Below are 70,817 nucleotides of genomic sequence, written 5' to 3'. Positions count from 1 at the left end.
CACCACAGATCCCCCGTACGGAGTGTAGGAGCCGCCTCTACTGCCAGCGTGGGTCCCCCATACTGAGTATAAGAGCCGCCTGTACTGCCACCACAGATCCCTGTACTGAGTGTAGGAGCCGCCTGTACTGCCACCACAGATCTCTGTACTGAGTGTAAGAGCCGCCTGTACTGCCAACACAGATCACCTGAACTGAGTGTAAGCCGCCTGTACTGCCACCACAGATCCCCATACCGAGGGTAAGAGCCGCCTGTACTGCCAGCACAGATCACCTGAACTGAGTGTAAGCCGCCTGTACTGCCACCACAGATCTCTGTACTGAGCGTAAGAGCCACCTGTACTGCCACCACAGATCTCTGTACTGAGCGTAAGAGCTGTCTGTTCTGCCACCACAGATCCCAGTACTGAGTGTAGGAGCCGCCTGTACTGCCACCACAGATCCCAGTACTGAGTGTAAGAGCCGCCTGTACTGCCACCACAGATCCCAGTACTGAGTGTACGAGCCACCTGTACTGCCACCACAGATCCCCCGTACGGAGTGTAGGAGCCGCCTGTACTGCCAGCGTGGGTCCCCCATACTGAGTGTAAGAGCCGCCTGTACTGCCACCACAGATCCCCCGTACGGAGTGTAGGAGCCGCCTCTACTGCCAGCGTGGGTCCCCCATACTGAGTATAAGAGCCGCCTGTACTGCCACCACAGATCCCTGTACTGAGTGTAGGAGCCGCCTGTACTGCCACCACAGATCTCTGTACTGAGTGTAAGAGCCGCCTGTACTGCCAACACAGATCACCTGAACTGAGTGTAAGCCGCCTGTACTGCCACCACAGATCCCCATACCGAGGGTAAGAGCCGCCTGTACTGCCAGCACAGATCACCTGAACTGAGTGTAAGCCGCCTGTACTGCCAGCACAGATCACCTGAACTGAGTGTAAGCCGCCTGTACTGCCACCACAGATCTCTGTACTGAGCGTAAGAGCCACCTGTACTGCCACCACAGATCTCTGTACTGAGCGTAAGAGCTGTCTGTTCTGCCACCACAGATCCCAGTACTGAGTGTAGGAGCCGCCTGTACTGCCACCACAGATCCCAGTACTGAGTGTAAGAGCCGCCTGTACTGCCACCACAGATCCCAGTACTGAGTGTACGAGCCACCTCTACTGCCACCACAGATCCCCCGTACGGAGTGTAGGAGCCGCCTGTACTGCCAGCGTGGGTCCCCCATACTGAGTGTAAGAGCCGCCTGTACTGCCACCACAGATCCCCCGTACGGAGTGTAGGAGCCGCCTCTACTGCCAGCGTGGGTCCCCCATACTGAGTATAAGAGCCGCCTGTACTGCCACCACAGATCCCTGTACTGAGTGTAGGAGCCGCCTGTACTGCCACCACAGATCTCTGTACTGAGTGTAAGAGCCGCCTGTACTGCCACCACAGATCTCTGTACTGAGTGTAAGAGCCGCCTGTACTGCCAACACAGATCACCTGAACTGAGTGTAAGCCGCCTGTACTGCCACCACAGATCACCTGAACTGAGTGTAAGCCGCCTGTACTGCCAGCACAGATCACCTGAACTGAGTGTAAGCCGCCTGTACTGCCACCACAGATCTCTGTACTGAGCGTAAGAGCCACCTGTACTGCCACCACAGATCTCTGTACTGAGCGTAAGAGCTGTCTGTTCTGCCACCACAGATCCCAGTACTGAGTGTAGGAGCCGCCTGTACTGCCACCACAGATCCCAGTACTGAGTGTAAGAGCCGCCTGTACTGCCACCACAGATCCCAGTACTGAGTGTACGAGCCACCTCTACTGCCACCACAGATCCCCCGTACGGAGTGTAGGAGCCGCCTGTACTGCCAGCGTGGGTCCCCCATACTGAGTGTAAGAGCCGCCTGTACTGCCACCACAGATCCCCCGTACGGAGTGTAGGAGCCGCCTCTACTGCCAGCGTGGGTCCCCCATACTGAGTATAAGAGCCGCCTGTACTGCCACCACAGATCCCTGTACTGAGTGTAGGAGCCGCCTGTACTGCCACCACAGATCTCTGTACTGAGTGTAAGAGCCGCCTGTACTGCCACCACAGATCTCTGTACTGAGTGTAAGAGCCGCCTGTACTGCCAACACAGATCACCTGAACTGAGTGTAAGCCGCCTGTACTGCCACCACAGATCCCCATACCGAGGGTAAGAGCCGCCTGTACTGCCAGCACAGATCACCTGAACTGAGTGTAAGCCGCCTGTACTGCCACCACAGATCCCAGTACTGAGTGTAGGAGCCGCCTGTACTGCCACCACAGATCCCAGTACTGAGTGTAAGAGCCGCCTGTACTGCCACCACAGATCCCAGTACTGAGTGTAGGAGCCGCCTGTACTGCCACCACAGATCCCCTGTACTGAGTGTAGGAGCCGCCTGTACTGCCACCACAGATCCCAGTACTGAGTGTAAGAGCCGCCTGTACTGCCACCACAGATCCCAGTACTGAGTGTAGGAGCCGCCTGTTCTGCCACCACAGATCCCTGTACTGAGTGTAGGAGCCGCCTGTACTGCCACCACAGATCCCTGTACTGAGTGTAAGAGCCGCCTGTACTGCCACCACAGATCCCTGTACTGAGTGTAAGAGCCGCCTGTACTGCCACCACAGATCCCTGTACTGAGTGTAAGAGCCGCCTGTACTGCCACCACAGATCCCTGTACTGAGTGTAAGAGCCGCCTGTACTGCCACCACAGATCCCCCGTACTGAGTGTAAGAGCCGCCTGTACTGCCACCACAGATCCCCCGTACTGAGTGTAAGAGCCGCCTGTACTGCCACCACAGATCCCAGTACTGAGTGTAAGAGCCGCCTGTACTGCCACCACAGATCCCTGTACTGAGTGTAAGAGCCGCCTGTACTGCCACCACAGATCCCTGTACTGAGTGTAAGAGCCGCCTGTACTGCCACCACAGATCCCAGTACTGAGTGTAAGAGCCGCCTGTACTGCCACCACAGATCCCTGTACTGAGTGTAAGAGCCGCCTGTACTGCCACCACAGATCCCTGTACTGAGTGTAAGAGCCGCCTGTACTGCCACCACAGATCCCTGTACTGAGTGTAAGAGCCGCCTGTACTGCCACCACAGATCCCCCGTACTGAGTGTAAGAGCCGCCTGTACTGCCACCACAGATCCCCCGTACTGAGTGTAAGAGCCGCCTGTACTGCCACCACAGATCCCAGTACTGAGTGTAAGAGCCGCCTGTACTGCCACCACAGATCCCCCGTACGGAGTGTAGGAGCCGCCTGTACTGCCAGCGTGGGTCCCCCATACTGAGTATAAGAGCCGCCTGTACTGCCACCACAGATCCCTGTACTGAGTGTAGGAGCCGCCTGTACTGCCAACACAGATCACCTGAACTGAGTGTAAGCCGCCTGTACTGCCACCACAGATCCCCATACCGAGGGTAAGAGCCGCCTGTACTGCCAGCACAGATCACCTGAACTGAGTGTAAGCCGCCTGTACTGCCACCACAGATCTCTGTACTGAGCGTAAGAGCCACCTGTACTGCCACCACAGATCTCTGTACTGAGCGTAAGAGCTGTCTGTTCTGCCACCACAGATCCCAGTACTGAGTGTAGGAGCCGCCTGTACTGCCACCACAGATCCCAGTACTGAGTGTAAGAGCCGCCTGTACTGCCACCACAGATCCCAGTACTGAGTGTACAAGCCACCTGTACTGCCACCACAGATCCCCCGTACGGAGTGTAGGAGCCGCCTGTTCTGCCAGCGTGGGTCCCCCATACTGAGTGTAAGAGCCGCCTGTACTGCCACCACAGATCCCCCGTACGGAGTGTAGGAGCCGCCTCTACTGCCAGCGTGGGTCCCCCATACTGAGTATAAGAGCCGCCTGTACTGCCACCACAGATCCCTGTACTGAGTGTAGGAGCCGCCTGTACTGCCACCACAGATCTCTGTACTGAGTGTAAGAGCCGCCTGTACTGCCAACACAGATCACCTGAACTGAGTGTAAGCCGCCTGTACTGCCACCACAGATCCCCATACCGAGGGTAAGAGCCGCCTGTACTGCCAGCACAGATCACCTGAACTGAGTGTAAGCCGCCTGTACTGCCACCACAGATCTCTGTACTGAGCGTAAGAGCCACCTGTACTGCCACCACAGATCTCTGTACTGAGCGTAAGAGCTGTCTGTTCTGCCACCACAGATCCCAGTACTGAGTGTAGGAGCCGCCTGTACTGCCACCACAGATCCCAGTACTGAGTGTAAGAGCCGCCTGTACTGCCACCACAGATCCCAGTACTGAGTGTACGAGCCACCTGTACTGCCACCACAGATCCCCCGTACGGAGTGTAGGAGCCGCCTGTACTGCCAGCGTGGGTCCCCCATACTGAGTGTAAGAGCCGCCTGTACTGCCACCACAGATCCCCCGTACGGAGTGTAGGAGCCGCCTCTACTGCCAGCGTGGGTCCCCCATACTGAGTATAAGAGCCGCCTGTACTGCCACCACAGATCCCTGTACTGAGTGTAGGAGCCGCCTGTACTGCCACCACAGATCTCTGTACTGAGTGTAAGAGCCGCCTGTACTGCCAACACAGATCACCTGAACTGAGTGTAAGCCGCCTGTACTGCCACCACAGATCCCCATACCGAGGGTAAGAGCCGCCTGTACTGCCAGCACAGATCACCTGAACTGAGTGTAAGCCGCCTGTACTGCCACCACAGATCTCTGTACTGAGCGTAAGAGCCACCTGTACTGCCACCACAGATCTCTGTACTGAGCGTAAGAGCTGTCTGTTCTGCCACCACAGATCCCAGTACTGAGTGTAGGAGCCGCCTGTACTGCCACCACAGATCCCAGTACTGAGTGTAAGAGCCGCCTGTACTGCCACCACAGATCCCAGTACTGAGTGTACGAGCCACCTCTACTGCCACCACAGATCCCCCGTACGGAGTGTAGGAGCCGCCTGTACTGCCAGCGTGGGTCCCCCATACTGAGTATAAGAGCCGCCTGTACTGCCACCACAGATCCCTGTACTGAGTGTAAGAGCCGCCTGTACTGCCACCACAGATCCCTGTACTGAGTGTAAGAGCCGCCTGTACTGCCACCACAGATCCCCGTACTGAGTGTAAGAGACGCCTGTACTGCCACCACAGATCCCCATACTGAGGGTAAGAGCCGCCTGTACTGCCACCACAGATCTCTGTACTGAGCGTAAGAGCCACCTGTACTGCCACCACAGATCTCTGTACTGAGCGTAAGAGCCACCTGTACTGCCACCACAGATCCCAGTACTGAGTGTAAGAGCCGCCTGTACTGCCACCACAGATCACCTGAACTGAGTGTAAGAGCCGCCTGTTCTGCCACCACAGATCCCCCGTACGGAGTGTAGGAGCCGCCTGTACTGCCACCACAGATCCCTGTACTGAGTGTAAGAGCCGCCTGTACTGCCACCACAGATCCCTGTACTGAGTATAAGAGCCGCCTGTACTGCCACCACAGATCCCTGTACTGAGTGTAAGAGCCGCCTGTACTGCCACCACAGATCCCCATACTGAGGGTAAGAGCCACCTGTACTGCCACCACAGATCTCTGTACTGAGTGTAAGAGACGCCTGTACTGCCACCACAGATCCCTGTACTGAGTGTAAGAGCCGCCTGTACTGCCACCACAGATCTCTGTACTGAGCGTAAGAGCCACCTGTACTGCCACCACAGATCCCCGTACTGAGTGTAAGAGACGCCTGTACTGCCACCACAGATCCCCATACTGAGGGTAAGAGCCACCTGTACTGCCACCACAGATCTCTGTACTGAGCGTAAGAGCCACCTGTACTGCCACCACAGATCCCTGTACTGAGCGTAAGAGCTGTCTGTTCTGCCACCATAGATGTTTGCCGGTCAAACTTTAGGGTTATACTTTATCAACCACGGTAAACCAAGAACCATCAGAGGGGGCAAGCCCTTCATAACAAATCAAGAAACGGACTCAACATGCGAATCACAAACCCTTAACAGAACGTCATGAACGATATGAGTAAGACTCTTTTATGAGAGAGAGGAGGAACCAATAGCGAACACTGGTATCTCTTTATCTAAAGTGCTAGTTCTAAAACCAAAATTTTGGAGGAAAATCAATAAGCTTTATCCCCGCACCACTGTCAACAAATACCTCAAAATCACAATTTCCTGAGTCTAGCGCCACCATGGCAGGCAGGAGGAAATGGGTATTGCAGGGAGAATGCCTATTTGCTTGCTCAGACTCCCCATTCACACTACCAAGAGTCAGGGAAGTATTTTTTTTCTTTATGTGAATACCGCCGTAGTTTTTCATTACCGCTTTGAGGTTTAACAAAAGGACACGCACAAACAAAATGACCTTCTTTACCACAGTAGTAACAGGGATTTTAGGAAGCTAAATAAGCTATTACCTGAGGGAAGGGAAACCTGTCCCAACTGCATAGGCTCCTCTCCTGCCCCAGATTCAAGAGTCATATTACCCCGGGGACTAGGTGGGATGGATCCACTTACAGACGGGACCCCCCGCTTGAGAGGAATCTTATACCTCTCTCTAAGACGTCCATCAAGCCGCACTGCCAAAGACATGGCTGTCTCCAATGAATCGGGATACTCGTGAAAAGCAAGGGCATCTTTCATCCTCTCAGATAGCCCCTGACAAAACTGACTCCGAAGTGCACGATCCTTCCACCCCAAGTCAGTTGCCCATCTTCTAAATTCTGCACAATACGACTCCGCACTACGTTCTCCCTGTGACAAACTGCACAGCTTAGATTTAGCCATAGAGACCTGGTCTGGGTCATCATAAATCAAGCCCAAGGCTGTAAAAATGTCATTCACCAACCGGAGGGATGGTGAACCGGTCAGCAGAGAAAAAGCCCAGGACTGCGCATCCCCTTTGAGCAGAGATATAATGATCCCCACTCTTTGATTCTCGTCACCAGATGACATAAGCCACAGACGAAAAAACAACCTGCAGGACTCCCTGAACCAAATAAAGTCCTCACCACCCCCTGAGAACCTATCAGGGAGAGCGACTTTAGGCTCCTAGCAGACCTGATTTCCTCAAACGGCTCCAGACGCCAGAGCTTTCTGACACAGTGCAACAGAACTGCGGAGATCAGCAACCTCCAGCGATAATCATCCCTGCATGCGATCAACTAAGGCATCCATAGCCTCCATTTCACAAACAGCAGGGATGTGACAGGTTTTTTTGGCGGGTTGTAATTACACGATAGGTAGGTAAGCATTGATTGGATGCAGATCTGTCGTTCATGGTTGGTCTCTATGGTGAACTGGTCTGGGCTTCCATTCAAGGGATGCAGAGCTGTCGTTCATGGTTCATGGTTGGTCTCTGTGGTGATCTGGTCTGGGCTTCCATTGATTGGATGCAGATCTGTCATTCATGGTTGGTCTCTGCTGTGGTTTGGTCTGGGCTTCCATTGATTGGATGCAGATCTGTCATTCATGGTTGGTCTCTGCTGTGGTTTGATCTGGGCTTCCATTGATTGGATGCAGATCTGTCGTTCATGGTTGGTCTCTATGGTGAACTGGTCTGGGCTTCCATTCAAGGGATGCAGAGCTGGCGTTCATGGTCGGTCTCCCTGGTGGATCTGGCCACGTCTTATCCTTTGGTCATGATCAGGAGACAGCTGTTGGCTAGGAGTTATCTTGTGTAGGGCTTGCCTTAGGCTTTCTGGATTGATGAGTGATGTTCTGGTTACTCTATGGAGGAGGCGGCTGCGATTCTGAAGCATAGCTGACCCACTGCAGTGTCTGAACCGTCAGAGCCCCCACAGTAGGGAGTGGTTGGTGGCAGTTTTTGGAAGGGACTTCCCAAAATCCCAAAAACTTATGTAGAGACTCGGTGACCAATCTGATCACCCAGCTGCCACTCCGGTACCTCTGCTCCGGCATTTCCCAGTCACCCATGTGATTTGTGCAGCCAATGGCCTCTGCGGTCATATGGGGTAGGCAGGGATGCTCGATCGGCATGATTCGGCCACTAACTGGACACCCCCTGAAGAAACACAGCACCTGATAACCACAGCTGGTGTGAACCACACATGTCCGATTCAAATTCACTGATGCATATTACCCCGCAGGCTACGTGGCCCTACACTGCACAGTGTGGACCTGATAACCACACTGTAACCAGCCCTGCAGTGCTCCATCACAACAAAATGCATTTCTATCCACCGCACCAAAAGGCTGCTACTGAATTACAGCAAGCAGAGGTCCTAAAATGTGGGAATTTATAGAAGATGTATAGTAGAAAATGTTCAAACTTCACAAATAATAAAAATCCACCTCTAATATGTATACATAGACACAGCTGCGATAATAAGGACAGGTTCACTTTAAGAACCCCCCCCCCCCTTCCCCTGGATGCCGACATGGCTGGATCCGCAGGCTGATTCCCCCTCCAGTTTCCATGGTCCTAATGCCCCCTCCTCAGTCCTGATGCTGACACCAGTCTCCTCCTGTCATACCCTCACTGTAGATGCAGATCCGAGAAGCCACCATAGATTCCCCCCCACCCGCTAGACTCTGATACCAGCCCCCATCCGCTATACTCTGATACCAGCCCCCACCCACTAGACTCCGATACCCCTCCCCTGTAGATGCTGATGCAAGTCTCCTTCCCTGGTCCTGTTATTCCTGGATGCAGAGAAGCCACCACCTTCCTCCAGGATATCAGGTACCGTATATATGGGTGGGGGTGGACATTATAGATGGAGATATTTGGGGGGAAGGGGCTGCATTTTATGGATGAGGTCTCTGATATATAAGGGGCATGGGTGATGTATCTGGGTGTCCTGGTATCGTCATGCTGATCACATTTGTCACTGCAATACAGACCTCATATTCCAGGGACTGTTGTCAAGAAGCATCATATCAGGAGAAGGACAGGTTATGATGGGGGATGCTGGAGGTATAGAGTCACAAGGACCTCTCTGTCCATACAAACATAGAGGCCCAAAGAGCCAGAGTCACAACGGATGAGGGCAGTCTGACATCTCACCTAGCCCTGCTCTGCACCGACACTGAGCACGAACCCCAAAATGGCGTTCTCCAGATGGGCCCTTGATTTGCTGATCTCACAGTCACGGCTCTTTAATGGTTGGACTTTCCACCAGACACGTTCTTCTCCACAGTCTATGTAATTGAAGTGCTGGTCATGGCTCCTCTCTGGACTGCTCCGTGTGGCGGTCTCTTCTGGTGCTGACCCTCCTGCATGTTAGCCATCATTTGTCTGTACGTTCTGTGGCAGCCATGCTGTCCGCTGTAGAAGGTGCAGCTTGTCTGGAGGAGGCAGGAACCAGATGTCCGCTTGTCGTGTTGTCTGTGTACACGTTAGTGGTGACCGGTAACTACTGCTTGTGTCTCATCCTTCCAGAAAGTGACCACAGGTGAGCCCCAAGTCCTGATCTTACTGTACCACGTCATGCTTCCTCTTCCATGTATGGTGGTGCTGAGTGGGAGCACAGGTGCTATTTTGAGTGTTTTTGTGCATCAGAACTGTCGTAATGCAACCCGTCACCTTGAAGATGTCTTTGCAGTTTGCCAACAGCATGCTATAGAGCAAGAGGGTTTATGGGAACAGATTAAGGAGTAGGCTTCTTTCACATTTGCGTTGAAGGCTCCATCACGGATTCCGTTAAATAGTGCAGCATGCTGAGCTACGGTGTCCGGTAAGATGGCGGATCTTCTCATGGAAAGCAGATTTCATAGTCCAGGGGATCTGTTGGCCACCATTCACAGGACCACTACTTGGTTATTGACGGTATACCGTCCCACACATCGACAGTGTCGTGCGGTAAGCCTCTCTTTTGGACTGGCAGGCTGTGGCTTTGCTGGCCATTAAATTGTGTTTTTACAGTTTGGTTTCTGGTTCACGCGTCATGCACACATAGCAGAAATGCAGCCATTCCACGGAGGTACATTCCTGTATATTGTGGAACAGATTGGCTGTGTAACAGGTGAGCACTTCCATTGCCTGGTCTCATCCCAGTGCCTCCTGCTATTATGGCTTGTCCCTTGTGACTGATGCAGCCATTTTTTATTTACTCAGTCCAACTATACAGGCTGCGGCCTGCTTGGCTTCCCCTCCTGTGCCTGTGGGGTGCACAGACACACTCCCTTTGACCCTTGTAGGGCCAGTGCATGTGTACCCTCATTTTCACCAGCCAATGACTGGAAGCCCTGTGGGAAGGTGCCTGAGCAATAGGTTTATTAGCATTGTAAGTTCCCTGCTAAGGTGTTCCATTCTGTTGTCTGCTTGTGTGGCAACCTCTGCCAATTTACCATATTCTGACCTTCCACTGCCGTACCTGTTACCCATATTGCTCATACTCTGCCAGCCCTGGCCTCTACCCTGACTAGGATTCTGCCTGACCCTTCGGGGTCCTGCACCGGAGCCTCTGACCTTCGTGGATCAGCTGTCATTTACACAGAGACTTACTCCAGGAGGTAGTGGCCTGGTAGTTCTCCTGCAGTCAAGTCCAGAGCAGGGAGCTGCCAAGATAAAGGTCTTAGGTCTAACCCAAAGTCAAAGCGGTTCACCACCCCCTGCACTAACAATGCATCTGACAATGTGGAAACCCTAACTCTTGGAGGCCACATTTTCTTTATCCCCTGTCCCTGATAAAACATCAGCATTCTTGAGATCATCCTTGTGCAGGCTCCACTGTATAGTTATACTTTTGCAGTTTCTAATGTTGAATATGTGGTGCTACTCACTACCGCTCCTTCCGTCAGATGGTGAGCTGCCTCACCGTCTTCATACAGAAAGTTGTGAAAAACCGCTCGCCCACAAGCATGCCTGCATTCTCTTCTATTTGTGCTGTGTGTGAATGGCATCATGTATTGGCCACCAGCTCCATTCTCTGTTATTGTAGATCTATTCCATTGGTGGAGGCATGAAGCCTTGGTGTGCTGCACAGAATCAATACTCATCCTCCTGCTTCTCTTGTGGTCCTTGTTGGGACTGTTCTTCCTTCAGTAATGTGACCTCTGCAGGTCCTTTGTGTTCTGAGGACCACTCATCCTTTACTTGCTAGAACCTCAGTTGTATCCAGCTTGGTTTCACTATCCATATGACACTTGTTTTCTTCTTTAGACTCTGACTTGGTGTCGGACATTTTATTTAGTGATCTCTGAGACTTGTTTCAATCTTTGACTGTATTCGGCTTCTGTGTCATCTCTTCACATCTTTACTCCTTCAAGCCCTTCTAAAAGGAAGACGTCTAAACTGGTCCCTTCCACAAGGCACACAACTTTCTGCTGCTCTTAGGGGAATTTCATCCATCTGATGAAGATTTTCAAATTTGCCATTTCATGTATTTCATTTTGGCCCCGAATAAGAACGTATTTTCTATATAATTATATTTCATGTTTTCCGTCTTCTATGAAAATAGCTTTTAAAGTCCTTTTTTGGGGGGGGGGAATACCCTATCCTTACCTGTTCTCTGCCCCTCCACTGCTCTCTGTTCCTCCATCTTCTGGTCTCTGGCTTGTTTTCTTTGTGTTGGAGCATGGACACGTGTGCTATAGCAGCCAATGACTGGCTTCAGCAGTGACATGACACCCCTCAGAGCCACTATGTGACAGTCACCAGATATACACAACCTTTCAGAAGGTCCTAACTCCCCTAACTCTATACCTAGGACTGCTATTCACAACCATTCATAAGTTTAGAGGCACCTTCCTGTCCTGAGCAGCCCCCACACATGGTGAAACCACTGGTGCCGAGCTCTGATAACTGAGCTGCTGACCTGGCCAACAACTTCTCTCCTGCATCATTCAGCACCTTGTGGAATGATCCCTTAAGATCCACCTCCTCCACCATGCCGGATAGATGGCGTCACAGAATGGCCTATCCTAGAATTCCTTGCACCCGGTGGATACCTCCTCGACCGTGCCGGATAGATGGTGTCACAACATGGCCTTTCCTAGGATTCCTCGTATCTGGTGCACACCTTCTCCACCATGCTGGATAGATGGCGTCACAGGATGGCCTTTCCTAGGATTCCGTGCACCCGGTGGACAACTCCTCCCCCATGCCGGACAGATGGCGTCACAGGATGGACTTTCCTAGGATTCCTCGTACCCGGTATACACCTCCTCCACCATGCTGTACAGATGGAGTCACAGGATGGCCTTTTCTAGGATTCCTCGCACCCGGTGTACACCTCCTCCACCATGCCGGAAAGATGGCATCACAGGATGGCCTTTCCTAGGATTCCTCATACCCGATGCACACAATCTCCACCATGCCGGATAGATGTTGTCACAGGATGGCCTTTCCTAGGATTCCTCGTACCCGGTACACACCTCCTCCACCATGCTGTATAGATGGCGTCACAGGATGGCCTTTCCTAGGATTCCTCACACCCGGTGCACACCTCCTCCACCATGCCGGAAAGATGGCATCACTGGATGGCCTTTCATAGGATTCCTTATACCTGATGCACACCATCTCCACCATGCCGGATAGATGGCGTCACAGGATGGCCTTTCCTAGGATTCCTTGTACCCGGTATACACCTCCTCCACCATGCTGTACAGATGGCGTCACAGCATGGCCTTTTCTAGGATTCCTCGCACCCGGTGTACACCTCCTCCACCATGCCGGAAAGATGGCATCACAGGATGGCCTTTCCTAGGATTCCTCATACCCGATGCACACCATCTCCACCATGCCGGATAGATGTTGTCACAGGATGGCCTTTCCTAGGATTCCTCGTACCCGGTACACACCTCCTCCACCATGCTGTATAGATGGCGTCACAGGATGGCCTTTCCTAGGATTCCTCACACCCGGTGCACACCTCCTCCACCATGCCGGAAAGATGGCATCACTGGATGGCCTTTCATAGGATTCCTTATACCTGATGCACACCATCTCCACCATGCCGGATAGATGGCGTCACAGGTTGGCCTTTCCTAGGATTCCTTGTACCCGGTATACACCTCCTCCACCATGCTGTACAGATGGCGTCACAGCATGGCCTTTTCTAGGATTCCTCGCACCCGGTGTACACCTCCTCCACCATGCCGGAAAGATGGCGTCACAGGATGGCCTTTCCAAGGATTTCTCATACCTGATGTACACCTCCTCCACCATGCTGTATAGATGTCGTCACCGGATGGCCTTTCCTAGGATTCCTCGCACCCATTGCACACCTCCTTCACCATGCCAAATAGATGGCGTCACAGGATAGCCTTTTCTAGGATTTCTCGCACCTGGTGGACACCTTCTTCACCATGCCATATAGATGGGGTCACAGGATGGCCTTTCCTAGGATTCCTCGCACCCGATGCACACCTCCTCAACCATGCTGGTCAGATGGCGTCACAGGATGGCCTATCCTAGGATTCCTTATACCCGGTGGACACCTCCACCATGCCAGATAGATGGCGTCACAGGATGGCCTTTCCTAGTATTCCACGCACCTGGTGGACAACTCCTCCCCCATGCCGGACAGATGGCATCACAGGATGGCGTTTCCTAGGATTCCTCATACCAGGTGCACACCATCTCCACCATGCCACATAGATGGCGTCACAGGATGGCCTTTTGTAGGATTCCTCGTACCCGGTGTACACCTCCTCCACCATGCCGGATAGATGGCGTCACAGAATGGCCTTTCCTAGGATTCCTCGCACCCGTTGCACACCTCCTCCACCATGCCGGAAAGATGGCATCACAGGATGGCCTTTCCTAGGATTCCGTGCACCTGGTGGACAACTCCTCCACCATGCCGGAAAGATGGCATCACAGGATGGCCTTTCCTAGGATTTCTCATACCCAAGCACACCATCTCCACCATGCCACATAGATGACGTCACAGGATGGCCTTTTGTAGGATTCCTCATACCCAATGCACACCATCTCCACCATGCCGGATAGATGGCGTCACAGGATGGCTTTTCCTAGGATTCCTCGTACCCGGTACACACCTCCTTCACCATGCTGTATAGATGGCGTCACAGGATGGCCTTTTATAGGATTCCTCGCACCAGGTGTACACCTCCTCCACCATGCCAGAAAGATGGCATCACAGGATGGCCTTTCCTAGGATTCCTCATACCCAATGCACACCATCTCCACCATGCCGGATAGATGTTGTCACAGGATGGCTTTTCCTAGGATTCCTCGTACCCGGTACACACCTCCTCCACCATGCTGTATAGATGGCGTCACAGGATGGCCTTTTCTAGGATTCCTCGCACCCGATGCACACCTCCTCAGCCATGCTGGTCAGATGGCGTCACAGGATGGCCTATCCTAGGATTCCTTATACCCGGTGGACACCTCCACCATGCCAGATAGATGGCGTCACAGGATGGCCTTTCCTAGTATTCCGCGCACCTGGTGGACAACTCCTCCCCCATGCCGGACAGATGGCATCACAGGATGGCGTTTCCTAGGATTCCTCATACCAGGTGCACAGCATCTCCACCATGTAACTTAGATGGCGTCACAGGATGGCCTTTTCTAGGATTCCTCGCAGCCGGTGTACACCTCCTCCTCCACGATGCAGGATAGATGGCACCAAAGGATGGCCTTTTCTACGATTCCTCGTACCCGGTGTACACGTCCTCCACCATGCCGGATAGATGGCGTCACAGGATGGACTTTTCTAGGATTCCTCGCACCCGATGCACACCTCCTCCACCATGATTTATAGAGGAGTCCATGCTTGTCTAAGCCATTGTGCACCATTTTGTGGTGAGCCGTGGTCACCTATGTCACATGTCCAGGGTAGTCAGTTTGTAATGTTGACAGCAGCACTAGAGCAGATCAATTATGGTGGCTGGGATAGACAATGTACGGTCTATGTATGGACCCTGGATGTCATAAACACAATACAGATTTTAAAACATATGGATTAAATTGAACCTGACACCACGAAATGCAGTGCCATCTGCTCAGCTCCTCCTGCTCTATAACACACTGTCTGCACACAATTTGTGGTGGCAGGTCTTCTTTAAATTGAACTTTCACCTCTGTCCTCCTACAATTCCCTGCTGCACTCCACTATTTGGGTAAGACCCAGGGCTTTTATCATCCCAGACCTTTTTTTATTAATGAATAGAATGACAATCCCAGTAAAGACTGACACAGATCTGCAGCATGACATAAGAAGATGTTAATGGCGTTCAGGTAGAGCTGAGCACTGTCATGTCTGCTAATCTTCCGTCAGCAGACTGTGGCCCTAATGCCAGGAGGCCCCAGAAGTGCTGCCGTAGATAACTGGGCTCTGCACTGTATAATAACCTGTCCTCATATCCCCCATCCAGGTTTGTGCCCTGTTCTTCCTTAGTTTCCTTCGTAGCTTTGCTGATGTTGTGGATTGTAGTCCCGCATGAGCGTGTTGCACTGGGCTCGTCTTGTTCATGTGACCAATTTGTGTACACCGTTTGTTGGACCTGTCGAAGCATCTCATCATGGACCTGCCTGCTTCTTATCTCCTACAGGAAACCATTAAGGCCACACGTGCTTGGCGACTAGGGGAACCGGCTGAGGACTACGACTACATCTTACAGACAGGACGGCCAATGACAACTACTAGAGGAACCAGCTGAGGACTACGACTAGAGGAACTGTTCTACAGCTAGGACGGCTGACAACTACAACCAGACGAACCGCTGTACAACTAGGACGGCTGACAACTACAAGACGAACCGCTGTATAGCTAGGACAGCTGGCAACTACGACTAGAACTGCAGCTAGATCTTACAGACAGCCGGCGCCTACGACTAGAGGAACCAGCTGATGACTACATCTAGAGCTGCAGCCAGATCCTTCCTGGTCACCAGCGTGAAGATCTAATTCATGTTCAGATCTCAACATCAGATTCCACAATGCTGACTTCTAGAAAAGCCCTTATGAGCAATCTCAACTTTGTCCATCTACAGCATGTGTCCCTCGGGGTTCACCTATCAATGCACCCCGAGGTGACCGATGCTCCTAATAACCAAGACACAATCATGAAATATGGATGTCAGCACAAGTGGCGAGACACGACAGAGGTGGACCAAAACTCCAATGACCTATCAGTGCCATGTCGGTGTTGTGACCTTCACACTGAAATGGAAGCCTCTTTACACTACAGCTCCTTGGAAGATCTGGACACGATCATACGTAATGAGTGCCTGTCACCAGATGATCTGCCACTGAGTCCACTGTCTCTGTCTTCTCCTTCCACTGACAGCAGCAGTTCATCAGACTTCACTCTGGACGATTCTCCGGCCTCCATGTACTACAAGGAGTACTCTCAGGATGGTCTGGACACCCCAGACCAGCAGCCGGATATCATCCCTCTTGATGTGGCCCTAGAAGGTCCACTATCCCCCAGATCCAACACAATACTGAGCGAGAACCCATCAGAAACCAACAACAATATGGAGGTAGAGGACACACCATTTATAGACTGGAGCTCCATGCTGGACAGTAACAGTAACACCCTCATAGAAAGATCGGGGTCTTCCTCCCTGGATAGCGATACCACCACAGAGCATGAAGTCCAGACAAACAAAGCCAGAGAAAAAAACTGTACAGATCATTGGTCTGAAGAGCAGGACCTTCTATCAGGACTCCTAGGAAATGCATCTAGCCTCACCCCAAAGAAGACGATCACTTCATTCCATGAGCTGGCCCTGAGGAGGAGGAGGAGTGGGGGGCTGCCGCCCTCACAGGTGAAAAGAGACCGCAGTGACTGGCTTATCGTCTTCTCCCCAGACAATGAGCAGCCGCCGATGAATGAGCTGACCGCCTCTGCTTTTTATCATGGAATACCGGAACTGCAAACTCAACAGTTATCGGCAGCAAAGGAGGTCACCACTTTTCGTGAAATGAGGTATCGCAATTACCTGAACAAGCTGAGTGTCCATGAGGAGAGACCAAACATGACCTCAGCAAGGTCCACCGCTGAACCTTCATCTATAGAAGTGGTCTGGGGTGCAGCCGAAGACCCCAATCACTCTAAGATACTCCTCACAACAAAACCAGAAGTGGACGACAGCCACGATCAGAGACAAGGGCCACCACACTCCAAGAACATGGACTGTAGAACAGTCGATGCAAATATACCATCCCCGAGCGGTCACGCAGAGTCTGTCCTTGTGGACACCCAGCCAGCTTTTGAGGAGAAAGATGCTAGACGTGAGGTAACAGACAATAAAGTGAGACCAGCAGAGACCTGGATACGAGGAATGGCTGACGGCGGTGACCACAGAGGACAGGAAGGTGAGGTCTGTCTCCAGATCCTGCTTAACAGGGTATGCCATGTTACACTTCTCAGTCACACAGAAGACATCCCACCATAACTCAAGGATGTGGGGGTCACAAGTGCAAAATAACACCATAAGGGTCTCTAAGGAGGCGGAGCCTGTTCACAATCAGATGGGAAACTCCACCTCTCAGCAACATAGTAGTTCACATGTAGAAAGAAGTGCATTGTGGGGGTACAGAGGCCAGCGGGATTCAATGTTCTCTGCTCCATCGTCAGTGTGCTGACACTAACTGCCCTCCTGTCTCTTCCCTCGCTTGCTCCACCGCCCCCTCTCCTTCCTCTGCTCTCTCTCACCCCCTGCTGGCACTATGTGTGTATGTTATGGCTGGGATCATACCATACGTGCTGTGGCCTCCTTTGCCCCCAAGTCTCCAACCTACGGCCCGTCTACCTGTACTCCCTGCTGTCCCCGCACTGCTCTGCCCGTCCCTCTGGCCCTGCCCAGCTGTCCTGGTACTCCAGCTTTCCACCCCGTCTGTCCCCTCTGGGCGCTTCCTCCCCGCCTCACCGGGCACTGCTTCACCTGCTGGACCTTCCAGATAAAGCCATTCTGCAATCACCAATGTTCCCGAGAAGAAGGACCTACCTCCGAATGACAAGAGGCGGTGAAGCTCGGGGCCAGGCGCTGACGGACCCCCCGGACACAGGTTACCCACCTTCTCTTCATAGTTCTCTTCTACATCCTTTTTCTTATTGTCTGACAGAGGAGTGACCACCCAGGACATGTAGAGCGGGGGCTCCTGGGACTACACCTGACGCCTCGCCAGCTGTACCATGTCATGGAGAGAGAGGCCACCTACCTACCAGTTCCCAGGAGAGACCCCATGTGTGACCTATACAACCCCAAAATATCTCACACTCCCCTCCATCTGCCTATCTCACCTCACACTCCCCTCCACCTACGTATCTCACCTCACACTCCCCTCCACCTACGTATCTCCCCTCACACTCCCCTCCACCTGCCTATCTCCCCTCACACTCCCCTCCACCTGCCTATCTCCCCTCACACTCCCCTCCACCTGCGTATCTCACCTCACAGCCCCCTCCACCTGTGTATCTCACCTCACAGCCCCCTCCACCTGCGTATCTCACCTCACACTCCCCTCCACCTGCCTATCTCACCTCACACTCCCCTCCACCTACATATCTCACCTCACACTCCCCTCCACCTGCCTATCTCCCCTCACACTCCCCTCCACCTGCGTATCTCACCTCACAGCCCCCTCCACCTGCCTATCTCCCCTCACACTCCCCTCCACCTGCGTATCTCACCTCACACTCCCCTCCACCTGCCTATCTCCCCTCACACTCCCCTCCACCTGTGTATCTCACCTCACACTCCCCTCCATCTGTGTATCTCACCTCACACTCCCCTCCATCTGTGTATCTCACCTCACACTCCCCTCCATCTGCCTATCTCACCTCACACTCCCCTCCACCTACGTATCTCACCACACACTCCCCTCCATCTGCCTATCTCCCCTCACACTCCCCTCCACCTGTGTATCTCACCTCACTCTCCCCTCCACCTACGTATCTCACCTCACACTCCCCTCCACCTACATATCTCACCTCACACTCCCCTCCATCTGCCTATCTCACCTCACACTCCCCTCCACCTGCCTATCTCACCTCACACTCCCCTCCACCTACGTATCTCACCACACACTCCCCTCCACCTACGTATCTCACCTCACTCTCCCCTCCACCTGCCTATCTCCCCTCACACTCCCCTCCACCTGTGTATCTCACCTCACTCTCCCCTCCACCTACGTATCTCACCTCACACTCCCCTCCACCTACATATCTCACCTCACACTCCCCTCCACCTGCCTATCTCCCCTCACACTCCCCTCCACCTGCCTATCTCCCCTCACACTCCCCTCCACCTGTGTATCTCACCTCACACTCCCCTCCACCTACATATCTCACCTCACACTCCCCTCCACCTGCGTATCTCACCTCACACTCCCCTCCACCTACGTATCTCACCACACACTCCCCTCCACCTACGTATCTCACCTCACTCTCCCCTCCACCTACGTATCTCACCTCACACTCCCCTCCACCTGCGTATCTCACCTCACACTCCCCTCCACCTACGTATTTCACCTCACACTCCCCTCCACCTACGTATCTCACTTCACAGCCCCCTCCACCTGTGTATCTCACCTCACACTCCCCTCCACCTGCGTATCTCACCTCACACTCCCCTCCACCTGCCTACCTCACCTCACACTCCCCTCCACCTGCCTACCTCACCTCACACTCCCCTCCACCTGCCTACCTCACCTCACACTCCCCTCCACCTGCCTACCTCACCTCACACTCCCCTCCACCTGCGTATCTCACCTCACAGCCCCCTCCACCTGTGTATCTCACCTCACACTCCCCTCCACCTGTGTATCTCACCTCACACTCCCCTCCACCTGTGTATCTCACCTCACACTCCCCTCCACCTGCGTATCTCCCCTCACACTCCCCTCCACCTGCATATCTCACCTCATATTCCCCTCCACCTGCGTACCTCCCCTCACAATCCCCTCCACCTGTGTATCTCACCTCACACTCCCCTCCACCTGTGTATCTCACCTCACACTCCACCTGCGTATCTCACCTCACACTCCACCTGCGTATCTCACCTCACACTCCCCTCCACCTGCGTATCTCACCTCACACTCCCCTCCACCTGCGTATCTCACCTCACACTCCCCTCCACCTGCGTATTTCACCTCACACTCCCCTCCACCTGCGTATCTCACCTCACACTCCCCTCCACCTGCGTATCTCACCTCACACTCCCCTCCACCTGCGTATTTCACCTCACACTCCCCTCCACCTGTGTATCTCACCTCACACTCCCCTCCACCTGCGTATCTCCCCTCACACTCCCCTCCACCTGTGTATCTCCCCTCACACTCCCCTCCACCTGTGTATCTCCCCTCACACTCCCCTCCACCTACATATCTCCCCTCACACTCCCCTCCACCTACATATCTCCCCTCCACCTACATATCTCACCTCACACTCCCCTCCACCTGCGTATCTCACCTCACACTCCCCTCCACCTGCGTATCTCACCTCACACTCCCCTCCACCTGTGTATCTCACCTCACACTCCCCTACACCTGCGTATCTCACCTCACACTCCCCTCCACCTGCGTATCTCACCTCACACTCCCCTCCACCTGTGTATCTCACCTCACACTCCCCTCCACCTGCGTATCTCACCTCACACTCCCCTCCACCTGCGTATCTCACCTCACAGCCCCCTCCACCTGCGTATCTCCCCTCACACTCCCCTCCACCTGCGTATCTCACCTCACAGCCCCCTCCACCTACGTATCTCACCTCACACTCCCCTCCACCTACATATCTCACCTCACACTCCCCTCCATCTGCCTATCTCACCTCACACTCCCCTCCACCTGCGTATCTCACCTCACACTCCCCTCCACCTGTGTATCTCACCTCACACTCCCCTCCACCTGCGTATTTTACCTCACACTCCCCTCCACCTGCGTATCTCACCTCACAGCCCCCTCCACCTGCGCATCTCACCTCACACTCCCCTCCACCTGCGTATTTTACCTCACACTCCCCTCCACCTGCGTATCTCACCTCACAGCCCCCTCCACCTGCGTATCTCACCTCACAGCCCCCTCCACCTGTGTATCTCACCTCACACTCCCCTCCACCTGTGTATCTCACCTCACGCTCCCCTCCACCTGCGTATCTCACCTCACACTCTCCTCCACCTACGTATCTCACCTCACACTCCCCTCCACCTGCCTATCTCCCCTCACACTCCCCTCCACCTGTGTATCTCACCTCACACTCCCCTCCACCTGAGTATCTCACCTCACACTCTCCTCCACCTACGTATCTCACCTCACACTCCCCTCCACCTGCCTATCTCCCCTCACACTCCCCTCCACCTGTGTATCTCACCACACACTCCCCTCCACCTGCCTATCTCCCCTCACACTCCCCTCCACCTGTGTATCTCCCCTCACATTCCCCTCCACCTGCGTATCTCACCTCACAGCCCCCTCCACCTGTGTATCTCACCTCACACTCCCCTCCACCTGCGTATTTTACCTCACACTCCCCTCCACCTGCCTATCTCCCCTCACACTCCCCTCCACCTGCGTATCTCACCTCACACTCCCCTCCACCTGCGTATCTCACCTCACACTCCCCTCCACCTGCCTATCTCACCTCACACTCGCACTCCCCTCCACCTGCGTATCTCACCTCACACTCCCCTCCACCTGTGTATTTTACCTCACACTCCCCTCCACCTGCGTATCTCACCTCACAGCCCCCTCCACCTGTGTATCTCACCTCACACTCCCCTCCACCTGCGTATTTTACCTCACACTCCCCTCCACCTGCGTATCTCACCTCACACTCCCCTCCACCTGCGTATCTCACCTCACACTCCCCTCCACCTGCCTATCTCCCCTCACACTCCCCTCCACCTGTGTATCTCCCCTCACACTCCCCTCCACCTGCGTATTTTACCTCACACTCCCCTCCACCTGCGTATCTCACCTCACACTCCCCTCCACCTGCGTATCTCACCTCACACTCCCCTCCACCTGCGTATTTTACCTCACAGCCCCCTCCCCTGCGTCTCGCGCCCTTATAGAATTCGCAGGAATTCTCAAACGAGACGCGCATCACGTGAGCGCTGCCTGTAATGGACTGTACGGGAAGTGACAGTGATTGGCTGCTGCGTCAGGTGACGCGTGTCTACCAATCAGAAGGTGCGCTCGATTTTTGCGGATCTGCGGCGGCCGCACAGGGTGAGTGACAGCGCCGGGCCCCGCCCCCTGTCTGACCGGAGCCCCTCAATGTGTAGGTGGCCCCCGGACTGTGACGTCAGCCTCGGAGTGGGTCCCGTAGGGGAGTGACGTCATCTCCAGACGCTGTAGGCTATAACTCTCAGCGGGTCCTGCCGAATGATCTGTTGGGAGTTGTGTCACCACTGCAAATATAGTGATTCCTCTGTGGTTACACAGGGGCCCCCTCCACTCCTCTGTGGTTACACAGGGGCCCCCTGCACTCCTCTGTGGTTACACAGGGGCCCCCTGCACTCCTCTGTGGTTACACAGGGGCCCCCTGCACTCCTCTGTGGTTATACAGGGGCCCCCTGCACTCCTCTGTGGTTACACAGGGGCCCCCTCCACTCCTCTGTGGTTATACAGGGGCCCCTGCACTCCTCTGTGGTTATACAGGGCCCCCTCCACTCCTCTGTGGTTACACAGGGGCCCCCTCCACTCCTCTGTGGTTACACAGGGGCCCCCTCCACTCCTCTGTGGTTATACAGGGGCCCCTCCACTCCTGTGGTTATCACATGGGCCCCTCCACTCCTCTGTGGTTATACAGGGGCCCCTGCACTCCTCTGTGGTTACACAGGGGCCCCCTCCACTCCTCTGTGGTTACACAGGGGCCCCCTCCACTCCTCTGTGGTTACACAGGGGCCCCTCCACTCCTCTGTAGTTACACAGGGGCCCCCTCCACTCCTCTGTGGTTACACAGGGGCCCCCTCCACTCCTCTGTGGTTACACAGGGGCCCCCTCCATTCCTCTGTGGTTACACAGGGGCCCCTCCACTCCTCTGTGGTTATACAGGGGCCCCCTCCACTCCTCTGTGGTTACACAGGGGCCCCCTGCACTCCTCTGTGGTTACACAGGGGCCCCCTGCACTCCTCTGTGGTTACACAGGGGCCCCCTGCACTCCTCTGTGGTTACACAGGGGCCCCTGCACTCCTCTGTGGTTATACAGGGGCCCCTGCACTCCTCTGTGGTTACACAGGGGCCCCCTCCACTCCTCTGTGGTTACACAGGGGCCCCCTCCACTCCTCTGTGGTTACACAGGGGCCCCCTGCACTCCTCTGTGGTTACACAGGGGGCCCCCTGCACTCCTCTGTGGTTACACAGGGGCCCCCTCCACTCCTCTGTGGTTACACAGGGGCCCCCTGCACTCCTCTGTGGTTACACAGGGGCCCCCTCCACTCCTCTGTGGTTATACAGGGGCCCCTGCACTCCTCTGTGGTTACACAGGGGCCCCCTCCACTCCTCTGTGGTTATACAGGGGCCCCTCCACTCCTGTGGTTACACATGGGCCCCCTCCACTCCTCTGTGGTTATACAGGGGCCCCTGCACTCCTCTGTGGTTATACAGGGGCCCCTGCACTCCTCTGTGGTTATACAGGGCCCCCTCCACTCCTCTGTGGTTACACATGGGCCCCCTCCACTCCTCTGTGGTTACACAGGGGCCCCCTCCACTCCTCTGTGGTTATACAGGGGCCCCTCCACTCCTGTGGTTACACATGGGCCCCCTCCACTCCTCTGTGGTTATACAGGGGCCCCTGCACTCCTCTGTGGTTACACAGGGGCCCCCTCCATTCCTCTGTGGTTACACAGGGGCCCCCCTCCACTCCTCTGTGGTTACACAGGGGCCCCCCTCCACTCCTCTGTGGTTACACAGGGGCCCCTCCACTCCTCTGTGGTTACACAGGGGCCCCCTCCACTCCTCTGTGGTTACACAGGGGCCCCTGCACTCCTCTGTGGTTACACAGGGGCCCCCTCCACTCCTCTGTGGTTATACAGGGGCCCCCTCCACTCCTCTGTGGTTACACAGGGGCCCCCTGCACTCCTCTGTGGTTACACAGGGGCCCCCTGCACTCCTCTGTGGTTACACAGGGGCCCCCTGCACTCCTCTGTGGTTACACAGGGGCCCCTGCACTCCTCTGTGGTTACACAGGGGCCCCTGCACTCCTCTGTGGTTATACAGGGGCCCCTGCACTCCTCTGTGGTTACACAGGGGCCCCCTCCACTCCTCTGTGGTTACACAGGGGCCCCCTCCACTCCTCTGTGGTTACACAGGGGCCCCCTGCACTCCTCTGTGGTTACACAGGGGGGCCCCCTGCACTCCTCTGTGGTTACACAGGGGCCCCCTCCACTCCTCTGTGGTTACACAGGGGCCCCCTGCACTCCTCTGTGGTTACACAGGGGCCCCCTCCACTCCTCTGTGGTTATACAGGGGCCCCTGCACTCCTCTGTGGTTACACAGGGGCCCCCTCCACTCCTCTGTGGTTATACAGGGGCCCCTCCACTCCTGTGGTTACACATGGGCCCCCTCCACTCCTCTGTGGTTATACAGGGGCCCCTGCACTCCTCTGTGGTTATACAGGGCCCCCTCCACTCCTCTGTGGTTACACACGGGCCCCCTCCACTCCTCTGTGGTTACACATGGGCCCCCTCCACTCCTCTGTGGTTATACAGGGGCCCCTCCACTCCTCTGTGGTTATACAGGGGCCCCTCCACTCCTGTGGTTACACATGGGCCCCTCCACTCCTCTGTGGTTACACAGGGGCCCCCCTCCATTCCTCTGTGGTTACACAGGGGCCCCCTCCACTCCTCTGTGGTTATACAGGGGCCCCCTCCACTCCTCTGTGGTTATACAGGGGCCCCCCTCCACTCCTCTGTGGTTATACAGGGGCCCCTGCACTCCTCTGTGGTTACACAGGGGCCCCCTCCACTCCTCTGTGGTTATACAGGGGCCCCTCCACTCCTGTGGTTACACATGGGCCCCCTCCACTCCTCTGTGGTTATACAGGGGCCCCTGCACTCCTCTGTGGTTATACAGGGCCCCCTCCACTCCTCTGTGGTTACACATGGGCCCCCTCCACTCCTCTGTGGTTACACAGGGGCCCCCTCCACTCCTCTGTGGTTATACAGGGGCCCCTCCACTCCTGTGGTTACACATGGGCCCCCTCCACTCCTCTGTGGTTATACAGGGGCCCCTGCACTCCTCTGTGGTTACACAGGGGCCCCCTCCATTCCTCTGTGGTTACACAGGGGCCCCCTCCACTCCTCTGTGGTTACACAGGGGCCCCCTCCACTCCTCTGTGGTTACACAGGGGCCCCTGCACTCCTCTGTGGTTACACAGGGGCCCCCTCCACTCCTCTGTGGTTACACAGGGGCCCCTGCACTCCTCTGTGGTTACACAGGGGCCCCCTCCACTCCTCTGTGGTTATACAGGGGCCCCCTCCATTCCTCTGTGGTTATACAGGGGCCCCCTCCATTCCTCTGTGGTTATACAGGGGCCCCCTGCACTCCTCTGTGGTTACACAGGGGCCCCCTGCATTCCTCTGTGGTTATACAGGGGCCCCTCCACTCCTCTGTGGTTACACAGGGGCCCCTCCACTCCTCTGTGGTTATACAGGGGCCCCCTCCACTCCTCTGTGGTTACACAGGGGCCCCCTCCACTCCTCTGTGGTTATACAGGGGCCCCCTCCACTCCTCTGTGGTTATACAGGGGCCCCTCCACTCCTCTGTGGTTACACAGGGGCCCCTGCACTCCTCTGTGGTTATACAGGGGCCCCTCCACTCCTCTGTGGTTACACAGGGGCCCCTGCACTCCTCTGTGGTTACACAGGGGCCCCTGCACTCCTCTGTGGTTACACAGGGGCCCCTGCACTCCTCTGTGGTTACACAGGGGCCCCTGCACTCCTCTGTGGTTACACAGGGGCCCCTGCACTCCTCTGTGGTTACACAGGGGCCCCTGCACTCCTCTGTGGTTACACAGGGGCCCCTGCACTCCTCTGTGGTTATACAGGGGCCCCCTCCACTCCTCTGTGGTTACACAGGGGCCCCTGCACTCCTCTGTGGTTATACAGGGGCCCCTCCACTCCTGTGGTTACACATGGGCCCCCTCCACTCCTCTGTGGTTACACAGGGGCCCCTCCACTCCTCTGTGGTTATACAGGGGCCCCTCCACTCCTCTGTGGTTATACAGGGGCCCCCTCCACTCCTCTGTGGTTACACAGGGGCCCCTCCACTCCTCTGTGGTTACACAGGGGCCCCCTCCACTCCTCTGTGGTTACACAGGGGCCCCTCCACTCCTCTGTGGTTACACAGGGGCCCCTGCACTCCTCTGTGGTTACACAGGGGCCCCTGCACTCCTCTGTGGTTATACAGGGGCCCCTCCACTCCTCTGTGGTTACACAGGGGCCCCTGCACTCCTCTGTGGTTACACAGGGGCCCCCTCCACTCCTCTGTGGTTACACAGGGGCCCCTCCACTCCTCTGTGGTTATACAGGGGCCCCTCCACTCCTCTGTGGTTACACAGGGGCCCCTGCACTCCTCTGTGGTTACACAGGGGCCCCCTGCATTCCTCTGTGGTTACACAGGGGCCCCCTCCACTCCTCTGTGGTTACACAGGGGCCCCTGCACTCCTCTGTGGTTACACAGGGCCCCCTCCACTCCTCTGTGGTTATACAGGGGCCCCCTGCACTCCTCTGTGGTTACACAGGGCCCCCTCCACTCCTCTGTGGTTACACAGGGGCCCCCTCCACTCCTCTGTGGTTACACAGGGGCCCCCTGCACTCCTCTGTGGTTACACAGGGGCCCCTGCACTCCTCTGTGGTTACACAGGGGCCCCCTCCACTCCTCTGTGGTTATACAGGGGCCCCTGCACTCCTCTGTGGTTATACAGGGGCCCCCTCCACTCCTCTGTGGTTACACAGGGGCCCCTCCATTCCTCTGTGGTTATACAGGGGCCCCCTGCATTCCTCTGTGGTTACACAGGGGCCCCCTGCACTCCTCTGTGGTTACACAGGGGCCCCCTGCACTCCTCTGTGGTTACACAGGGGCCCCCTGCACTCCTCTGTGGTTACACAGGGGCCCCCTGCACTCCTCTGTGGTTATACAGGGGCCCCCTGCACTCCTCTGTGGTTATACAGGGGCCCCCTCCACTCCTCTGTGGTTACACAGGGGCCCCCTGCACTCCTCTGTGGTTACACAGGGGCCCCCTGCACTCCTCTGTGGTTACACAGGGGGCCCCCTGCACTCCTCTGTGGTTACACAGGGGCCCCCTCCACTCCTCTGTGGTTACACAGGGGCCCCCTCCACTCCTCTGTGGTTATACAGGGGCCCCTCCACTCCTCTGTGGTTACACAGGGGCCCCTCCACTCCTCTGTGGTTATACAGGGGCCCCCTCCACTCCTCTGTGGTTATACAGGGGGCCCCCTCCACTCCTCTGTGGTTATACAGGGGCCCCTCCACTCCTCTGTGGTTATACAGGGGCCCCTCCACTCCTCTGTGGTTATACAGGGGCCCCTCCACTCCTCTGTGGTTATACAGGGGCCCCTCCACTCCTCTGTGGTTACACAGGGGCCCCTCCACTCCTCTGTGGTTATACAGGGGCCCCCTCCACTCCTCTGTGGTTATACAGGGGCCCCCTCCACTCCTCTGTGGTTACACAGGGGCCCCCTCCACTCCTCTGTGGTTATACAGGGGCCCCTCCACTCCTCTGTGGTTACACAGGGGCCCCTCCACTCCTCTGTGGTTATACAGGGGCCCCCTCCACTCCTCTGTGGTTATACAGGGGCCCCCTCCACTCCTCTGTGGTTACACAGGGGCCCCTCCATTCCTCTGTGGTTATACAGGGGCCCCCTGCATTCCTCTGTGGTTACACAGGGGCCCCCTCCACTCCTCTGTGGTTATACAGGGGCCCCTCCACTCCTCTGTGGTTACACAGGGGCCCCTCCACTCCTCTGTGGTTATACAGGGGCCCCCTCCACTCCTCTGTGGTTATACAGGGGCCCCCTCCACTCCTCTGTGGTTATACAGGGGCCCCTCCACTCCTCTGTGGTTATACAGGGGCCCTCCACTCCTCTGTGGTTATACAGGGGCCCCTCCACTCCTCTGTGGTTATACAGGGGCCCCTCCACTCCTCTGTGGTTATACAGGGGCCCCTCCACTCCTCTGTGGTTATACAGGGGCCCCCTCCACTCCTCTGTGGTTATACAGGGGCCCCCTCCACTCCTCTGTGGTTACACAGGGGCCCCTGCACTCCTCTGTGGTTATACAGGGGCCCCCTCCACTCCTCTGTGGTTACACAGGGCCCCCTCCACTCCTCTGTGGTTACACAGGGGCCCCTCCACTCCTCTGTGGTTACACAGGGGCCCCTCCACTCCTCTGTGGTTATACAGGGGCCCCTGCACTCCTCTGTGGTTACACAGGGGCCCCCTCCATTCCTCTGTGGTTACACAGGGGCCCCCTCCACTCCTCTGTGGTTATACAGGGGCCCCCTCCACTCCTCTGTGGTTATACAGGGGCCCCCTGCACTCCTCTGTGGTTACACAGGGGCCCCCTCCACTCCTCTGTGGTTACACAGGGGCCCCTCCACTCCTCTGTGGTTATACAGGGGCCCCCTCCACTCATCTGTGGTTACACAGGGCCCCCTCCACTCCTCTGTGGTTACACAGGGGCCCCCTCCACTCCTCTGTAGTTACACAGGGGCCCCCTCCACTCCTCTGTGGTTATACAGGGGCCCCCTCCACTCCTCTGTGGTTACACAGGGGCCCCCTGCACTCCTCTGTGGTTACACAGGGGCCCCTCCACTCCTCTGTGGTTATACAGGGGCCCCTGCACTCCTCTGTGGTTACACAGGGGCCCCCTCCATTCCTCTGTGGTTACACAGGGGCCCCCTCCACTCCTCTGTGGTTATACAGGGGCCCCCTCCACTCCTCTGTGGTTATACAGGGGCCCCCTGCACTCCTCTGTGGTTACACAGGGGCCCCCTCCACTCCTCTGTGGTTACACAGGGGCCCCTCCACTCCTCTGTGGTTATACAGGGGCCCCCTCCACTCATCTGTGGTTACACAGGGCCCCCTCCACTCCTCTGTGGTTACACAGGGGCCCCCTCCACTCCTCTGTAGTTACACAGGGGCCCCCTCCACTCCTCTGTGGTTATACAGGGGCCCCCTCCACTCCTCTGTGGTTACACAGGGCCCCCTCCACTCCTCTGTGGTTACACAGGGGCCCCCTCCACTCCTCTGTAGTTACACAGGGGCCCCCTCCACTCCTCTGTGGTTATACAGGGGCCCCCTCCACTCCTCTGTGGTTACACAGGGGCCCCCTGCACTCCTCTGTGGTTACACAGGGGCCCCTGCACTCCTCTGTGGTTACACAGGGGCCCCCTCCACTCCTCTGTGGTTATACAGGGGCCCCTCCACTCCTGTGGTTACACTGGGGCCCCCTCCCCTCCTCTGTGGTTATACAGGGGCCCCTGCACTCCTCTGTGGTTACACAGGGCCCCCTACACTCCTCTGTGGTTACACATGGGCCCCCTCCACTCCTCTGTGGTTATACAGGGGCCCCCTCCACTCCTCTGTGGTTATACAGGGGCCCCCTCCACTCCTCTGTGGTTACACATGGGCCCCCTCCACTCCTGTGTGGTTACACAGGGGCCCCCTCCATTCCTCTGTGGTTACACAGGGGCCCCCTCCACTCCTCTGTGGTTACACAGGGGCCCCCTGCACTCCTCTGTGGTTACACAGGGGCCCCCTGCACTCCTCTGTGGTTACACAGGGGCCCCTCCACTCCTCTGTGGTTATACAGGGCCCCCTGCACTCCTCTGTGGTTACACAGGGCCCCCTGCACTCCTCTGTGGTTATACAGGGGCCCCTCCACTCCTCTGTGGTTACACAGGGGCCCCTCCACTCCTCTGTGGTTATACAGGGCCCCCTGCACTCCTCTGTGGTTACACAGGGCCCCCTGCACTCCTCTGTGGTTACACAGGGGCCCCCTCCACTCCTCTGTGGTTATACAGGGGCCCCCTGCACTCCTCTGTGGTTATACAGGGGCCCCCTCCACTCCTCTGTGGTTACACAGGGGCCCCCTGCACTCCTCTGTGGTTATACAGGGGCCCCCTCCACTCCTCTGTGGTTATACAGGGGCCCCTCCACTCCTCTGTGGTTATACAGGGGCCCCTCCACTCCTCTGTGGTTATACAGGGGCCCCTCCACTCCTCTGTGGTTATACAGGGGCCCCTCCACTCCTCTGTGGTTATACAGGGGCCCCTCCACTCCTCTGTGGTTATACAGGGGCCCCCTCCACTCCTCTGTGGTTATACAGGGGCCCCCTCCACTCCTCTGTGGTTACACAGGGGCCCCTGCACTCCTCTGTGGTTATACAGGGGCCCCCTCCACTCCTCTGTGGTTACACAGGGGCCCCTCCACTCCTCTGTGGTTACACAGGGGCCCCTCCACTCCTCTGTGGTTATACAGGGGCCCCTGCACTCCTCTGTGGTTACACAGGGGCCCCCTCCATTCCTCTGTGGTTACACAGGGGCCCCCTCCACTCCTCTGTGGTTATACAGGGGCCCCCTCCACTCCTCTGTGGTTATACAGGGGCCCCCTGCACTCCTCTGTGGTTATACAGGGGCCCCCTCCACTCCTCTGTGGTTACACAGGGGCCCCCTGCACTCCTCTGTGGTTACACAGGGGCCCCTGCACTCCTCTGTGGTTACACAGGGGCCCCCTCCACTCCTCTGTGGTTATACAGGGGCCCCTCCACTCCTGTGGTTACACATGGGCCCCCTCCACTCCTCTGTGGTTATACAGGGGCCCCTGCACTCCTCTGTGGTTACACAGGGCCCCCTACACTCCTCTGTGGTTACACATGGGCCCCCTCCACTCCTCTGTGGTTATACAGGGGCCCCCTCCACTCCTCTGTGGTTATACAGGGGCCCCCTCCACTCCTCTGTGGTTACACATGGGCCCCCTCCACTCCTGTGTGGTTACACAGGGGCCCCCTCCATTCCTCTGTGGTTACACAGGGGCCCCCTCCACTCCTCTGTGGTTACACAGGGGCCCCCTGCACTCCTCTGTGGTTACACAGGGGCCCCCTGCACTCCTCTGTGGTTACACAGGGGCCCCTCCACTCCTCTGTGGTTATACAGGGCCCCCTGCACTCCTCTGTGGTTACACAGGGCCCCCTGCACTCCTCTGTGGTTATACAGGGGCCCCTCCACTCCTCTGTGGTTACACAGGGGCCCCTCCACTCCTCTGTGGTTATACAGGGCCCCCTGCACTCCTCTGTGGTTACACAGGGCCCCCTGCACTCCTCTGTGGTTACACAGGGGCCCCCTCCACTCCTCTGTGGTTATACAGGGGCCCCCTGCACTCCTCTGTGGTTATACAGGGGCCCCCTCCACTCCTCTGTGGTTACACAGGGGCCCCCTGCACTCCTCTGTGGTTATACAGGGGCCCCCTCCACTCCTCTGTGGTTACACAGGGGCCCCTGCACTCCTCTGTGGTTATACAGGGGCCCCCTCCACTCCTCTGTGGTTATACAGGGGCCCCTCCACTCCTCTGTGGTTACACAGGGGCCCCCTCCACTCCTCTGTGGTTACACAGGGGCCCCTGCACTCCTCTGTGGTTATACAGGGGCCCCTGCACTCCTCTGTGGTTACACAGGGGCCCCCTCCACTCCTCTGTGGTTATACAGGGGCCCCCTGCACTCCTCTGTGGTTATACAGGGCCCCCTGCACTCCTCTGTGGTTATACAGGGGCCCCCTCCACTCCTCTGTGGTTACACAGGGGCCCCCTGCACTCCTCTGTGGTTATACAGGGGCCCCCTCCACTCCTCTGTGGTTATACAGGGCCCCCTGCACTCCTCTGTGGTTACACAGGGGCCCCCTGCACTCCTCTGTGGTTATACAGGGCCCCCTGCACTCCTCTGTGGTTATACAGGGGCCCCCTGCACTCCTCTGTGGTTATACAGGGGCCCCCTCCACTCCTCTGTGGTTACACAGGGGCCCCCTGCACTCCTCTGTGGTTATACAGGGGCCCCCTCCACTCCTCTGTGGTTACACAGGGGCCCCTGCACTCCTCTGTGGTTACACATGGGCCCCCTCCACTCCTCTGTGGTTATACAGGGGCCCCTCCACTCCTCTGTGGTTCCACAGGGGCCCCCTCCACTCCTCTGTGGTTATACAGGGGCCCCCCTGCACTCCTCTGTGGTTATACAGGGGCCCCCTCCACTCCTCTGTGGTTACACAGGGGCCCCCTGCACTCCTCTGTGGTTATACAGGGGCCCCCTCCACTCCTCTGTGGTTATACAGGGGCCCCTCCACTCCTCTGTGGTTATACAGGGGCCCCTCCACTCCTCTGTGGTTATACAGGGGGCCCCTCCACTCCTCTGTGGTTATACAGGGGCCCCTCCACTCCTCTGTGGTTATACAGGGGCCCCTCCACTCCTCTGTGGTTATACAGGGGCCCCCTCCACTCCTCTGTGGTTATACAGGGGCCCCCTCCACTCCTCTGTGGTTACACAGGGGCCCCTGCACTCCTCTGTGGTTATACAGGGGCCCCCTCCACTCCTCTGTGGTTACACAGGGGCCCCTCCACTCCTCTGTGGTTTACACAGGGGCCCCTCCACTCCTCTGTGGTTATACAGGGGCCCCTGCACTCCTCTGTGGTTACACAGGGGCCCCCTCCATTCCTCTGTGGTTACACAGGGGCCCCCTCCACTCCTCTGTGGTTATACAGGGGCCCCCTCCACTCCTCTGTGGTTATACAGGGGCCCCCTGCACTCCTCTGTGGTTATACAGGGGCCCCCCTCCACTCCTCTGTGGTTACACAGGGGCCCCCTGCACTCCTCTGTGGTTACACAGGGGCCCCTGCACTCCTCTGTGGTTACACAGGGGCCCCCTCCACTCCTCTGTGGTTATACAGGGGCCCCTCCACTCCTGTGGTTACACATGGGCCCCCTCCACTCCTCTGTGGTTATACAGGGGCCCCTGCACTCCTCTGTGGTTACACAGGGCCCCCTACACTCCTCTGTGGTTACACATGGGCCCCCTCCACTCCTCTGTGGTTATACAGGGGCCCCCTCCACTCCTCTGGGGTTATACAGGGGCCCCCTCCACTCCTCTGTGGTTACACATGGGCCCCCTCCACTCCTCTGTGGTTATACAGGGGCCCCCTCCACTCCTCTGTGGTTACACAGGGGCCCCTGCACTCCTCTGTGGTTACACAGGGGCCCCTGCACTCCTCTGTGGTTACACAGGGGCCCCTCCACTCCTCTGTGGTTACACAGGGGCCCCCTCCACTCCTCTGTGGTTACACAGGGGCCCCCTCCATTCCTCTGTGGTTACACAGGGGCCCCCTCCACTCCTCTGTGGTTACACAGGGGCCCCCTGCACTCCTCTGTGGTTACACAGGGGCCCCCTGCACTCCTCTGTGGTTACACAGGGGCCCCTCCACTCCTCTGTGGTTATACAGGGGCCCCCTGCACTCCTCTGTGGTTACACAGGGCCCCCTGCACTCCTCTGTGGTTATACAGGGGCCCCTCCACTCCTCTGTGGTTACACAGGGGCCCCTCCACTCCTCTGTGGTTATACAGGGCCCCCTGCACTCCTCTGTGGTTACACAGGGCCCCCTGCACTCCTCTGTGGTTACACAGGGGCCCCCTCCACTCCTCTGTGGTTATACAGGGGCCCCCTGCACTCCTCTGTGGTTATACAGGGGCCCCCTCCACTCCTCTGTGGTTACACAGGGGCCCCCTGCACTCCTCTGTGGTTATACAGGGGCCCCCTCCACTCCTCTGTGGTTACACAGGGGCCCCTGCACTCCTCTGTGGTTATACAGGGGCCCCCTCCACTCCTCTGTGGTTATACAGGGGCCCCTCCACTCCTCTGTGGTTACACAGGGGCCCCCTCCACTCCTCTGTGGTTACACAGGGGCCCCTGCACTCCTCTGTGGTTATACAGGGGCCCCTGCACTCCTCTGTGGTTACACAGGGGCCCCCTCCACTCCTCTGTGGTTATACAGGGGCCCCCTGCACTCCTCTGTGGTTATACAGGGCCCCCTGCACTCCTCTGTGGTTACACAGGGGCCCCCTCCACTCCTCTGTGGTTACACAGGGGCCCCCTGCACTCCTCTGTGGTTATACAGGGGCCCCCTCCACTCCTCTGTGGTTATACAGGGCCCCCTGCACTCCTCTGTGGTTACACAGGGGCCCCCTGCACTCCTCTGTGGTTATACAGGGCCCCCTGCACTCCTCTGTGGTTATACAGGGGCCCCCTGCACTCCTCTGTGGTTATACAGGGGCCCCCTCCACTCCTCTGTGGTTACACAGGGGCCCCCTGCACTCCTCTGTGGTTATACAGGGGCCCCCTCCACTCCTCTGTGGTTACACAGGGGCCCCTGCACTCCTCTGTGGTTACACATGGGCCCCCTCCACTCCTCTGTGGTTATACAGGGGCCCCTCCACTCCTCTGTGGTTACACAGGGGCCCCCTCCACTCCTCCGTGGTTACACAGGGGCCCCTCCACTCCTCTGTGGTTACACAGGGGCCCCCTCCACTCCTCTGTGGTTACACAGGGGCCCCCTCCACTCCTCTGTGGTTATACAGGGGCCCCCTCCACTCCTCTGTGGTTACACAGGGGCCCCTGCACTCCTCTGTGGTTATACAGGGGCCCCCTCCACTCCTCTGTGGTTACACAGGGGCCCCTGCACTCCTCTGTGGTTACACAGGGGCCCCTGCACTCCTCTGTGGTTACACAGGGGCCCCTCCACTCCTCTGTGGTTACACAGGGGCCCCCTCCACTCCTCTGTGGTTACACATGGGCCCCCTCCACTCCTCTGTGGTTATACAGGGGCCCCCTCCACTCCTCTGTGGTTATACAGGGGCCCCCCCCACTCCTCTGTGGTTACACATGGGCCCCCTCCACTCCTCTGTGGTTATACAGGGGCCCCCTCCACTCCTCTGTGGTTACACAGGGGCCCCTGCACTCCTCTGTGGTTACACAGGGGCCCCTGCACTCCTCTGTGGTTACACAGGGGCCCCTCCACTCCTCTGTGGTTACACAGGGGCCCCCTCCACTCCTCTGTGGTTACACAGGGCCCCCTCCACTCCTCTGTGGTTACACAGGGGCCCCCTCCACTCCTCTGTGGTTACACAGGGGCCCCCTGCACTCCTCTGTGGTTACACAGGGGCCCCCTGCACTCCTCTGTGGTTACACAGGGGCCCCTCCACTCCTCTGTGGTTACACAGGGCCCCCTCCACTCCTCTGTGGTTACACAGGGCCCCCTGCACTCCTCTGTGGTTATACAGGGGCCCCTCCACTCCTCTGTGGTTACACAGGGGCCCCTCCACTCCTCTGTGGTTATACAGGGCCCCCTGCACTCCTCTGTGGTTACACAGGGCCCCCTGCACTCCTCTGTGGTTACACAGGGGCCCCCTCCACTCCTCTGTGGTTATACAGGGGCCCCCTGCACTCCTCTGTGGTTATACAGGGGCCCCCTCCACTCCTCTGTGGTTACACAGGGGCCCCCTGCACTCCTCTGTGGTTATACAGGGGCCCCCTCCACTCCTCTGTGGTTACACAGGGGCCCCTGCACTCCTCTGTGGTTATACAGGGGCCCCCTCCACTCCTCTGTGGTTATACAGGGGCCCCTCCACTCCTCTGTGGTTACACAGGGGCCCCCTCCACTCCTCTGTGGTTACACAGGGGCCCCTGCACTCCTCTGTGGTTATACAGGGGCCCCTGCACTCCTCTGTGGTTACACAGGGCCCCCTCCACTCCTCTGTGGTTATACAGGGGCCCCCTGCACTCCTCTGTGGTTATACAGGGCCCCCTGCACTCCTCTGTGGTTACACAGGGGCCCCCTCCACTCCTCTGTGGTTACACAGGGGCCCCCTGCACTCCTCTGTGGTTATACAGGGGCCCCCTCCACTCCTCTGTGGTTATACAGGGCCCCCTGCACTCCTCTGTGGTTACACAGGGGCCCCCTGCACTCCTCTGTGGTTATACAGGGCCCCCTGCACTCCTCTGTGGTTATACAGGGGCCCCCTGCACTCCTCTGTGGTTATACAGGGGGCCCCCTCCACTCCTCTGTGGTTACACAGGGGCCCCCTGCACTCCTCTGTGGTTATACAGGGGCCCCCTCCACTCCTCTGTGGTTACACAGGGGCCCCTGCACTCCTCTGTGGTTACACATGGGCCCCCTCCACTCCTCTGTGGTTATACAGGGGCCCCTCCACTCCTCTGTGGTTACACAGGGGCCCCCTGCCCTCCTCTGTGGTTATACAGGGGCCCCCTCCAGTCTAACATGACTCCTGCTTCTTGCAGCTGCTGCCTGGGAACTGTTCATGGCGGACGAGACCGAAGACTCTGCAGAGAAGAAAGGTGAGTTCTGCTCCCGGTGGGATGTCCTGTAGCGGACACCGCGGATCCGCTTTGTGGTCCATGGGCCCCAGCGAGAGGATCTGCTGCCCAGATGTGGACGGACCACACCCGCGTGCCATGGTTTGCTGCCCCCTAGATTCCCACCGACTGTCACTGGAGACCCAAGAGCTTCCAATACTAGGCCTCTCGCCCACGGATGTAAGCGCTCCGTGTCCGTGCTGTGCGGCGGTTCTGCAGTACACGGATCACCAGCCATGTACATTCCCCATCACGGATGTAAGCGCTCCGTGTCCGTGCTGTGCGGCGGTTCTGCAGTACACGGATCACCAGCCATGTACATTCCCCATCACGGATGTAAGCGCTCCGTGTCCGCGCTGTGCGACGGTTCTGCAGTACACGGATCACCAGCCATGTACATTCCCCATCACGGATGTAAGCGCTCCGTGTCCGTGCTGTGCGACGGTTCTGCAGTACACGGATCACCAGCCATGTACATTCCCCATCACGGATGTAAGCGCTCCGTGTCCGTGCTGTGCGGCGGTTCTGCAGTACACGGATCACCAGCCATGTACATTCCCCATCACGGATGTAAGCGCTCCGTGTCCGCGCTGTGCGACGGTTCTGCAGTACACGGATCACCAGCCATGTACATTCCCCATCACGGATGTAAGCGCTCCGTGTCCGTGCTGTGCGGCGGTTCTGCAGTACACGGATCACCAGCCATGTACATTCCCCATCACGGATGTAAGCGCTCCGTGTCCGTGCTGTGCGGCGGTTCTGCAGTACACGGATCACCAGCCATGTACATTCCCCATCACGGATGTAAGCGCTCCGTGTCCGCGCTGTGCGGCGGTTCTGCAGTACACGGATCACCAGCCATGTACATTCCCCATCACGGATGTAAGCGCTCCGTGTCCGTGCTGTGCGGCGGTTCTGCAGTACACGGATCACCAGCCATGTACATTCCCCATCACGGATGTAAGCGCTCCGTGTCCGTGCTGTGCGGCGGTTCTGCAGTACACGGATCACCAGCCATGTACATTCCCCATCACGGATGTAAGCGCTCCGTGTCCGTGCTGTGCGGCGGTTCTGCAGTACACGGATCACCAGCCATGTACATTCCCCATCACGGATGTAAGCGCTCCGTGTCCGTGCTGTGCGACGGTTCTGCAGTACACGGATCACCAGCCATGTACATTCCCCATCACGGATGTAAGCGCTCCGTGTCCGTGCTGTGCGGCGGTTCTGCAGTACACGGATCACCAGCCATGTACATTCCCCATCACGGATGTAAGCGCTCCGTGTCCGCGCTGTGCGACGGTTCTGCAGTACACGGATCACCAGCCATGTACATTCCCCATCACGGATGTAAGCGCTCCGTGTCCGAGCTGTGCGGCGGTTCTGCAGTACACGGATCACCAGCCATGTACATTCCCCATCACGGATGTAAGCGCTCCGTGTCCGTGCTGTGCGGCGGTTCTGCAGTACACGGATCACCAGCCATGTACATTCCCCATCACGGATGTAAGCGCTCCGTGTCCGCGCTGTGCGGCGGTTCTGCAGTACACGGATCACCAGCCATGTACATTCCCCATCACGGATGTAAGCGCTCCGTGTCCGCGCTGTGCGGCGGTTCTGCAGTACACGGATCACCAGCCATGTACATTCCCCATCACGGATGTAAGCGCTCCGTGTCCGTGCTGTGCGGCGGTTCTGCAGTACACGGATCACCAGCCATGTACATTCCCCATCACGGATGTAAGCGCTCCGTGTCCGTGCTGTGCGGCGGTTCTGCAGTACACGGATCACCAGCCATGTACATTCCCCATCACGGATGTAAGCGCTCCGTGTCCGCGCTGTGCGGCGGTTCTGCAGTACACGGATCACCAGCCATGTACATTCCCCATCACGGATGTAAGCGCTCCGTGTCCGTGCTGTGCGGCGGTTCTGCAGTACACGGATCACCAGCCATGTACATTCCCCATCACGGATGTAAGCGCTCCGTGTCCGTGCTGTGCGGCGGTTCTGCAGTACACGGATCACCAGCCATGTACATTCCCCATCACGGATGTAAGCGCTCCGTGTCCGTGCTGTGCGGCGGTTCTGCAGTACACGGATCACCAGCCATGTACATTCCCCATCACGGATGTAAGCGCTCCGTGTCCGTGCTGTGCGGCGGTTCTGCAGTACACGGATCACCAGCCATGTACATTCCCCATCACGGATGTAAGCGCTCCGTGTCCGTGCTGTGCGGCGGTTCTGCAGTACACGGATCACCAGCCATGTACATTCCCCATCACGGATGTAAGCGCTCCGTGTCCGCGCTGTGCGGCGGTTCTGCAGTACACGGATCACCAGCCATGTACATTCCCCATCACGGATGTAAGCGCTCCGTGTCCGCGCTGTGCGGCGGTTCTGCAGTACACGGATCACCAGCCATGTACATTCCCCATCACGGATGTAAGCGCTCCGTGTCCGTGCTGTGCGGCGGTTCTGCAGTACACGGATCACCAGCCATGTACATTCCCATCACGGATGTAAGCGCTCCGTGTCCGTGCTGTGCGGCGTGTCTGCAGTACACGGATCACCAGCCATGTACATTCCCCATCACGGATGTAAGCGCTCCGTGTCCGTGCTGTGCGGCGGTTCTGCAGTACACGGATCACCAGCCATGTACATTCCCCATCACGGATGTAAGCGCTGTGCGGCGGTTCTGCAGTACACGGATCACCAGCCATGTACATTCCCCATCACGGATGTAAGCGCTCCGTGTCCGTGCTGTGCGGCGGTTCTGCAGTACACGGATCACCAGCCATGTACATTCCCCATCACGGATGTAAGCGCTCCGTGTCCGTGCTGTGCGGCGGTTCTGCAGTACACGGATCACCAGCCATGTACATTCCCCATCACGGATGTAAGCGCTCCGTGTCCGTGCTGTGCGACGGTTCTGCAGTACACGGATCACCAGCCATGTACATTCCCCATCACGGATGTAAGCGCTCCGTGTCCGCGCTGTGCGGCGGTTCTGCAGTACACGGATCACCAGCCATGTACATTCCCCATCACGGATGTAAGCGCTCCGTGTCCGTGCTGTGCGGCGGTTCTGCAGTACACGGATCACCAGCCATGTACATTCCCCATCACGGATGTAAGCGCTCCGTGTCCGCGCTGTGCGGCGGTTCTGCAGTACACGGATCACCAGCCATGTACATTCCCCATCACGGATGTAAGCGCTCCGTGTCCGTGCTGTGCGGCGGTTCTGCAGTACACGGATCACCAGCCATGTACATTCCCCATCACGGATGTAAGCGCTCCGTGTCCGTGCTGTGCGGCGGTTCTGCAGTACACGGATCACCAGCCATGTACATTCCCCATCACGGATGTAAGCGCTCCGTGTCCGTGCTGTGCGGCGGTTTCTGCAGTACACGGATCACCAGCCATGTACATTCCCCATCACGGATGTAAGCGCTCCGTGTCCGTGCTGTGCGGCGGTTCTGCAGTACACGGATCACCAGCCATGTACATTCCCCATCACGGATGTAAGCGCTCCGTGTCCGTGCTGTGCGGCGGTTCTGCAGTACACGGATCACCAGCCATGTACATTCCCCATCACGGATGTAAGCGCTCCGTGTCCGTGCTGTGCGGCGGTTCTGCAGTACACGGATCACCAGCCATGTACATTCCCCATCACGGATGTAAGCGCTCCGTGTCCGTGCTGTGCGGCGGTTCTGCAGTACACGGATCACCAGCCATGTACATTCCCCATCACGGATGTAAGCGCTCCGTGTCCGTGCTGTGCGGCGGTTCTGCAGTACACGGATCACCAGCCATGTACATTCCCCATCACGGATGTAAGCGCTCCGTGTCCGTGCTGTGCGGCGGTTCTGCAGTACACGGATCACCAGCCATGTACATTCCCCATCACGGATGTAAGCGCTCCGTGTCCGTGCTGTGCGGCGGTTCTGCAGTACACGGATCACCAGCCATGTACATTCCCCATCACGGATGTAAGCGCTCCGTGTCCGTGCTGTGCGGCGGTTCTGCAGTACACGGATCACCAGCCATGTACATTCCCCATCACGGATGTAAGCGCTCCGTGTCCGTGCTGTGCGGCGGTTCTGCAGTACACGGATCACCAGCCATGTACATTCCCCATCACGGATGTAAGCGCTCCGTGTCCGTGCTGTGCGGCGGTTCTGCAGTACACGGATCACCAGCCATGTACATTCCCCATCACGGATGTAAGCGCTCCGTGTCCGCGCTGTGCGGCGGTTCTGCAGTACACGGATCACCAGCCATGTACATTCCCCATCACGGATGTAAGCGCTCCGTGTCCGCGCTGTGCGGCGGTTTCTGCAGTACACGGATCACCAGCCATGTACATTCCCCATCACGGATGTAAGCGCTCCGTGTCCGCGCTGTGCGGCGGTTCTGCAGTACACGGATCACCAGCCATGTACATTCCCCATCACGGATGTAAGCGCTCCGTGTCCGCGCTGTGCGGCGGTTCTGCAGTACACGGATCACCAGCCATGTACATTCCCCATCACGGATGTAAGCGCTCCGTGTCCGCGCTGTGCGGCGGTTCTGCAGTACACGGATCACCAGCCATGTACATTCCCCATCACGGATGTAAGCGCTCCGTGTCCGTGCTGTGCGGCGGTTCTGCAGTACACGGATCACCAGCCATGTACATTCCCCATCACGGATGTAAGCGCTCCGTGTCCGCGCTGTGCGGCGGTTCTGCAGTACACGGATCACCAGCCATGTACATTCCCCATCACGGATGCAGACCCATTCACACACTTGGGTCCACAATTCCGCAGGTGCGGTGCGAAACGGAACCCCATGGAAGCACTGCGGAGTGGTTCTCTCTGTTTGCGGAACGGACGGACCCCATTAAAGTGGGTCTGCAGCACGGGCACGAAGCCCTCACGTTTGCATCAGGTAGACTGCATCCATGGGCTGGAGACAAGGAGGTGTCCATGGAAGGTGGTGGCCCCTCGGGGTGAGGCACGAGAGGCGCGTCAGGCCGGACTCACACCGAGCTGCCAAGTGCAGAACACAAACCACTGCAGATTAGGCCTGGATTTAGCTCCACACGTAACACGGGCACTGCCAGGCAACATAGTCTCCAGGATGGGGCTGATCGGATGTGAGAGAGGCAGGAAGGTGCAGCATGGTGGAAATGAAGGTAGATAGACTGGAGACATCACCTCATTCATGTCCTGTCCCCCTCCAGGTCTCCTCATTGCTGTCGGCTCTTCTGTGGAGAAGATCATTTCTCATTTTAACACAAGCAGGAACCAAGTGCAGAAGGTGAGAGCCCCGTCCTGTCCCACGTGGCCCCTGCTCTCCCTCTGGGGTAGATGGGGCCGGTCATGTGTGTATAAGAGGTGAGAGCTCCGTCCTGCCCTGCGTGGCCCCTGCTCTGCCTCTGGGGTAGACGGGGCCGGTCATGTGTGTATAAGAGGTGAGAGCTCCGTCCTGCCCTGCGTGGCCCCTGCTCTCCCTCTGGGGTAGATGGGGCCGGTCATGTGTGTATAAGAGGTGAGAGCTCCGTCCTGTCCCACGTGGCCCCTGCTCTCCCTCTGGGGTAGATGGGGCCGGTCATGTGTGTATAAGAGGTGAGAGCTCCGTCCTGCCCCGCGTGGCCCCTGCTCTCCCTCTGGGTAGATGGGGCCGGTCATGTGTGTATAAGAGGTGAGAGCTCCGTCCTGTCCCACGTGGCCCCTGCTCTCCCTCGGGGGTAGATGGGGCCGGTCATGTGTGTATAAGAGGTGAGAGCTCCGTCCTGCCCTGCGTGGCCCCTGCTCTCCCTCTGGGGTAGATAGGGCCGGTCATGTGTGTATAAGAGGTGAGAGCTCCGTCCTGCCCTGCGTGGCCCCTGCTCTCCCTCTGGGGTAGATGGGGCCGCTCATATGTGTATAAGAGGTGAGCGCTCCGTCCTGCCCTGCGTGGCCCCTGCTCTCCCTCTGGGGTAGACGGGGCCGGTCATGTGTGTATAAGAGGTGAGAGCTCCGTCCTGCCCTGCGTGGCCCCTGCTCTCCCTCTGGGGTAGACGGGGCCGGTCATGTGTGTATAAGAGGTGAGAGCTCCGTCCTGCCCTGCGTGGCCCCTGCTCTCTCTCTGGGGTAGATGGGGCCGGTCATGTGTGTATAAGAGGCGAGAGCTCCGTCCTGTCCCATGTGGCCCCTGCTCTCCCTCTGGGGTAGATGGGGCCGGTCATGTGTGTATAAGAGGTGAGAGCTCCGTCCTGTCCCACGTGGCCCCTGCTCTCCCTCTGGGGTAGACGGGGCCGGTCATGTGTGTATAAGAGGTGAGAGCTCCGTCCTGCCCTGCGTGGCCCCTGCTCTCCCTCTGGGGTAGACGGGGCCGGTCATGTGTGTATAAGAGGTGAGAGCTCCGTCCTGCCCTGCGTGGCCCCTGCTCTCTCTCTGAGGTAGATGGGGCCGGTCATGTGTGTATAAGAGGCGAGAGCTCCGTCCTGTCCCATGTGGCCCCTGCTCTCCCTCTGGGGTAGATGGGGCCGGTCATGTGTGTATAAGAGGTGAGAGCTCCGTCCTGTCCCACGTGGCCCCTGCTCTCCCTCTGGGGTAGATGGGGCTGGTCATGTGTGTATAAGAGGTGAGAGCTCCGTCCTGCCCTGCGTGGCCCCTGCTCTCCCTCTCGGGTAGATGGGGCCGGTCATGTGTGTATAATAGGTGAGAGCTCTGTCCTGCCCCATGTGGCCCCTGCTCTCCCTCTGGGGTAGATGGGGCCGGTCATGTGTGTATAAGAGGTGAGAGCTCAGTCCTGTCCCACGTGGCCCCTGCTCTCCCTCTGGGGTAGATGGGGCCGGTCATGTGTGTATAAGAGGTGAGAGCTCCGTCCTGTCCCGCGTGGCCCCTGCTCTCCCTCTGGGGTAGATGGGGCCGGTCATGTGTGTATAAGAGGTGAGAGCTCTGTCCTGTCCCGCGTGGCCCCTGCTCTCCCTCTGGGGTAGATGGGGCCGGTCATGCCCCATGTGGCCCCTGCTCTCCCTCTGGGGTAGATGGGGTGAGCCCCGTTCCTGGGAGTATCCGATGAGGCATCTTCTTCTCCTGTAGATGCCAGACGTGTGTGGGATGTTGTACTGGTTCATGGGATTGGAACTTCCCACTTATAGGACGACTTCTTTAGATGTTGAATGGAGATGGTGGTCATGGACTGGGTTGTGCAGGGTGTGCGGTGACATGATGCTGGAGGTGGGGTAGTCGCCGTAATCATGGCTTCCTCTTCTAGGCACAGCTTGGGGACAGCAGACTAAGCCCAGTCTTGGGGTACCTCATCCTGAACCACCTGTGTCCCTCACTGTCCTCGCTCTTTGCCGATGGGCTGAAGCCTTATCAGAAGGATGTAATTGTGGGCCGGAGGAGGCTGAGCCCGTGGAGTCTGGTGGAGGCTTCTACTAAGACAGGTGAGATGTTGATTCCCCGTGGTTCTGACTGCACTCGTTATAACCGTACATGATATTATTATCTGTCGTCATGTCACAGGCCCAGAGGTCATCCACCTCCTGTGCAGTAAAGTCAGCCGCTTACACCAACTACGAGACCCTCAGAGGAAATTCAATGCCTTCATCTTCGGTCTCCTGAAGTGAGTACAGATAGATGTAGAGGGGGTGTATCTGACGCTAGGGAGCATGCGTGTTCCAGGCCAGGATGTTGCAGTGGAGAACAAAGAACACATCATTAGGTCACTCTCTCAAAAGTCCCACCTTTTTCTCGTTCTAGTATGAAACAGCTGGATGTGTGGGTTCTGCATCTTCATCAGATTTACGGTAAGAGCCCTCTCCCCTTGTGAACATTTCGGGAGGTGCAGGGAGATCCCCTTGTCTTCTGTGTTACTCTTGAGCCTGGGCCATATCCAGAACCCACGGTCAGATGAGTCTCCACAGCAGCTCCCCATCCAGGGTGGTCTGTTGGCAGGTAGCAGCTATCATGTGCAGGTCTGTAGGATGTTCCTACTAAGGAGCTTGGTGCTATCACTCCTTTCCTTTCTCGTCCCTAGATCAGCTTTCCACATTTTATCTTCCATCTGGGTTCCTGCCATTGGCAGCGACATTGCGTTTCGAGCTTCGGGATGAGCTGCTCTTGAGTCTACAGCCCCTGTCTGCGCTCACCTTTCACACTGACCTTCTCTTTGAACATCATCATCTTTCACTACAAGATCTGCCGACCCCTCACAGAGTGCACAGCCCTAGATATGTGTCCGATCACTGGACTGTCCCTTCCTTACAGAACATACTGGATTTAAGAGGATGGATCACACACAACCTCATGTGGAATGCTGGGAACAAGGCCCCAACTCCTGATAAAGGAAAACCAATAGATAGTCCTGGAGATAAGTGCCCCGAAAATGTGCTGCAGCCTAGCATGTCTTCTGTGGCCAAAGACATCTCATCTTCTGGCAGAGTCACCAACAAAGAAACATCCCCAGGTGTTACTCCCAGCAGAGACGTGTCCAGCAACTGGTGGGGACATCTGAGCCAAGCTTCCCGCATCTACATCCCTGCAAACAGGGAATCACTCAACTTCCCGTCTCTGAAGAAACTGACCAGCTGGGTCCCCATGGATAAAGAGCTGAAACAAAGAGCATCATCCTCAAACAAAAGAGACTTCCAAGAGCAAAGCCTCACCCAGGAGATGACCAGTGTTGGAGATCCCCAAAGCATGGTCAGTGGTAATGAGCAGCAGAAGCAACAGGTGGACACGGAGAATGATAACCTGGGGGCATCTGGAGGTACAACCTGCAGCGCTGGGGCTGAACCAGTTCTCACTACGGTGGATGGCAGCACAGGGCAGCATCCGAACAATCAGGAGAAGGGGAACTGGCTTGGACAACCGTTTGGAGCAAGTACCGGGCGTTGTCGAGAGATGGAACCAGGAACTTCAAAATTAAGGTAGGAAGGGAATAAATGTAGAAGTGCACTTTCTAGGAAGGTTTGCTAGGGTTAGTGCAGTTCTCAAGAGGAAAGTACTTAAAACTGAGGGCCATGGGAAAGCTTTTATAAATCCAAGAGGAAAATATGAAGGTTCCCATCCATCCAGGTCAGTCATAGAGGTGTTGATTGCATTTGTATGACTGAAGCTATTCAGTGTGCCCCGGGAGAGGTGTAAGAGCTGCACTGTGGATGTCGCACCTCTCCTCAGGGTTGGTTTCTCCAACTTAGGGCTCATGTACACGGTCGTTGCTGTATCGCACCCCACATCACGGATCCAGGAGATGCGGTACAGAACGGAGGCACGGAGTGCTTACCTGGGTTTTCGGTCTGTGCCTCCACACTGCAAAAAAGTAGCGCATGCACGACTTTTTTGCAGTGCGGACAGTCGGATGCAGATCACCGACCCCATTAAAATGAATGGGTCCTCCATCCGCGTGCTGCGGCCCGGCGGTCGATGGCTGTACATTGCGGACCTGGATTTGTGGTCTGCAGCACGGGCCCGGCCAGCACATTGTCGTGTGCATGAGGCCTTAACAGAAGTAGCTTCTATTGATTCAGTCCACCTTGTGTCTAAGATGTAAACCTCACCGTCATGCGAGTGTTCTACTCTCCTCAGACTTCAGCTCCTTGAGACTCCGAGCATTCTTCTGCCCACAGCAATTTGCTTTCACCATTGGAGATCCGTCCTAGTGGCTGTACTGTGCCCACCACCCTGTCTAACATAGCTCATTTCACCCTATAGGCGTCCCTCCAGTTGGCTGCCCCCAAATGTCAATGTTTGGAACCTCATTAAGAAGCAGTCCACCCCAGTGAAACCGGATTTCTTCTCACATGAAGAAGAGGAACCCAGGCAGAGGGACAGCAGTCCACCCCAAAGGTATGTCTGATGTCTTACATAGATGTGACCTCTGTCCGCCTGGTGAGCGGTGAAGGGCTGACCGTAAACACACCTTTCCTCCCACCAGGTCTGTTCGTGCCCTGTGTGACCATGCCACCTCAGGCGAGGCTCAGCTCAGCTTTAAGAAAGGAGATGTTCTGCAGCTGCTCGATACGGTGGACGAGGACTGGATCCAGTGTCGTCATGGAAATGATACTGGTTTGGTACCAGTTGGATACACATCGCTGATCCTATGATCTCGACATCTTCTACATATGAGCTCCTTGTATACACATCTCAGTATTTGGATCCTTCTTGTACCCCCAAGAGGCGAGATTTACATGTCGGGGGCCTGTGATCAGCCACCAGTGGCACACCTATGTTCCAGCAGCAGCATCCTGGATTGTGGAAATCACGTGCCACTGCTCCAGGCAGAGGGTGTAATATACAGATCGATTATATATTATCAGTCTGGGTGCCCCTGGACTGTGCATTGTGGCCCCTGTGGTTGTCTCACTGGTATCTGTATGTATTATTAATAGATGGACACGGACTGTGGCACAGAGGACGCCGGCTGCCGCCATCTCTCGCCGTTCTTCACACACTGACAGCTGGTAGTCAGTCATGGTTGTCAGCGAAAATCCACGAAAATAAAAGTATAGAATTTAAAAGGCACAGCTCTGTCTACCACTGAATGACTCTGCTTACGTCCAGTCTTATACTCGGCTCACGTCCAGAGAGGCAGGGCCGTGGTGTCTTATACTCGGCTCGGGTCCAGAGAGGCAGGGCCGTGGTGTCTTATACTCCGCGTGCATCCAGAGAGGCAGGGCCGTGGTGCCTTATACTCGGCTCGCGTCCAGAGAGGCAGGGCCGTGGTGCCTTATACTCGGCTAGCATCCAGAGAGGCAGGGCCGTGGGGTCTTATACTCGGCTAGCATCCAGAGGCAGGGCCGTGGTGCCTTATACTCCGCTAGCATCCAGAGAGGCAGGGCCGTGGTGCCTTATACTCCGCTAGCATCCAGAGGCAGGGCCGTGGTGCCTTATACTCCGCTAGCATCCAGAGAGGCAGGGCCGTGGTGCCTTATACTCCGCTCGCGTCCAGAGAGGCAGGGCCGTGGTGCCTTATACTCCGCTCACGTCCAGAGAGGCAGGGCCGTGGTGTCTTATACTCCGCTAGCATCCAGAGAGGCAGGGCCGTGGGGTCTTATACTCCGCTCGCGTCCAGAGAGGCGGGGCCGTGGTGTCTTATACTCGGCTCGCGTCCAGAGAGGCAGGGCCGTGGTGTCTTATACTCCGCTCACATCCAGAGAGGCAGGGCCGTGGTGTCTTATACTCCGCTCACATCCAGAGAGGCAGGGCCGTGGTGTCTTATACTCCGCTCACATCCAGAGAGGCAGGGCCGTGGTGTCTTATACTCCGCTCACATCCAGAGAGGCAGGGCCGTGGTGTCTTATACTCCGCTCACGTCCAGAGAGGCAGGGCCGTGGTGTCTTATACTCCGCTCACATCCAAAGAGGCAGGGCCGTGGTGTCTTATACTCCGCTCACATCATCCACACCGCAGGATACTCGGCTCGCGTCCAGAGAGGCAGGGCCGTGGTGTCTTATACTCGGCTCGCGTCCAGAGAGGCAGGGCCGTGGTGTCTTATACTCCGCTCGTGTCCAGAGAGGCAGGGCCGTGGTGTCTTATACTCGGCTCGCGTCCAGAGAGGCAGGGCCGTGGTGTCTTATACTCGGCTCGCGTCCAGAGAGGCAGGGCCGTGGTGTCTTATACTCCGCTCGCGTCCAGAGAGGCAGGGCCGTGGTGTCTTATACTCGGCTCGCGTCCAGAGAGGCAGGGCCGTGGTGTCTTATACTCGCTGCGTCCAGAGAGGCCCGTGGTGTCTTATACTCGCTCGCGGTCCAGAGAGGCAGGGCCGTGGTGTCTTATACTCCGCTCGTGTCCAGAGAGGGCAGGGCTGGGTCTTATACTCGCTCGTGTCCAGAGAGGCAGGGCCGGGTGTCTTATACTCCGGCTCGCGTCCAGAGAGGCAGGGCCGTGGTCTTATACTCCGCACTCGCAGAGAGGCAGGGCCTTGGTGTCTTATACTCCGCTCACGTCCAAGAGGCAGGGCCGTGGTGTCTTATACTCCGTCTCACCTGATCCACACCGCAGATACTCGCTCGCGTCCAGAGCAGGGCCGTGGTGTCTTATACTCGGCTCGCGTCCAGAGAGGCAGGGCCGTGTGTCTTATACTCCGCTCGTTCCAGAGAGGCAGGGCCGTGGTGTCTTATACTCGTCGCGTCCAGAGAGGCAGGGCCGTGGTGTCTTATACTCGGCTCGCGTCCAGAGAGGCAGGGCCGTGGTGTCTTATACTCCGCTCGCGTCCAGAGAGGCAGGGCCGTGGTGTCTTATACTCGGCTCGCGTCCAGAGAGGCAGGGCCGTGGTGTCTTATACTCGACTCGCGTCCAGAGAGGCAGGGCCGTGGTGTCTTATACTCGGCTCGCGTCCAGAGAGGCAGGGCCGTGGTGTCTTATACTCCGCTCGTGTCCAGAGAGGCAGGGCTGTGAAGTCTTATACTCCGCTCGTGTCCAGAGAGGCAGGGCCGTGGTGTCTTATACTCGGCTCGCGTCCAGAGAGGCAGGGCCGTGGTGTCTTATACTCCGCTCGTGTCCAGAGAGGCAGGGCTGTGAAGTCTTATACTCGGCTCGCGTCCAGAGAGGCAGGGCCGTGGTGTCTTATACTCCGCTCACATCCAGAGAGGCAGGGCCGTGGTGTCTTATACTCCGCTCGCGTCCAGAGAGGCAGGGCCGTGGTGTCTTATACTCCGCTCGTGTCCAGAGAGGCAGGGCCGTGGTGTCTTATACTCGGCTCGCGTCCAGAGAGGCAGGGCCGTGGTGTCTTATACTCCGCTCGCGTCCAGAGAGGCAGGGCCGTGGTGTCTTATACTCCGCTCGTGTCCAGAGAGGCAGGGCCGTGGTGTCTTATACTCCGCTCGCGTCCAGAGAGGCAGGGCCGTGGTGTCTTATACTCCGCTCGTGTCCAGAGAGGCAGGGCCGTGGTGTCTTATACTCGGCTCGTGTCCAGAGAGGCAGGGCTGTGAAGTCTTATACTCCGCTCACGTCCAGAGAGGCAGGGCTGTGAAGTCTTATACTCGGCTCGTGTCCAGAGAGGCAGGGCCGTGGTGTCTTATACTCCGCTCGTGTCCAGAGAGGCAGGGCTGTGAAGTCTTATACTCCGCTCACATCCAGAGAGGCAGGGCCGTGGTGTCTTATACTCCGCTCGTGTCCAGAGAGGCAGGGCCGTGGGGTCTTATACTCCGCTCACGTCCAGAGAGGCAGGGCTGTGAAGTCTTATACTCCGCTCACATCCAGAGCTGCTGACCGTTGTGACTATGACCTCCTGTATCCACTATACGGGGATAGGTAGCTCTCATACACTACGTCTCTCACGGAGCCGCAGAGTAGGATCGGTGTTGGAATGCCTGTGACGGGGCTGCAGCTCTGGATGTGACTGGAGAATAACACCATCACATTATGGCGAAGAGAGTGCCATGGGATTGGAGAGGTCAGGCAGGCACACAGACAGGACACGGGGCCACGTGAAGGAACACAGGAGAGTAGAGGGGTTTCGTTGCGTTTAATAGCAGCCTCTGAGGCTGAGGACGGTGGTTACATGGTGCACACACATTAACATCCACTACGTCGTACACATCCCTCAGAAATATCAATTAGCAGCAAATTACAGAGGCGGGGCGAGCGCCCGTGCGGGGGAGGGGCCTGACCGCCGCCTAAAAACCAGAAGTGACAAATCTACAAAAAACACAACGCACACAAAAAATAGATCGCCATGGAGAGCGGGCCTGATTGTCTGCACCAGCGTGGGAAGGCGCAGGGGGTGTGGCCTGCAGCGCACCCGCGGGAGTACCCCACGCTCAGGCTGCCCACGCTCAACACTAAGAAAATATGCAAAACACAGCTGTCGCCTTTTTTCTTTTTTAATAAAATATTTTTTTTTTTACTGAAATGACTTTGTGCTCCAGCCGGGACGAGCGGTTCATCCAGGCGGGCGCCGCCGCTCATCGTATTGCTTTACACCCATGGAACTTGGCACCGTATTATTCCCACAATCTTTCCTTCTTTTATAAGGACAGGAAAGGACTCTTAAGCTTTGCTTTATTTACAACCGCCAGCCCGGGGCGTCCTTCTTCCTGGGTGCTGGCAGGTTCGCGGGGGTGGGGCCCCTCCTTTTAGTGTGTGGTGGCCTCCCGCTGTGGGGTGCATGTCTCTTGTCCTGCTGGGTAAAGTGCAGCTTGGAGGACATGTGGGGAGGTTGGGTAAAGTGCTGACGTCTGCCGCCATCCGACTGGTGCCACACCCTTCACAAGGACAAGCCATCAGCCAACCGCTAATGTAAACAGCAGTGAGAAGAAGCCGCCATATGCCCGCTGATCTCCTATACATTCAGCCACCGGCAGCAGAGGATTGTGGGTACTTAGTGTAAGGGGGCCCTCTGCTGCAATGAGACGGGGAGCACAGAGCAGCAGTGGAGGCCTCCCCGCCCCAGTCTTCTCTCCAGCACAGTCACAGGTCATTTTCTGAAGATGCACTCGGGGAGGTTAAGAGTTCTGCGTCGGAGCTTCCGGCATGGACCCTCCTCCAGGAGGTAAGTGACATCAATGGCTGCAGAGAAAAGGGACCAGTCATCATCAGGACACAGACCCCCACCCCCCGATAAAAGTATGGGGGGCATCAAACCTCACAATAGGAGGGCTCGTTCCTGCAGAGCACCATCATCCACACTGCAGGATGCTCTGAGGACAGGGTGAGGGCTCGTTCCTGCAGAGCACCATCGTCCACACTGCAGGATGCTCTGAGGACAGGGAGAGGGCTCGTTCCTGCAGAGCACCATCGTCCACACTGCAGGATGCTCTGAGGACATGGTGAGGGCTCGTTCCTGCAGAGCACCATCATCCACACTGCAGGATGCTCTGAGGACAGGGTGAGGGCTCGTTCCTGCAGAGCACCATCATCCACACTGCAGGATGCTCTGAGGACAGGGTGAGGGCTCGTTCCTGCAGAGCACCATCATCCACACCGCAGGATGCTCTGAGGACAGGGTGAGGGCTCGTTCCTGCTGAGCACCATCGTCCACACTGCAGGATGCTCTGAGGACAGGGTGAGGGCTCGTTCCTGCAGAGCGCCATCATACACACCGCAGGATGCTCTGAGGACATGGTGAGGGCTCGTTCCTGCTGAGCACCATCGTCCACACTGCAGGATGCTCTGAGGACAGGGTGAGGGCTCGTTCCTGCAGAGCACCATCATCCACACCGCAGGATGCTCTGAGGACAGGGTGAGGGCTCGTTCCTGCAGAGCGCCATTGTCCACACAGCAGGATGCTCTGAGGACAGGGTGAGGGCTCGTTCCTGCAGAGCACCATCATCCACACTGCAGGATGCTATGAGGACAGGGTGAGGGCTCGTTCCTGCAGAGCGCCATCATCCACACTGCAGGATGCTATGAGGACAGGGTGAGGGCTCGTTCCTGCAGAGCGTTATAGTCCACACTGCAGGATGCTCTGAGGACAGGGTGAGGGCTCGTTCCTGCAGAGCGCCATCATCCACACTGCAGGATGCTCTGAGGACAGGGTGAGGGCTCGTTCCTGCAGAGCGCCATCATACACACCGCAGGATGCTCTGAGGACAGGGTGAAGGCTCGTTCCTGCAGAGCACCATCATCCACACTGCACGATGCTCTGAGGACAGGGTGAGGGCTCGTTCCTGCAGAGCACCATCATCCACACTGCAGGATGCTCTGAGGACAGGGTGAGGGCTCGTTCCTGCAGAGCACCATCATCCACACCGCAGGATGCTCTGAGGACAGGGTGAGGGCTCGTTCCTGCTGAGCACCATCGTCCACACCGCAGGATGCTCTGAGGACAGGGTGAGGGCTCGTTCCTGCAGAGCACCATCATCCACACTGCAGGATGCTCTGAGGACAGGGGGAGGGCTCGTTCCTGCAGAGCGCCATTGTCCACACTGCAGGATGCTCTGAGGACAGGGTGAGGGCTCGTTCCTGCAGAGCGCCATTGTCCACACTGCAGGATGCTCTGAGGACAGGGTGAGGGCTCGTTCCTGCAGAGCGCCATTGTCCACACTGCAGGATGCTCTGAGGACAGGGGGAGGGCTCGTTCCTGCAGAACACCATCATCCACACCGCAGGATGCTCTGAGGACAGGGTGAGGGCTCGTTCCTGCAGAGCGCCATTGTCCACACTGCAGGATGCTCTGAGGACAGGGTGAGGGCTCGTTCCTGCAGAGCACCATCATCCACACTGCAGGATGCTCTGAGGACATGGTGAGGGCTCGTTCCTGCAGAACACCATCATCCACACTGCAGGATGCTCTGAGGACAGGGTGAGGGCTCGTTCCTGCAGAACACCATCATCCACACCGCAGGATGCTCTGAGGACAGGGTGAGGGCTCGTTCCTGCAGAGCGCCATTGTCCACACTGCAGGATGCTCTGAGGACAGGGTGAGGGCTCGTTCCTGCAGAGCACCATCATCCACACTGCAGGATGCTCTGAGGACAGGGTGAGGGCTCGTTCCTGCAGAGCACCATCATCCACACTGCAGGATGCTCTGAGGACAGGGTGAGGGCTCGTTCCTGCAGAGCACCATCATCCACACTGCAGGATGCTCTGAGGACAGGGTGAGGGCTCGTTCCTGCAGAGCGTTATAGTCCACACTGCAGGATGCTCTGAGGACAGGGTGAGGGCTCGTTCCTGCAGAGCGCCATTGTCCACACTGCAGGATGCTGAGGACAGGGTGAGGGCTCGTTCCTGCAGAGCACCATCGTCCACACTGCAGGATGCTCTGAGGACAGGGTGAGGGCTCGTTCCTGCAGAGCACCATCATCCACACTGCAGGATGCTCTGAGGACAGGGTGAGGGCTCGTTCCTGCAGAGCACCATCATCCACACTGCAGGATGCTCTGAGGACAGGGTGAGGGCTCGTTCCTGCAGAGCACCATCATCCACACTGCAGGATGCTCTGAGGACAGGGTGAGGGCTCGTTCCTGCAGAGCGTTATAGTCCACACTGCAGGATGCTCTGAGGACAGGGTGAGGGCTCGTTCCTGCAGAGCGTTATAGTCCACACCGCAGGATGCTCTGAGGACAGGGTGAGGGCTCGTTCCTGCAGAGCGTTATAGTCCACACTGCAGGATGCTCTGAGGACAGGGTGAGGGCTCGTTCCTGCAGAGCGCCATTGTCCACACTGCAGGATGCTCTGAGGACAGGGTGAGGGCTCGTTCCTGCAGAGTACAATCATCCACACCGCAGGATGCTCTGAGGACAGGGTGAGGGCTCGTTCCTGCAGAGCACCATCATCCACACTGCAGGATGCTCTGAGGACAGGGGGAGGGCTCGTTCCTGCAGAGCGTTATAGTCCACACTGCAGGATGCTCTGAGGACAGGGTGAGGGCTCGTTCCTGCAGAGCACCATCGTCCACACTGCAGGATGCTCTGAGGACAGGGTGAGGGCTCGTTCCTGCAGAGCACCATCATACACACTGCAGGATGCTCTGAGGACAGGGTGAGGGCTCGTTCCTGCAGAGCACCATCGTCCACACTGCAGGATGCTCTGAGGACAGGGTGAGGGCTCGTTCCTGCAGAGCACCATCGTCCACACAGCAGGATGCTCTGAGGACAGGGTGAGGGCTCGTTCCTGCAGAGCACCATCATCCACACTGCAGGATGCTCTGAGGACAGGGTGAGGGCTCGTTCCTGCAGAGCGTTATAGTCCACACTGCAGGATGCTCTGAGGACAGGGTGAGGGCTCGTTCCTGCAGAGCGTTATAGTCCACACCGCAGGATGCTCTGAGGACAGGGTGAGGGCTCGTTCCTGCAGAGCGTTATAGTCCACACTGCAGGATGCTCTGAGGACAGGGTGAGGGCTCGTTCCTGCAGAGCACCATAGTCCACACTGCAGGATGCTCTGAGGACAGGGTGAGGGCTCGTTCCTGCAGAGCACCATCATCCACACTGCAGGATGCTCTGAGGATAGGGTGAGGGCTCGTTCCTGCAGAACACCATCATCCACACTGCAGGATGCTCTGAGGATAGGGTGAGGGCTCGTTCCTGCAAAACACCATCATCCACACTGCAGGATGCTCTGAGGACAGGGTGAGGGCTCGTTCCTGCAGAGCGTTATAGTCCACACTGCAGGATGCTCTGAGGACAGGGTGAGGGCTCGTTCCTGCAGAGCACCATCATCCACACCGCAGGATGCTCTGAGGACAGGGTGAGGGCTCGTTCCTGCAGAACACCATCATCCACACTGCAGGATGCTCTGAGGACAGGGTGAGGGCTCGTTCCTGCAGAGCACCATCGTCCACACTGCAGGATGCTCTGAGGACAGGGTGAGGGCTCGTTCCTGCAGAGCACCATCATCCACACTGCAGGATGCTCTGAGGACAGGGTGAGGGCTCGTTCCTGCAGAGCACCATCATCCACACTGCAGGATGCTCTGAGGACAGGGTGAGGGCTCGTTCCTGCAGAGCGCCATCATCCACACTGCAGGATGCTCTGAGGACAGGGTGAGGGCTCGTTCCTGCAGAGCACCATCATCCACACCGCAGGATGCTCTGAGGACAGGGTGAGGGCTCGTTCCTGCAGAGCACCATCATCCACACTGCAGGATGCTCTGAGGACAGGGTGAGGGCTCATTCCTGCAGAGCACCATCATCCACACTGCAGGATGCTCTGAGGACAGGGTGAGGGCTCGTTCCTGCAGAGCGCCATCATCCACACTGCAGGATGCTCTGAGGACAGGGTGAGGGCTCGTTCCTGCAGAGCGCCATCGTCCACACTGCAGGATGCTCTGAGGACAGGGTGAGGGCTCGTTCCTGCAGAGCGTTATAGTCCACACTGCAGGATGCTCTGAGGACAGGGTGAGGGCTCGTTCCTGCAGAGCACCATCATCCACACTGCAGGATGCTCTGAGGACAGGGTGAGGGCTCGTTCCATGCAGAGCACCATCATCCACACTGCAGGATGCTCTGAGGACAGGGTGAGGGCTCGTTCCATGCAGAGCACCATCATCCACACTGCAGGATGCTCTGAGGACAGGGTGAGGGCTCGTTCCTGCAGAGCACCATCATCCACACTGCAGGATGCTCTGAGGACAGGGTGAGGGCTCGTTCCTGCAGAGCACCATCATCCACACTGCAGGATGCTCTGAGGACAGGGTGAGGGCTCGTTCCTGCAGAGCACCATCATCCACACTGCAGGATGCTCTGAGGACAGGGTGAGGGCTCGTTCCTGCAGAGCACCATCATCCACACTGCAGGATGCTCTGAGGACAGGGTGAGGGCTCGTTCCTGCAGAGCACCATCATCCACACTGCAGGATGCTCTGAGGACAGGGTGAGGGCTCGTTCCTGCAGAGCACCATCATCCACACTGCAGGATGCTCTGAGGACAGGGTGAGGGCTCGTTCCTGCAGAGCACCATCATCCACACTGCAGGATGCTCTGAGGACAGGGTGAGGGCTCGTTCCTGCAGAGCACCATCATCCACACTGCAGGATGCTCTGAGGACAGGGTGAGGGCTCGTTCCTGCAGAGCACCATCATCCACACTGCAGGATGCTCTGAGGACAGGGTGAGGGCTCGTTCCTGCAGAGCACCATCATCCACACTGCAGGATGCTCTGAGGACAGGGTGAGGGCTCGTTCCTGCAGAGCGCCATCATCCACACTGCAGGATGCTCTGAGGACAGGGTGAGGGCTCGTTCCTGCAGAGCGTCTATAGTCCACACTGCAGGATGCTCTAAGGACAGGGTGAGGGCTCGTTCCTGCAGAGCGCCATTGTCCACACTGCAGGATGCTCTGAGGACAGGGTGAGGGCTCGTTCCTGCAGAGCACCATCATCCACACTGCAGGATGCTCTGAGGACAGGGTGAGGGCTCGTTCCTGCAGAGCACCATCATCCACACCGCAGGATGCTCTGAGGACAGGGTGAGGGCTCGTTCCTGCAGAGCACCATCGTCCACACTGCAGGATGCTCTGAGGACAGGGTGAGGGCTCGTTCCTGCAGAGCACCATCATCCACACTGCAGGATGCTCTGAGGACAGGGTGAGGGCTCGTTCCTGCAGAGCGTTATAGTCCACACTGCAGGATGCTGTGAGGGCTCGTTCCTGCAGAGCACCATCATCCACACTGCAGGATGCTCTGAGGACAGGGTGAGGGCTCGTTCCTGCAGAGCACCATCATCCACACTGCAGGATGCTCTGAGGACAGGGTGAGGGCTCGTTCCTGCAGAGCGCCATCATCCACACTGCAGGATGCTCTGAGGACAGGGTGAGGGCTCGTTCCTGCAGAGCGTTATAGTCCACACTGCAGGATGCTCTGAGGACAGGGTGAGGGCTCGTTCCTGCAGAGCACCATCATCCACACTGCAGGATGCACTGAGGACAGGGTGAGGGCTCGTTCCTGCAGAGCGTTATAGTCCACACTGCAGGATGCTCTGAGGACAGGGTGAGGGCTCGTTCCTGCAGAGCGTTATAGTCCACACTGCAGGATGCTCTGAGGACAGGGTGAGGGCTCGTTCCTGCAGAGCGCCATCATCCACACTGCAGGATGCTCTGAGGACAGGGTGAGGGCTCGTTCCTGCAGAGCACCATCATCCACACCGCAGGATGCTCTGAGGACAGGGTGAGGGCTCGTTCCTGCAGAGCACCATCATCCACACCGCAGGATGCTCTGAGGACAGGGTGAGGGCTCGTTCCTGCAGAACACCATCATCCACACTGCAGGATGCTCTGAGGACAGGGTGAGGGCTCGTTCCTGCAGAGCGTTATAGTCCACACTGCAGGATGCTCTGAGGACAGGGTGAGGGCTCGTTCCTGCAGAGCACCATCATCCACACTGCAGGATGCTCTGAGGACAGGGTGAGGGCTCGTTCCTGCAGAGCACCATCATCCACACCGCAGGATGCTCTGAGGACAGGGTGAGGGCTCGTTCCTGCAGAGCACCATCATACACACTGCAGGATGCTCTGAGGACAGGGTGAGGGCTCGTTCCTGCAGAGCACCATCGTCCACACTGCAGGATGCTCTGAGGACAGGGTGAGGGCTCGTTCCTGCAGAGCGCCATCATCCACACTGCAGGATGCTATGAGGACAGGGTGAGGGCTCGTTCCTGCAGAGCACCATCATACACACTGCAGGATGCTCTGAGGACAGGGTGAGGGCTCGTTCCTGCAGAGCGCCATCATCCACACTGCAGGATGCTCTGAGAACAGGGTGAGGGCTCGTTCCTGCAGAGCACCATCATCCACACTGCAGGATGCACTGAGGACAGGGTGAGGGCTCGTTCCTGCAGAGCGTTATAGTCCACACTGCAGGATGCTCTGAGGACAGGGTGAGGGCTCGTTCCTGCAGAGCGTTATAGTCCACACTGCAGGATGCTCTGAGGACAGGGTGAGGGCTCGTTCCTGCAGAGCGCCATCATACACACTGCAGGATGCTCTGAGGACAGGGTGAGGGCTCGTTCCTGCAGAGCACCATCATCCACACCGCAGGATGCTCTGAGGACAGGGTGAGGGCTCGTTCCTGCAGAGCACCATCATCCACACCGCAGGATGCTCTGAGGACAGGGGGAGGGCTCGTTCCTGCAGAGCGCCATCATCCACACTGCAGGATGCTCTGAGGACAGGGTGAGGGCTCGTTCCTGCAGAGCGCCATCATCCACACTGCAGGATGCTCTGAGGACAGGGTGAGGGCTCGTTCCTGCAGAGCGTTATAGTCCACACAGCAGGATGCTCTGAGGACAGGGTGAGGGCTCGTTCCTGCAGAGCACCATCGTCCACACTGCAGGATGCACTGAGGACAGGGTGAGGGCTCGTTCCTGCAGAGCACCATCGTCCACACTGCAGGATGCTCTGAGGACAGGGTGAGGGCTCGTTCCTGCAGAGCGTTATAGTCCACACTGCAGGATGCTCTGAGGACAGGGTGAGGGCTCGTTCCTGCAGAGCACCATCATCCACACTGCAGGATGCACTGAGGACAGGGTGAGGGCTCGTTCCTGCAGAGCGTTATAGTCCACACTGCAGGATGCTCTGAGGACAGGGTGAGGGCTCGTTCCTGCAGAACACCATCATCCACACTGCAGGATGCTGTGAGGACAGGGTGAGGGCTCGTTCCTGCAGAGCGTTATAGTCCACACTGCAGGATGCTCTGAGGACAGGGTGAGGGCTCGTTCCTGCAGAGCGTTATAGTCCACACTGCAGGATGCTCTGAGGACAGGGTGAGGGCTCGTTCCTGCAGAGCACCATCATACACACTGCAGGATGCTCTGAGGACAGGGTGAGGGCTCGTTCCTGCAGAGCGCCATCATCCACACTGCAGGATGCACTGAGGACAGGGTGAGGGCTCGTTCCTGCAGAGCGTTATAGTCCACACTGCAGGATGCTCTGAGGACAGGGGGAGGGCTCGTTCCTGCAGAGCACCATCATCCACACTGCAGGATGCTCTGAGGACAGGGTGAGGGCTCGTTCCTGCAGAGCGCCATCATACACACTGCAGGATGCTCTGAGGACAGGGTGAGGGCTCGTTCCTGCAGAGCACCATCATCCACACCGCAGGATGCTCTGAGGACAGGGTGAGGGCTCGTTCCTGCAGAGCACCATCATCCACACCGCAGGATGCTCTGAGGACAGGGTGAGGGCTCATTCTTGCAGAGCCCCTTCCACTGCACTGCAGGATGCTCTAAGGACAGGGTGAGGGGTAAATCTTGAGGGCAAAGACTCTTACCGTTCTTCCCCGGAAGTTTCTCCAGAAGTTGGAGAAGTATTCGGTTGAGCTTGTCTCTCTTGGCTTGCCGATGTTCATGTGGGGAGCACAGGCGTGGGGGCTGGTTGTTGTCCTCTGCTGTACAGCTCTTACTCACTTCGGCCTGTGGGGAGGCTGGAATTTCTGTAGCAGGGGCATCACTGGTCACCATTAGGTCCTCCATGACGGGCTCCTCCTGCTGCAGGTCTGCTGATGCTTTGGGTCGCTCTGATTTCCAAGATGACCTGTGAGGGGAGCAGTGGGTGTCAGGAGAAGCCATACTGCAGTCTACAGGGCAATGAGAGGATGCCGCCAGTCTCTCACCTGCCACCGTTCCGCTTGTAGTTATCTGGCACATAATGAGGCTGGAAAGAAAAGATGGAGAACAGGTCAGAATGGCTTTTAATAAGACGGCAGACACCAGCGGGGCCACAATCACTCACTGAGAAATCCCGTTTTGGGGTCAGCTTCTTGGGGAAGTGGTCGAAGGCGTAGTTCTTGGTGCAGACCGGGAAGCGGTTGCGATGGATTTTGTAGAACAAGTGGGCGGATTTATCCAGACGATAGTCGCAGATATAAACATCCTGCTCTTTAATTCCCTTTGGACGCCCTGTAATAAAGAGAAGGTCACACCTGGCGGGTGGCACTGTGGGGGTCCTCCAGCATCACTCGTCCCCTCCTTACCCTTGCAGTAGGTGTACAGGTCCAGAACGCAGCAGGGGCCGACCACGGCCTCCAGAGGGATGATCTCGTACATCGGCACTCGGAACAGCTCGTTGTGGTAGAACTTACGGGATGGCGAGTGATGCGTCTCGTGTGGCCGGAAGTAATGGTGACCAAAGGCAAAACGCTCGCCCCTGTGGAGAGAAGGTCAGTGAGTGGGGGGCCACGAGGCGCTTGAGCACTGCGCAGAGGTCACGCCCCTACTTTTCATTTTTCCACAGCTTCTCTATCCGGAAAATGTCTAGCTTGTCGCGGTTGACGTATGACAGCAGGCGGTAGGACTGTCTCAAGGGCTGTCCATCCACGGTACGGCGGCTGTCCCGCATCAGATAGACGCAGTCACCTGACGAACACACAAGCTGATTAGAGCCACCCGCAAATCTCCCACATCTACTACTACTCATCATACATCTACCTTGCCGAAGGAGGAGCTCATCACGCAGAAGGCAGATAAAGTAGATGAATCCGGGCTGAGCGTACGGGGGACATGGAATCATGGGAACTTCCTGGAAGTAAAGAGCACAACATGACGGGGGAGCAGAGCCATCATGGCAGGACGACAAGATGGTGGACACCATCACTCACCCTGTCCACAGGCCGGGGGTCGCACTGCTCGCACAGGTAATGCTCCACGTCTGAGGTCATGCCCATACAGTCACAATGCTGCCATACCTGCCAGAAATAAAGCCGCCACTAGTTATACAGGAGGACGGTCAACGTGTCCGCATAAGATCTGTGCACTACCGACACCGCTACGCCTATACCCACCCGTCACACGCACACTCCATCCTCGGCGCGCTCGTCACACGCACACTCCATCCTCGGCGCGCTCGTCACACGCACACTCCATCCTCGGCGCGCTCGTCACACGCACACTCCATCCTCGGCGCGCTCGTCACACGCACACTCCACCCTCGGCGCGCTCGTCACACGCACACTCCACCCTCGGCGCGCTCGTCACACGCACACTCCATCCTCGGCGCGCTCGTCACACGCACACTCCATCCTCGGCGCGCTCGTCCACACGCACACTCCATCCTCGGCGCGCTCGTCACACGCACACTCCATCCTCGGCGCGCTCGTCACACGCACACTCCATCCTCGGCGCGCTCGTCACACGCACACTCCATCCTCGGCGCGCTCGTCACACGCACACTCCATCCTCGGCGCGCTCGTCACACGCACACTCCACCCTCGGCGCGCTCGTTCACACCACACTCCACCCTCGGCGCGCTTGTCACACGCACACTCCATCCTCGGCGCGCTCGTCACACGCACACTCCACCCTCGGCGCGCTCGTCACACGCACACTCCATCCTCGGCGCGCTCGTCACACGCACACTCCACCCTCGGCGCGCTCGTCACACGCACACTCCACCCTCGGCGCGCTCGTCACACGCACACTCCATCCTCGGCGCGCTCGTCACACCACACTCCACCCTCGGCGCGCTCGGTCACACGCACACTCCACCCTCGGCGCGCTCGTCACACGCACACTCCACCCTCGGCGCGCTCGTCACACGCACACTCCATCCTCGGCGCGCTCGTCACACGCACACTCCACCCTCGGCGCGCTCGTCACACGCACACTCCATCCTCGGCGCGCTCGTCACACGCACACTCCATCCTTGGTACACTTACCATACACTTCTCACACTGAATCATCAGTCCTTCGTCCTTGTAGAGGCCACAGATACAGCGTATGATGTCATCCTCTTTCTCATGGCCTCCGTCCTTATCGTACATAGAGGTCTCGCTGCTGTCTGCTTCACTAGCCGTCTCCCCCATGATCTCATCGATCTGAGCGGCAGACTCGTGGCGAGCACTGTAATACGCCTTCCGGAGCCTGCACACATCTCTACCAATTGATGACTTCCTCCCATGGTATTTCTGAAATGAAGGTGAGATTTTATTTACTAGGTGTGTCCAGGTAAAGCAGTCACCCGCCATGTATGACACTTACCTCTGCATTACGGAAAATTTTTAACATGTCTGTGTCAAAGGCTTCGACTGTCTTATAGCATCCGCTCAGAATCTGCTTCTCAATTGTCAGCAAATCGAGAGGATCTCCAACCTTCTCATAGTAGTAAGGGTTCCTGTCACAGAAAGAGCGACCGGTGAAAAAACACTACAGGGTGGAGCAGCTAAGAGGGCAATAACCCCCGCAACCAATGGATGAGACACCCCAACCAGATAGAAAGTGACCCCTCTCCACCATCTATACAGATAATACAGAGCGGCTCCCCTCCTCCAGCTATACAGATAATACAGAGCGGCTCCTCTCCACCATCTATACAGATAATACAGAGCGGCTCCTCTCCTCCAGCTATACAGATAATACAGAGCGGCTCCCCTCCACCATCTATACAGATAATACAGAGCGGCTCCTCTCCATCCTCTATACAGATAATACAGAGCGGCTCCCCTCCACCATCTATACAGATAATACAGAGCGGCTCCCCTCCTCCATCTATACAGATAATACAGAGCGGCTCCTCTCCACCATCTATACAGATAATACAGAGCGGCTCCCCTCCATCCTCTATACAGATAATACAGAGCGGCTCCTCTCCTCCATCTATACAGATAATACAGAGCGGCCCCTCTCCACCATCTATACAGATAATACAGAGCGGCTCCCCTCCACCATCTATACAGATAATACAGAGCGGCTCCTCTCCACCATCTATACAGATAATACAGAGCGGCTCCTCTCCACCATCTATACAGATAATACAGAGCGGCTCCCCTCCATCCTCTATACAGATAATACAGAGCGGCTCCCCTCCTCCATCTATACAGATAATACAGAGCGGCTCCTCTCCACCATCTATACAGATAATACAGAGCGGCTCCCCTCCACCATCTATACAGATAATACAGAGCGGCTCCCCTCCTCCATCTATACAGATAATACAGAGCGGCTCCTCTCCATCCTCTATACAGATAATACAGAGCGGCCCCTCTCCACCATCTATACAGATAATACAGAGCGGCTCCTCTCCATCCTCTATACAGATAATACAGAGCGCTCCTCTCCTCCATCTATACAGATAATACAGAGCGGCTCCTCTCCACCATCTATACAGATAATACAGAGCGGCTCCCCTCCTCCAGCTATACAGATAATACAGAGCGGCTCCCCTCCATCCTCTATACAGATAATACAGAGCGGCCCCTCTCCACCATCTATACAGATAATACAGAGCGGCTCCCCTCCACCATCTATACAGATAATACAGAGCGGCTCCTCTCCACCATCTATACAGATAATACAGAGCGGCTCCTCTCCACCATCTATACAGATAATACAGAGCGGCTCCCCTCCACCATCTATACAGATAATACAGAGCGGCTCCTCTCCACCATCTATACAGATAATACAGAGCGGCTCCTCTCCACCATCTATACAGATAATACAGAGCGGCTCCTCTCCACCATCTATACAGATAGTACAGAGCGGCTCCCCTCCACCATCTATACAGATAATACAGAGCGGCTCCTCTCCACCATCTATACAGATAATACAGAGCGGCTCCTCTCCACCATCTATACAGATAATACAGAGCGGCTCCCCTCCACCATCTATACAGATAATACAGAGCGGCTCCCCTCCACCATCTATACAGATAATACAGAGCGGCTCCTCTCCACCATCTATACAGATAATACAGAGCGGCTCCTCTCCATCCTCTATACAGATAATACAGAGCGGCTCCTCTCCACCATCTATACAGATAATACAGAGCGGCTCCTCTCCACCATCTATACAGATAATACAGAGCGGCTCCTCTCCACCATCTATACAGATAATACAGAGCGGCTCCTCTCCTCCATCTATACAGATAATACAGAGCGGCTCCTCTCCACCATCTATACAGATAATACAGAGCGGCTCCCCTCCACATCTATACAGATAATACAGAGCGGCTCCTCTCCACCATCTATACAGATAATACAGAGCGGCTCCCCTCCACCATCTATACAGATAATACAGAGCGGCTCCTCTCCACCATCTATACAGATAATACAGAGCGGCTCCTCTCCATCCTCTATACAGATAATACAGAGCGGCCCCTCTCCACCATCTATACAGATAATACAGAGCGGCTCCCCTCCACCATCTATACAGATAATACAGAGCGGCTCCTCTCCACCATCTATACAGATAATACAGAGCGGCTCCCCTCCACCATCTATACAGATAATACAGAGCGGCTCCTCTCCACCATCTATACAGATAGTACAGAGCGGCTCCCCTCCACCATCTATACAGATAATACAGAGCGGCCCCTCTCCACCATCTATACAGATAATACAGAGCGGCTCCTCTCCACCATCTATACAGATAATACAGAGCGGCTCCTCTCCACCATCTATACAGATAATACAGAGCGGCTCCCCTCCACCATCTATACAGATAATACAGAGCGGCCCCTCTCCACCATCTATACAGATAATACAGAGCGGCTCCCCTCCACCATCTATACAGATAATACAGAGCGGCTCCTCTCCACCATCTATACAGATAATACAGAGCGGCTCCCTCTCCACCATCTATACAGATAATACAGAGCGGCTCCCCTCCACCATCTATACAGATAATACAGAGCGGCTCCCCTCCACCATCTATACAGATAATACAGAGCGGCTCCTCTCCACCATCTATACAGATAATACAGAGCGGCTCCTCTCCACCATCTATACAGATAATACAGAGCGGCTCCTCTCCACCATCTATACAGATAATACAGAGCGGCTCCTCTCCACCATCTATACAGATAATACAGAGCGGCTCCTCTCCTCCATCTATACAGATAATACAGAGCGGCTCCCCTCCTCCATCTATACAGATAATACAGAGCGGCTCCCCTCCACCATCTATACAGATAATACAGAGCGGCTCCTCTCCACCATCTATACAGATAATACAGAGCGGCTCCCCTCCACCATCTATACAGATAATACAGAGCGGCTCCCCTCCACCATCTATACAGATAATACAGAGCGGCTCCTCTCCACCATCTATACAGATAATACAGAGCGGCTCCTCTCCACCATCTATACAGATAATACAGAGCGGCTCCCCTCCACCATCTATACAGATAATACAGAGCGGCTCCTCTCCATCCTCTATACAGATAATACAGAGCGGCCCCTCTCCACCATCTATACAGATAATACAGAGCGGCTCCCCTCCACCATCTATACAGATAATACAGAGCGGCCCCTCTCCACCATCTATACAGATAATACAGAGCGGCTCCTCTCCACCATCTATACAGATAATACAGAGCGGCTCCCCTCCACCATCTATACAGATAGTACAGAGCGGCTCCCTGCACCATCTATACAGATAGTACAGAGCGGCTCCCCTCCTCCATCTATACAGATAGTACAGAGCGGCTCCTCTCCACCATCTATACAGATAATACAGAGCGGCTCCTCTCCACCATCTATACAGATAATACAGAGCGGCTCCCCTCCACCATCTATACAGATAATACAGAGCGGCTCCTCTCCACCATCTATACAGATAATACAGAGCGGCTCCTCTCCACCATCTATACAGATAATACAGAGCGGCTCCTCTCCACCATCTATACAGATAATACAGAGCGGCTCCTCTCCTCCATCTATACAGATAATACAGAGCGGCTCCTCTCCACCATCTATATAGATAATACAGAGCGGCTCCCCTCCACCATCTATACAGATAATACAGAGCGGCTCCCCTCCACCATCTATACAGATAATACAGAGCGGCCCCTCTCCACCATCTATACAGATAATACAGAGCGGCTCCCCTCCACCATCTATACAGATAATACAGAGCGGCTCCCCTCCACCATCTATACAGATAATACAGAGCGGCTCCCCTCCACAGCTATACAGATAATACAGAGCGGCTCCTCTCCACCATCTATACAGATAATACAGAGCGGCTCCCCTCCACCATCTATACAGATAATACAGAGCGGCTCCTCTCCTCCATCTATACAGATAATACAGAGCGGCTCCTCTCCTCCATCTATACAGATAATACAGAGCGGCTCCCCTCCACCATCTATACAGATAATACAGAGCGGCTCCCCTCCTCCATCTATACAGATAATACAGAGCGGCTCCCCTCCACCATCTATACAGATAATACAGAGCGGCTCCCCTCCACCATCTATACAGATAATACAGAGCGGCTCCTCTCCTCCATCTATACAGATAATACAGAGCGGCTCCTCTCCACCATCTATACAGATAATACAGAGCGGCTCCTCTCCTCCATCTATACAGATAATACAGAGCGGCTCCCCTCCTCCATCTATACAGATAATACAGAGCGGCTCCTCTCCACCATCTATACAGATAATACAGAGCGGCTCCCCTCCACCATCTATACAGATAATACAGAGCGGCTCCCCTGCACCATCTATACAGATAATACAGAGCTGCTCTCCTCCTCCATCTATACAGATATACAGAGCGGCTCCTCTCCACCATCTATACAGATAATACAGAGCGGCTCCTCTCCACCATCTATACAGATAATACAGAGCGGCTCCTCTCCACCATCTATACAGATAATACAGAGCGGCTCCCCTCCTCCATCTATACAGATAATACAGAGCGGCTCCTCTCCACCATCTATACAGATAATACAGAGCGGCTCCCCTCCACCATCTATACAGATAATACAGAGCGGCTCCTCTCCTCCATCTATACAGATAATACAGAGCGGCTCCTCTCCACCATCTATACAGATAATACAGAGCGGCCCCTCTCCACCATCTATACAGATAATACAGAGCGACTCCCCTCCACCATCTATACAGATAATACAGAGCGGCTCCTCTCCACCATCTATACAGATAATACAGAGCGGCTCCCCTCCACCATCTATACAGATAATACAGAGCGGCTCCCCTCCACCATCTATACAGATAATACAGAGCGGCTCCCCTCCACCATCTATACAGATAATACAGAGCGGCTCCCCTCCTCCATCTATACAGATAATACAGAGCGGCTCCCCTCCTCCATCTATACAGATAATACAGAGCGGCTCCTCTCCACCATCTATACAGATAATACAGAGCGGCTCCCCTCCACCATCTATACAGATAATACAGAGCGGCTCCTCTCCACCATCTATACAGATAATACAGAGCGGCTCCTCTCCACCATCTATACAGATAATACAGAGCGGCTCCTCTCCTCCATCTATACAGATAATACAGAGCGGCTCCTCTCCTCCATCCTCTATACAGATAGTAGAGAGCGGCCCCTCTCCTCCATCTATACAGATAATACAGAGCGGCTCCTCTCCACCATCTATACAGATAATACAGAGCGGCTCCTCTCCACCATCTATACAGATAATACAGAGCGGCTCCTCTCCACCATCTATACAGATAATACAGAGCGGCTCCTCTCCACCATCTATACAGATAATACAGAGCGGCTCCTCTCCACCATCTATACAGATAATACAGAGCGGCTCCTCTCCTCCATCTATACAGATAATACAGAGCGGCTCCTCTCCTCCATCTATACAGATAATACAGAGCGGCTCCTCTCCATCATCTATACAGATAATACAGAGCGGCTCCTCTCCACCATCTATACAGATAATACAGAGCGGCTCCCCTCCACCATCTATACAGATAATACAGAGCGGCTCCTCTCCATCATCTATACAGATAATACAGAGCGGCTCCTCTCCTCCATCTATACAGATAATACAGAGCGGCTCCTCTCCTCCATCCTCTATACAGATAGTAGAGAGCGGCCCCTGCTATCACCATCTGTAACCCTCTCTATCCAGTTCTTACTTCTTCCGGGGAGGGAGGCTGAGCAGCGGAGCGGCGAGACTTCGGTTCATGGAATCTGTGTGATAAGGAGAAGAGATACAGGATGAGCTCCTGATCAGTACCACCCACCGAGCAGGATCGGTAAGAAGGACTGACCAATCACTGTCCTATGAATGATGGGTGGAGTAGATGAGACTTTCCTGCTAACATTACCCTGCCAATGTGCAGCCTGCATGTCTCTACAGATAGACGTGTAGTGTGTGCACACGTACGTGGGTGTATGTATGTGTGCACACGTACGTGGGTGTATGTATGTGTGCACACGTACGTGGGTGTATGTATGTGTGCACACGTACGTGGGTGTATGTATGTGTGCACACGTACGTGGGTGTATGTATGTGTGCACACGTACGTGGGTGTATGTATGTGTGCACACGTACGTGGGTGTATGTATGTGTGCACACGTACGTGGGTGTATGTATGTGTGCACACGTACGTGGGTGTATGTATGTGTGCACACGTACGTGGGTGTATGTATGTGTGCACACGTACGTGGGTGTATGTATGTGTGCACACGTACGTGGGTGTATGTATGTGTGCACACGTACGTGGGTGTATGTATGTGTTGCACACGTACGTGGGTGTATGTATGTGTGCACACGTACGTGGGTGTATGTATATATGTGTGCACACGTACGTGGGTGTATGTATATATGTGTGCACACGTACGTGGGTGTATGTATATATGTGTGCACACGTACGTGGGTGTATGTATGTACGTGTGCACACGTACGTGGGTGTATGTATGTGTGCACACGTACGTGGGTGTATGTATATATGTGTGCACACGTACGTGGGTGTATGTATGTATGTATGCACACGTACGTGGGTGTATGCATGTATGTGTGCACACGTACGTGGGTGTATGCATGTATGGACAAGCACCTTTAGAGCAGATAATCCCATCACAGATCTCCTTAAATATCTGGGCCAGCCGCGCCGCGCGTGCCACCTCGATGTTCTCCTCCGCAGCCGCTAACCTCCGGGTGCGTACAGAGCGCGACGTCTGCAGAGCAGCAAACTGAGTCATAAAGACATCTACAAAACAGGTGCAAAGAACATTAGTGGAGGAGCCATGTGCGGAGGACGAGGTGCTGCGAGTACCGTGCCTCACCGGACTTAATGTTCCCGTCGTCTCTGCACACGCTGCTCCAGCGGCTGTACAGCGAGGACGAGCTCCCATCATCCTTCACCTCCTCGTGCCTCCGCCGCGTCTTCTCCCAGTTCCTCACCAAGAAAACACGATGCCTCAACACAAAGTTCCTGAAAAGACAGAAGCGATGGGACGGGGGGGCGACGGGGCACGCAGGGCGGGGGGGGGGCGACGGGGGCAGGCAGGGACGGGGGGGGCGACGGGGGCAGGCAGGGACGGGGGCGACGGGCAGGCAGGACGGGGGGCGCGACGGGGCAGGCAGGGACGGGGGGCGCGACGGGCAGGCAGGGACGGGGGGGGCGACGGGGCAGGCAGGGACGGGGGGGCGACGGGGGGGCACGCAGGACGGGGGGGCGACGGGGCACGCAGGGACGACGGGGCACGCAGGGACGGGGGGGCGACGGGGCACGCAGGGACGGGGGGGCGACGGGGCAGCGCAGGGACGGGGGGGCGACGGGGCACGCAGGCGGGGGGGCGACGGGCACGCAGGACGGGGCGACGGGCACGCAGGGACGGGGGGCGACGGGGCACGCAGGGACGGGGGGCGACGGGGCACGCAGGGACGGGGGGGCGACGGGGCACGCAGGGACGGGGGGGCCGGGGGCACGCAGGACGGGGGGGCGACGGGGCACGCAGGACGGGGGGGCGACGGGGCACGCAGGACGGGGGGGCGACGGGGCACGCAGGGACGGGGGGCGACGGGGCACGCAGGGACGGGGGGGCGACGGGGACGCAGGGACGGGGGGCGACGGGGCACGCAGGGACGGGGGCGACGGGGACGTGGGGGCGACGGGGGACGGGGGGGCGACGGGGCACGAGGGACGACGGGCACGCAGGACGGGGGGGGCGACGGGGCACGCAGGGACGGGGGGCGACGGGGCACGCAGGGACGGGGGGGCGACGGGGCACGCAGGGACGGTGGGGGCGACGGGGCACCAGGACGGGGGGGCGACGGGGCACGCAGGGACGGGGGGGCGACGGGCACGCAGGACGGGGGGGCGACGGGCACGCAGGGACGGGGGGCGACGGGGCACGCAGGGACGGGGGGGCGACGGGGCACGCAGGGACGGGGGGGCGGACGGGGCACGGGACGGGGGGCGACCGGTGGCACGCAGGGACGGGGGGCGACGGGGCACGCAGGACGGGGGGGCGAGCGAGGGCACGCAGGGACGGGGGGGCGACGGGGCAACGCAGGGACGGGGGGGCGACGGGGCACGCAGGGACGGGGGGGCGACGGGGCACGCAGGGACGGGGGGGGCGACGGGGCACGCAGGGACGGGGGGGGCGACGGGGCACGCAGGGACGGGGGGGCGACGGGGCACGCAGGGACGGGGGGGTGACGGGGCACGCAGGGACGGGGGGGCGACGGGGCACGCAGGGACGGGGGGCGACGGGGGACGGGGGGGGTCGACGGGGCACGCAGGGACGGGGGGGCGACGGGGCACGCAGGGACGGGGGGGCGACGGGGCAGGCAGGGATTCCGGGGGCACACACCAGATTCTCACCGTTCCCTGTTGGACATCGGCTTCATGTGCAGTTGGGGGCAGAGGCGGTTAGCAGAGCTGATGTTGTCACTGCGCTCCTCACTCAGGTGACCCCTCTGCAGAAAGGGGAAAGAAACCAGATGATGTCATCCTGTACCCCTCCGGACCCCGCCCATAGTGACGCCCACCACACACTCACCCTCCTCTTCAGCCGATGCTTAGATTTCCGCTTCTCCTTGGAGCGGCCAGCTCTCCGGTGGGAGGCTAGGTGTCCGGCCTTGTGGCTCGTACCGTTTACCCGCTGACTCTTCCCCCCGATGATCCCGCGACACTGCTCAAAGCCGCACTTACAGAGTTGCTGCGAGAAAACAGAGTTTACAATCCCCTGGAGCAGACAATCAAATCCCCCGTCCTGCACACCGCCGTGCGGACCACTCACCTGCTTCTCCATATTGAAGGAGTGGAAGTTGTAGTCGTAGGTCAGCTCGGTCCCAGCGGGCATGTCCTTCAGGGCGTACAGTCCGATCCGATAAACGCCGTTCACCGACCTGGGTAATGTACACACGTCATCTTTGGGCCACATACCCTGGATCCCCCACACAAACCGGACACCAGGGCCCCCCCCCACCATACACC

At 57.2% G+C, this 70,817-nt stretch overlaps 4 protein-coding genes across 4 annotated transcripts; 3 read left to right on the top strand and 1 right to left on the bottom strand.

Annotated features, from left to right (window-relative positions):
* The first annotated feature begins 15,600 nt into the window (after positions 1 to 15,600).
* On the top strand, positions 15,601 to 18,137 carry LOC122923713 (RUN and SH3 domain-containing protein 1-like). The gene is made up of 2 exons (XM_044274564.1): positions 15,601 to 17,258; positions 17,673 to 18,137. Exons 1-2 carry the CDS (start codon positions 15,875 to 15,877, stop codon positions 18,014 to 18,016), a joined length of 1,728 nt encoding a protein of 575 aa, XP_044130499.1. The 5' UTR covers positions 15,601 to 15,874; the 3' UTR covers positions 18,017 to 18,137.
* On the top strand, positions 18,079 to 21,958 carry LOC122923715 (extensin-2-like). Its single transcript, XM_044274566.1, has 2 exons — positions 18,079 to 18,132; positions 18,344 to 21,958. Exons 1-2 carry the CDS (start codon positions 18,079 to 18,081, stop codon positions 21,956 to 21,958), a joined length of 3,669 nt encoding a protein of 1,222 aa, XP_044130501.1.
* Positions 21,959 to 21,988: 30 nt separating this feature from the next.
* On the top strand, positions 21,989 to 46,817 carry LOC122923716 (RUN and SH3 domain-containing protein 1-like). Its single transcript, XM_044274567.1, has 9 exons — positions 21,989 to 22,115; positions 36,244 to 36,300; positions 41,543 to 41,619; positions 43,564 to 43,738; positions 43,818 to 43,917; positions 44,055 to 44,101; positions 44,332 to 45,223; positions 46,008 to 46,142; positions 46,231 to 46,817. Exons 1-9 carry the CDS (start codon positions 22,010 to 22,012, stop codon positions 46,397 to 46,399), a joined length of 1,758 nt encoding a protein of 585 aa, XP_044130502.1. The 5' UTR covers positions 21,989 to 22,009; the 3' UTR covers positions 46,400 to 46,817.
* A 3,286-nt stretch (positions 46,818 to 50,103) lies between these two features.
* On the bottom strand, positions 50,104 to 70,765 carry ASH1L (ASH1 like histone lysine methyltransferase). The gene is made up of 16 exons (XM_044274565.1): positions 70,621 to 70,765; positions 70,381 to 70,539; positions 70,203 to 70,297; positions 68,659 to 68,807; positions 68,430 to 68,582; positions 67,506 to 67,560; positions 61,640 to 61,772; positions 61,318 to 61,566; positions 60,262 to 60,348; positions 60,092 to 60,182; positions 59,881 to 60,019; positions 59,638 to 59,810; positions 59,397 to 59,563; positions 59,278 to 59,318; positions 58,936 to 59,198; positions 50,104 to 50,804 (listed from the first exon to the last, which is right to left on the bottom strand). The coding sequence occupies exons 1-16, from the start codon at positions 70,762 to 70,764 to the stop codon at positions 50,713 to 50,715; spliced, it is 2,190 nt and encodes a 729-aa protein (XP_044130500.1). The 5' UTR covers position 70,765; the 3' UTR covers positions 50,104 to 50,712.
* Positions 70,766 to 70,817: the final 52 nt, after the last annotated feature.

Source organism: Bufo gargarizans, unplaced genomic scaffold (assembly GCF_014858855.1).
Source record: "Bufo gargarizans isolate SCDJY-AF-19 unplaced genomic scaffold, ASM1485885v1 original_scaffold_1828_pilon, whole genome shotgun sequence".
NCBI classification, from domain to species: domain Eukaryota; kingdom Metazoa; phylum Chordata; class Amphibia; order Anura; family Bufonidae; genus Bufo; species Bufo gargarizans.
The sequence above is the reverse complement of the archived record's forward strand: the minus strand, read 5'-3'. Positions and strand labels throughout refer to the sequence as shown.

Bases quoted from the DNA above. Each gene is read 5' to 3' on its own strand.
- LOC122923715 (XM_044274566.1), top strand. From the start codon at position 18,079: ATGTCATGGAGAGAGAGGCCACCTACCTACCAGTTCCCAGGAGAGACC. The intron at 18,133-18,343 runs GTGACCTATACA...CTCACCTCACAG, and splicing joins TCCCAGGAGAGACCCCATGT to CCCCCTCCACCTGTGTATCT.
- LOC122923713 (XM_044274564.1), top strand. From the start codon at position 15,875: ATGCTGACTTCTAGAAAAGCCCTTATGAGCAATCTCAACTTTGTCCAT. The intron at 17,259-17,672 runs GTGAGGTCTGTC...TTTGCCCCCAAG, and splicing joins TGACCACAGAGGACAGGAAG to TCTCCAACCTACGGCCCGTC.
- LOC122923716 (XM_044274567.1), top strand. From the start codon at position 22,010: ATGGACTGTACGGGAAGTGACAGTGATTGGCTGCTGCGTCAGGTGACG. The intron at 43,739-43,817 runs GTGAGATGTTGA...GTCATGTCACAG, and splicing joins GGAGGCTTCTACTAAGACAG to GCCCAGAGGTCATCCACCTC. The intron at 46,143-46,230 runs GTATGTCTGATG...TCCTCCCACCAG, and splicing joins GACAGCAGTCCACCCCAAAG to GTCTGTTCGTGCCCTGTGTG.
- ASH1L (XM_044274565.1), bottom strand. From the start codon at position 70,764: ATGTGGCCCAAAGATGACGTGTGTACATTACCCAGGTCGGTGAACGGC. The intron at 67,561-68,429 runs GTGCTTGTCCAT...CTTATCACACAG, and splicing joins TGGGATTATCTGCTCTAAAG to ATTCCATGAACCGAAGTCTC. The intron at 59,564-59,637 runs GTAAGGAGGGGA...TCTTTATTACAG, and splicing joins CCTGTACACCTACTGCAAGG to GGCGTCCAAAGGGAATTAAA.